Consider the following 70,454-nt stretch of genomic DNA (forward strand, 5'->3'; position numbering starts at 1 on the left):
GAGCTTAGCCTGGGCCCAGCGGGCTCGGATGACACTAGCTGGTGGTTCCGGTTTGGAGGAGACATGGGGGTTAAATGCAGCTCTGTGCGGGCCAACGGGCCCAAGGGAGGAGGCAGAGCTGGTGGTCCCAGGAGTGGTGGAGACCGGGGGGTTACATGGAGATCTGTGCGGGCCCAAGGGAGGAGGCAGAGCTGAGGCATGATTTGGTATATTACTTTACCTAGAACAATACACTTTAGCCTTTTTATACATTCATGGTCAAATGTGCACAGATTAAACTTTGTCAATGTTCATTATTGATTATTCAGATATCTTAATCAAATAGACTGTTAACTTCCCTCCATTCTTCTGTCCCCCAGCTCTATCGAGTAGACGTCCTGTTCAATGGGAGGAAGCACTGTGTGCTCAGAAGACACAGCGAGTTCCAGGTCCTCCACAGAAAAGTACGCAGGTGAACTCTTCTGCCCCTTGCCCTCTTCATGACAATCGGGTCCAGAAGTAGTGTTTTGGTGAATTTACGGAATTCAAAACGTCATTGGTGCTAGGGCTGATAATAATTAAAAAAGATTGTGATCATTACATATGTTTATCAGTCTGTAACTGTCCTCTATCTCATCTGTTGCTCCTGTATTGTTTGATGGTCTCCAGCTCAGGAAGATAGTGCAGATCCCCGACTTTCCCAGCAAGAGAAATCCTCACCTGAGAACCAAACCCGTGGAACAGAGAAGGCAGGAGCTAGAGGACTACATCCAGGTCAGTAGAGGGGTCTGAGCTGGTCCCCCTCAGCTGATGTCTCTCAGACCCCCACCCCACTAGAGCGTCTCTTACCCAAGCCAGCCCACTGAAAGATGATAACTATACTCACCACCGAGGGGAGCTGTTGTCTTGAGTAAAGAGCTCTTGCTGAAGGAATACAATCAGAGCAGTTCTTAATTGATTTAGTCTCTTTAAAGTAATAGACATCAGTTCCAGACAGTTATTATTAAATATCCAGTGTTAAACAAGACCTCTTTTGAACTGTGATCCGCCACAAACCATAATCCTAAACACCTTTGCATCACATACTGTTAATACAGACAGAGTATTGGAGTTCATGACCCTGTCCACATGTTGTTCCTCCAGGACATTCTGTATCAGTATGAAGATGTGCCCCAGGAGCTCCTGGACTTCCTCCTCTTGAGACACTTCCACACGGGGAACAAGGTCAACAGTATGGAGTGAGTGTTCACGTCTCCATGCGGTGCCTTGTTCTGTGTCCATCTCCTCTCGGTGGGTTTAGACCTCCCCTCTGAGGGGGGGGAGAGATAGGCAGAATAATAATAATAATGGCAATAGCACCCCAGACAGGTTTAGTATTCATCACTTGTACATACTTTTGATGTTTGCATGGGTTTACTATGTTTTCGACCACACATCTAGATGTCTCCATACGAATGCTTGTAATGTAAAACCAGGAAATGAATTATCAGTATCATCAGGTATTGTTTTGGAGGGGATGAGCCGCTACCCTGGTTTTGACCCTCCTAGTCCCAAATTCAAACCTTAGCTTAAAATCGAAGACTCTAGATGAGTATGTAAAGTCTGACGGCAGACAAGCTCCAGTCTGGGTGACCAGGGCTTCACTTGTTCTGCTTCGGATGTGTTGTGATCGTTGATGTTTCAGGAGGCGATAAACAGAGGCCAGAAGTAGTGAATTATAAAGAGGCTCTGTAAATGTTTAAAGGTCCCATGACATCAAAATCTCACTTTATGAGGTTTTCTAACATAAAAATGATTTCCCCTAGCCTGCCTATGGTCCCCCAGTGGCTAAAACTTGCGTTTGGTGTAAGACGAGCACTAGCTGTTCTGCTCGCCTTTTGAAAAAACGGAGGCTCAAGCGCGCTGATTTGGAATGTCGGTATTCATGGCGTCATCAGGAATCTCGCCATTGCGATACATCCACTGTAAACAGAGCGCATGGTACCGTGGCTGCAAGCTGCTCAGGGCCACACCCCCACCCTCCTCCTTGACACGCCCACCGAAACAGCGCATTTGGGGGAAGCTCAATGTGCGACTGGCTCGGAGTGGCTGTAACTCTGCACCACGGCTGAATTTCAGGAACGTCTTTGAATACTGTGTTAGTTGCCCACTAATACCTATATTAAAGAATACATAAAATAGCATGTCATGGGACCTTTAAAATAAGCTCTGTGTAGGCTGGCCACTGTAGAAATCCACTGATCCCCCTGTGAAACTTCATCCAATAACATGGATGAGTTTATTTTGTTGAATGTCTCCCCGGCGGTCCCCCCCGACGTGATATAACGTGGAATAGTGGGGCTGGATCCCAGATTAGGGCACACCAGGTCCAACAATCCATTAATAAGTCAATGCTGTGCCGTCAGTTATCTTCACCGCGTGAAACTCTCTAACATGTTGTTTTATTGGACAGGTCCCTGGATGATTTGGACGACAAGGGTTTCAGGTCAGACCTTTAATTAATTTCTGTACAAGTCCTCCTGTTTATTTGTGCGAAGCAATTCTTCAAAGTGACTACAGAGCTGCTTTGTGTTGTACTTGACACTTCGACTGAAAACTGTCAAACATTTATGCAAATACCAATACTATACTAGAAGTTTATGTGTGTGTGTGTGTGTGTATATATGTATGTATATATATATATGTATGTATGTGTGTGTGTATGTATGTATGTATGTATGTATGTATGTATGTATGTATGTATGTATATATATGTGTGTGTGTATATATATATATATATATATAATTGGAATAACTAACATTCAGGATAATATAAGAACATGTATGCACATCCACCTTCCACTGTTGGGTTCCAGCTACCAACTGCCTCATCAGCGCGTCCTGGGGTTTTCCGAAGACCCTTACATCACTAGCTGTCTCTCTGCAGGTACTGGAAACCATGGGGATTTATGTCTTTCTATTTCAGAGGGTTTTTAAACAACAAGTATCATGTTATTGGTTTGTTTCAAGTTATTTTAATGCCATTATCTTGCGTTCTGCTACCTCTCAAGATGTTCTCCTCGGTCTCCATTCTGCCTGCTGCTCCAGTTGTCCCATTAGTTGTTGAACGAGATGCTAAATCCCTGGACCAATCACATCCTACCAGGAAGTGTTACAGCACTCTTCACCTACATCATTAGACTTGCGCCCATAGAGCCAGAAGATGTTCTAGTCTAACCCTCCTGTTTACATATTTGTGATAACGCGACATTTCTAAGACCTTATTTCCTACATGGCCTTCCATACAATAACAAAAAGAGAGCCAAGAGACATACATATTTATGAGGAGGTTCTTTCAATGATGACGAGCAAAGACGCAAGGAAGCACGTTGTGCATCAGGTACTGATGGGGGCATCAACGCACCTAGATAAACCCTAAAGGAAATAATGTGTATGAAACTTAAACCAGAGTTATGGGGTCGTATTCCCAAAGAATCCAAGGGCTAAATGTAGATAAGTGGCGAATTTAGGAGTAACTCCTCAAAATAATGGGCGTGTCAATCTTAAATTTAGGACTCCTATTTTCTTTTAGTAAGAGCAATTCACAAAGTATTTTAAAAGTAGCATCTAAGTCTAGCAGACCTTAAAAGTCCTCGAGAGGACGTCCTAACTCACCTAAGTGAGTCAGGAGTCAGTAAGACCTATTCCAGAGAATCTGAAAACGGCTGCAGCGAGACCAAATGCTTTGAAATAAATGGAGGACTAATATAATATATATACTATATATATATAATATATATGCTATATATAATAACTAATAAATCACTTGAACGATAAGTGGTCTCATGTAGTAACACGTCACTTTAATCATCATTAATTATTTCAAATAATAATGGGCATAAATGGTTTCAAGTAAAAAAAATATATATATCTATTCTTACTTATGATTGCTATCTATTTATTGTAAGATTATTTATTTTATTGTGTTTATAATCAGCTCAGTAACAATTGGTCCTGTGACCAGTTGGACTTTCACTTGCGTTTCACGTCTTTGTCTTTGCTTTCATTCATCAGGAGGACCTAAATGGCGGTATAGGCTGATATTTAAAGTGTTTAAGTGCTGGAAATATACTCATTGGATAATACTTTGCAGTGTGCTTTTAATTACCTCCATGATATAATGCAATTTACGTATTTTTATTGTTTGCTTTCTGTCTCTCTTTAACGTGCATTCAACGTCATTATCGAGGTGTGCAAAAACTTGTCATCATGAGTGTTTTCTGCCAACTGCAGCGTCCATCTATTTGATAGGACTTCATTTGTAGCCTAGGCTATTTCCTGATTTTTCGTTGGTTAATTGGGCTCGTTTGTGTGAAGTTGCGAGTTTCAACGACACTGCCTGTGCCTGCACTTAACAACCAATCACCGTGCCGACCGCTTCTAAACTCGTGCACGACAATCGACGTAAGGGGCGTCGCTCTTTTCACTGATTTATCCTACGAGTAGGTCTCTGCCATGGTCTCTGCTAGCCTAGTCTCGCAAAGCCAGACCAAACTACAGCAAGTAGAATCCGCTACTGCTAGCCTAGAAATCTAGTCGCCCCTAGCGGCAGCAAATTTAATTTGCAGCCAGGGATATCTTTCCGATATGGGTTTGGCTTGCCAGGCTAGGTCTCTGCGGCTTTGTGAATTACTTCCAAGCAAAAAGTCCTACGTAAAAACCAGGCTCGCCGCTCCCTATACACAGTACGCAGAGTGCGTAGGGCACCAAGTATCTCGGGGGGCACCAACATGTATATATTTTTAAATAATACTTAAATCATTGAATTACAAAAATATATAAATTAGTTATGAAGAGGCACACCGTTGTTTTTTCTTAGTGGTATAACCCAGGGCTATTCTGATCAGCCTCTGTCACAGGGGTCAAAACCACCATTCCTAGTTAAGGAATCTGAACTTGGACAAAATGGCACATTGCTCCTTCCCCTGTGCTGGAATACTCTTGCTTGACTACTGATGATGAGCCTGATAGCAGCCCAATGGTCTTCTCTTCTGCGCAGGCCTCCCGGACATGGTGGTGGACGGCGTCCTGGAAGGATTCTACCCCCGTGACGTCCGGGTCAGCTTCACGGCCTGTACCAAGGACGCTGCGGGGGGCCTCTCCTAGGGAGACCTCCTGGTCCACAGAGCTCTCTGAAGAACATGCTTCAGTCCTGCTGAAGCATGGGAGGAGGAGCCTCCCATCATATTATTAAACCATTTATTTACAGCTTTAGTTACTTTTCAGCTTTTCAATGATTAAATGTGTTTGTATACTCTGTTTACCTTTTATTAAACTATTTCTTAGTCAGTTTGTTTGTTTTGAAGATTGGCTTTTTAAATATTTATGATGAAAGTACTACACATCCATCTATATAATGTGTGTGTGTGTATGTATGTATATATATATATATATATATATGTGTGTGTGTGTGTGTGTATATACTTCGACTGAAAACTGTCAAACATTTATGCAAATACCAATACTATACTAGAAGTTTATATATACGTGTGTGTGTGTGTATATGTGTATATATGTATATATATATATGTATATATATATATATATAATATATGTGTCGAAGTATATACACACACACATATATATATATGTGTGTGTGTGTGTATATACTTCGACTGAAAACTGTCAAACATTTATGCAAATACCAATACTATACTAGAAGTTTATATATACGTGTGTGTGTGTATATATGTGTATATATATATGTATGTATATATATATATATATATATATATAATATATGTGTCGAAGTATATACACACACACATATATATACACATATCTCTTGGCTCCTGCCGGGAGCGGTTATATTTTCATGTTGCTACCTGAGAACATTCTGCTTGCCAACACAGAACGCTCTGATCAGGACACTGCGTCCTAGTTTCTCTGGCTCCATGTATTTGATTTGATCAAATAGCCTACGCCTCCAGGTTCTCGGTTAATGCCAGACATATTTGATTGAGTAAACGTAGTAAATGGCACTAAATGACCTGCTCCTCTCCAGTAACGACAGATTGATAAGATCACAACTGACAGGGTTGGGTATTTATGTCCGGACCTGGCGCATGCGCTCTAAGCAGTGGGCGGAAGTCGGCGAACGGCTCGACTTGTCCCCTACTCCCTGCTGCTCCGGATCTGCTCCTCTGTTCCTCCTTCACTATTCCTGCACGGAGCTGTTCTGAACCTCCAGCCAGCGGTGCTCCAGAGACACAGCGGTGCTCTTACTGCAGAACATATCCGGGATATATGTCCGCCTTTTGATTGACAGGAAGGACGCCTGGACACCAGTGCGTCTCCTAGTCCTCCTGCCTGGCCCCTGATCATAGGCCAGCACACGTAAGTAGATGAAGTACTTTAACCGATTATACCTATGGCATCGTATTGTTGTGCAAGGTTAAGCAACTTGTCAACCACATCCACCTAAAAGTGAATTAAGGCTGTTAGTTAGTCAGCGTTAGATTCTAGTCTACGGCGATATAGTATCCAGTATCCTGTACAGCTCTGACGTCAGTGTCTGGCAACCAATAAGCATCCCACGATGCAAACTTAAACTGTGTAGATGAGTGTCCTTAATCCTCACTGTCGCATATTTATCCCATTATAAGTGGAACAGAGAAGGGTTCATTCCTAGCCCTTTTATGTGAAGGATCAGTTGACTTGAATGATTTGCAATTGATAAGACTCGTTTGTTGTGCATATTCAACAACACTATTGCAGGGATATGTCTATTAATATCGTAGATCATGCATGCATACATCATTCCCTATACCCGCCAGCGCCAATGTCAGAAAACCTTGCCTATTAATGCCTACAATTGGTTCATCATCTTAGTCCAAACCGTCCGAGATGGTTTGTTCTCCATTCATTTCTTTCTTACACCGTTGAATCTCGGTGTGAAAGGTTCATACGTCTCTAGCTCTGTATAGAGCTGAAGGTCTTTGATTTTGTGTCTACATACTGTCAGCTCTGGGCTAAGTTGACTCGGTTCAGGCTCATTAAAACGCTCCACTCGTTCCTCAGAAATCTTGAATGCCAAACCTGTGCTCGTACCTGCTTTCCCTCCCCAGGGAAGGCGTTCCCTCCGCTCTGACCGGCCGGACTAAGCCCTTTTCCCTGTAGTTTCAGGTTGTGTGTTAGATAATTGTGCCAGAGCATCATGTGGGGTAAAGCCTTGCTGGTGGCCCTGCTGGCGCTGGGGGTGGGCGTCCTCTACCAGACGCAGCCTGACCTGCCCGCTCAGGTCCTACGCTACATAACGGAGGGAGGCGCCCGCGGGCCGAGCGCAGAGCAGGCCATCTCCTCCGCCTGGGAGACGCTGATCACCCTGCCCTCCAGGCAGTGGCGGAAGGTGGCTGTAGGGTGAGCCCACTGCACTCTGCAACGCATGGCTGGGGATACACGGACGATGGAGGTAGACTGGGCACTACAGGGTGTAGGGCCGTGGACACACAACAGAGATGTCAGGTGTTAAATGATCATTGCTTAAGTGGAATATTCCTTAATTAGCTGACATTGTGACAAGATGTTTTAAACTTCATATATGTCCCTACTGACGGCACACAGCGATCAAATATAGAAGGAGTAACTCTATCCTCCTCTATATATAACTGACCATATGACAATATTCTGTTGCATACAGCAAATATGCAATAGAAAATCTAATCCAAACCATGTAAACATAAGATCAGCGTCATAAAAGAGAGACTGGAGGCTGGGAGACCGCGATGCAGCCGGCCAGCCCCTCCTGCCTCCGTTCAGCTGGGCTGCTTCCTTCTGCTCAGCCTCCTGCATGGGGCACACCAACCTTTTATTTTGATCAGCCAATCAGATTGAGTGTATTTAGTGCAGATAATCTAAGCTCAGCAGCGTGTTGTGGGCAGCAGCGAGCTAAGTTTTAAACACTCTGACAGCCTGTAGCATCTGCCCCAGTCCACCACCTCATCCAAGAGTTTCAAAAAAGGTGGCAGCTGATGATTGGCCCAAGCACAAGGACCGCCTACAGCATGGCAGGGGATTGGGTAAAACCTAGGACTGATTTTATATTTCATTTCAGACTATTAAAAATAATACAATTAATCAACATTTAACCAAACAAATGTATTTAAAATTGCTTCAGTATGTTTCACTATGTTAAAACACTAATCACTTTAAATAATTCTGAAGGCATTTTCACTGATGACATGCATTTCCTATTTCGGCATTTGAGAGGCTTGAAACCATGTGCTATTTTGAGGAAGTAGAGTTGAAATTTCCCATACGTTATTCATGCATGCATATATTGGGCTCACGTTTAAACTGATACACATTCACTACAAACTCACTGATAATGACTGACTAATGGCGTTTTGGTACAGTTTACTGGACTAACATGTATCTTGGTAACATTAATTAGAATTACTAATGTATTTGTTGTAACATACCACTGCCGCCAGATGCTGTCTCTAACCTGATTCTGCAGTAACAGTTTGTAGTTGACTCTGATTGGCTGCTCGGTCCTCACTGGACCCTTCATGACTCCATAAACCCTCTGGTCCCAGTGTGAACGCCTGCGTGGATGTGGTGGTCTCCGGGGTGGGTCTCCTCCAGGCCTCGGCGCTGGACCCCGGGCCCGGCCTGGACCATGAGGTGCTCCACACCTCGGAGGACCTGAAGGAGACCTTCATCCACTACATGGAGAGGGGGGCGGCGGCAGAGCGCTTCTTCAGCGACCAGGAGGCCTTCCAGAGGATCGCCAGAGCCGCCGCAGAGTACCCCGGGGCTAAGGTGGCATACACGTGCACGCACGCACGCACGCACGCACGCACGCACGCATACATACATGCACACATACGGAGACCGAAATACATTTTTCAGGCGTGACCGGCGGTCAGGCTGGTTTCCATTTCGGTTCTCAAAAGAGGGTCTTTGCCTGAGCCAGCATTTCCTCATGGTGTCTGCTGGCCTTTCACAACCGCTAAACAACATTTACACACACACACACACACACACACACAGACGCACACACACACAGTCTGATAACTGCATCATCACAGAACTACTTTTGAAGTAATAAATAAAAGTATACAGTACTTCCTCTCTAGTAATTCTTTAACCTGCGGATCATTGATTTAAGCTTTTGATCTTGTGTCTTTCTCAGCTGTATGTAGGGGGAAACGCGGCCCTCATTGGTCAGAAGCTCGCCAGCTACTCTGATATCACGGTAGTTCCTGTTTCTTTTGAATTTGTTTAATACTTTGTTTGAAAGTAATTTAGTTATTCATTATAAGTTATTTAGTGCAATGCTCAAGTCATTTTACTCATATATTATCTAATTTGTAACATTCAAGCGAGAGGTAAAGATATTTTGTCCATAAAATGCGTCTGCACATTTATTACATTTTGATGCAAACCTAATAATCAACAATAAATCTAAAACAGTCCCAACTGTCCTTGGAAGCGGTCTCTCCCTGTTGTGCGTCTTGAGGTCTTCCTGTATTGACAGTTACCACATGTCTGGAGGTCTTCCTATATTAAGACTGACTGTGTGTGTGCGGAGGTCTTCCTGTATTAAAACTGCCTGTGTGTGTGTGTGGAGGTCTTCCTGTATTGAAACGGACTGTATGTGTCTAGAGGACTTCCCGTATTAAGACAGAATGTGTGTGTGGAGGTCTTCCTGTATTAAGACTGACTGTGTGTGGTGGTCTTCCTGTGTTAAGACTGACTGACTGTGTGTGTCTGGACGTCTTCCTGTATTTAAGACTGACCGCATGTCTGGACGTTCTTTTGTCAAGTGACTGTGTGTGGGGGTCTTCCTGTGTTAAGTGACTGTGTGTGTGGAGCTCTTCCTGGGTTAAGTGACTTCGTGTGTGGGGGTCTTCCTGTGTTAAGTGACTGTGTGTGGGGGTCTTCCTGTGTTAAGTGACTGTGTGTGTGGAGGTTTTCCTGTGTTCAGTGACTTTGTGTGTGGAGGTCATCCTGTGCTGAGCCTGACTGTGTGTTTGGCTCAGGTATTACTGTGTGGCCCGGTGGGCCCAAAGCTCCATGAGATGCTGGACGAGCAGATTGTTGTCCCCCCAGAATCACTGCAGGAGAGCGATGAGTACCACCTCATCTTGGAGTACCAAGAAGGTGAGGAACAAACCCACAACCGTCCACTCTCTCACACACTAATCTTCCAGATCAGTGGTTGTCAATTGGCCGCCTGTGGGCAAAATGCGTCCCTTTGCAGTGGGCCACAAAAATAACATTTTTAATTTGACGCGCGCAGTGACCCCCACTGAATGTGGTCATTTGTTCACCATGTTGGAAAAGAGCAATGTCCAGCCCGATGAACTGCTCATCGGTCATTGTTATGCGATGCAACGTCATCTACCGGGGCTGATGTACACGGCCTCTCTGGTACCCAGGCGAACAGTGGGCTTCCACCAGAGCTCCTCAGGCGAACCGCTTCATCTTCTCCCACGACGTGTCCAACGGAGAGATGAGTTCGCTGGAGACGTTTGTGGCCAGCCTGGACGACTTCCAGCCCGACCTGGTGGTGCTGTCTGGCCTCCACATGATGGAGGGCATGGGTCGGATGATCTGGGAGGACAGGCTCAAAGAGGTGTGTGCATGGATTAAAGTTCTCCGTCGCTACGACGGATTTCCGTCATTTGGAGTTCACAGAGGCCACTTCACATCTCCGATAACGTCGGGACAAATTTACAAACAGGCGTCATTTGGATAAACTAGTCGCATATTAAGGATCTAAATAGGTACTTTCTCGCATAAAAAAATATTAAAACTTAAGAAAGTGATGTATTAACAGCACTGAAGCGAGAATTAAAACAGCTTTTAGCAGCTTTGCCGCTACCGCTGCCGCGAAATGCATTCTGGGAAACTTGCATACTGTATACTGCGGTGCAGTCGGTCTGCTGTATACTGCATACTGAATCCCACATTCAGTATGCAGTATACAGTACATACCGCGCAGTATGTAGTCGGCAGTACGGTAGTATGCAGTTTCGAACATGGACATAATACACGCGTGTATTATGTCGTCATACGTCAACGCCGGTAAAATTGTCAAATTATATAGTGAGTATTTAAAAGGTCTACTGTTAAAATGGACTGAAAACACAAGCATTTTAATGTACATCCCGATTATATATTAAATATATATTAAATATATTATATACAAATGTATATATATACACACCATTTTCGCGCCACATCTTACGTCTCTTTGTTGTGTTAGTGTTGAGTGTCAGAGCGAAAGTTAAGCTAGTATGAACTCCCTTATAATGATTGACGGCTCTGATGTATCGGATATTGATAAAACACAAAAAAATAAATGGAGATGGGCATGGCTGACGGAAACGGGGAACGATGGCAAGCCTTTTTTAGAGAGTAAAATATGAGACAAGCTTTGCAAAAAAAAAATCTTAGAGTCTAATTGAAAAGACAACCAAAAAATTGCAATAGATGCAAAAGAACAGCTGTTTAAAATCCTCCTCCTGCAAAACAGTATTGGTCGAGCATTTAAACGTGATGGCTGCATTTGGTGCTGACGTCTTATACATTTGTATTTCTTAAGCAGGTGTCAAGTAACCTAACCTGGAACATGTTTCACACACTGCACGTGACTTGGCTGTAGCGCGAATACAATTTCAGTCAGAAGAAGATTTTTTCACTTTAGTGTGTGTGTGTGTGTGTGTGTGTGTGTGTGTGTGTGTGTGTGTGTGTGTGTGTGTGTGTGTGTGTGTGTGTGTGTGTGTGTGTGTGTGTGTGTGTGTGTGTGTGTGAGAAATACAGACATTTCATCGTACGGTCAAACTGGCCTGGGTTCAACACATATTCCACATAGGAACCAAATGGTGCCTACACTTTTGAGTCAAAGTGGAGCTGTTCAGTGCATTAATGACTCTAACTACAATGTCATGTTTGCAGGCAGTGGCGGCAATATCTGAGATCCGCAAAGATGTTCCTGTCCACCTTGAGCTGGCCAGCATGACCGACATGGACTACATGAACAGCATCATGCAAGAGGTACATGCGACACACTCGGCGGTTGTCTGCCCCACTTTTGAGATCACTTCTGTAGTGTAACATTTGAATACCGGTTTGGATGGTGCGGAGAGCAGTTGGTAAATAGGTGTGTTTCAGAAGCTGTTCCCTTGGTAACGGATTCAGTCACCCGTGGTGTGGTTGTGCTTCGCCCCGGTAGCAGGTGATGCCCATCGTCAGCTCCATGGGGCTCAACGAGCAGGAGCTGCTGTTCCTGTCCCGGGCCGGGGAGGGGCCCCACGCGGAGCTGCCCTCCTGGAAGGGGGTGCCGGACGTGGGGCGCGTCAGCGACATCCTCCTCTGGATCCTGCAGGAGCACGGCCGCAGCGAGCCGTCCTCCGAGGCCGAGCTGACCCGCATCCACTTCCACACGCTGGCCTACCACATCCTGGTCACGGTGGACGGCTACTGGGGGAACCAGGCGGCGGCGGTGATGGCGGGGGCGCGGGTGGCCAGCACCCAGGCCTGCGGCGTCCAGACGGTCGAAGTGGGCGCGGTGGAGCTCAAGGCGCCCGTGGAGTTCCACAGCTCGCACAGTGAACCCCGGGTCAGGTTGACCCTGGACCCGACGGACCCCGTCACGGTGTGGGGCCGCGGCAACGTGACCTTTCACCTCTCGCCGGTGCTGGTGTGCAAGCAGCCGCTGAGGACAGTGGGGCTGGGAGATGCCATCTCGGCCGAGGGGCTGGTGTACTCGGAGCTGAAGCCCCAGCAGATGTTCTGAGGACCCAAACCCTCCCTGTCCTCTCCTAGTCTAGGCCACTCCCTTCTCCTCCTCCGTGGTTCCATATGCACAGTAAGCTGTCGGTTCTTCGGTTGTAGCCGTGGTTCAGGTTCTATACAGACCTGTATTGCCAAGGTTTTCAGTAATTGGTGACCCTTTAGTTAGTAGAATGTGTGGGTGACTTAAAATCCTGCCTCTTAACACCTTCAGCCTTCCTTCCATAAGCGTTCTCTCTTCCATGCTCTTCAGTCCCCCTCCAAAACAGCGAGCATGGAGCAGAACGTGTCTCAACTCCGTCTGAACAGGATGGCAACAAGCTATGCAGCGCCGGTGACGATTTAAAGCCATCTCCGAGGAGTCTGGTTGGCTCAAGTGGCATGGCATACCTTTTTAAACATGCAGTCAGTGCCTTTAGAGGAAGGGTTTAGAGTTTTGTCAACAGTGCGAAGAGCTAAACCTCTCACAAATCAAAAGGGTGTTTTATGAAACACTAATCAACTGGATATTACAATGCGTCACTCGTAAGGTTCAAGGATACTTCCTTGTCTCATGTCTATACTTGTTTCAGTACACTTCATTAATAGAGAACATTATGGTCCCTTGTTCTGCCTAAGATCCTCTGATAAAAGAACTGGACCATTAGGAATCAGGACATGTTTCCACTTTCACATATGCTTCATTGAGGTTGTTTTAGACCGTTATAGTTTGGTCACATGCCATTATACTAAAATGTTGCTTGCTCTATAAAGATGTTAATTAGCCAGTAAATCAAAGAATCAAAATATATTTGTTCTAAAGTAAGAGACTCGCTCTGTGTGGATTCATTATGATTAAAAGGTTGTTTCTAAGGGGAGAGGGGCAGCACGGCCTAGAGTAAATCTGATGCCAGCAAAGCAAACTAAAGGTTCAACGTTTTAACTGTTGCACATCCTACTTCACCTGTATTTGGCTTTTCATAAAGCCCTGACAAGTAAAACGTATGGATAATACAGTGGCATGTAGTGATGGCAGCAGTCTTGGAATTTATGCAAGAAATGGCTATGAATATGTAATTAGCTTTTTCTGGATCTATTTGACGTAAGTCAGATACTTCCTACGTCAAAGGTTTCTCATTAACAGAATGTATTTGTATACCTCAAATGGCCAACGATGGCATGCAATAAGAGTCTTAATGCCGTGGGGAGAGGAGCCTTGTATCCTGCAGAGTGGGTCTCTTGAAGGAGAACCTCTGCTCCGTATGGGGACGCGGCTCATCGGTACTGAGCCATCACTGACAACAGCCCTGTCTTAGCAAGTACAGTCTATTTTAAGTTTACAGTCTGTTTATCTTGTGTCTTAACTTGTATGGACTTTCAGGGCAAGTTGCCTTGTGATTTGTGATGAAAATAATGTAAATAATAAAACCGATGTCTTTATTATGGTGTCTTATTTGATCTCAATTGGAAATACTTGAGATTGTGAGCAGCATTGCTGCAGCAAAGATGATCTGCAAATACATATTTGTTAAGAAGTATGTTAAAGCTAGGGTAGCCATTTATGGTCCTGTTGGTAAAATCATCTTTACATCCCGACAGCAACCAACCAATTAAATGCTCTAACAAATAATAAAAACCAACCTTTGGCTGCCTGTTTTACTCCCATCCAATGTTTGAATTATGATTGGATGGTCTACCTGTCTGTACCTACCCAGCTACCTGTCTGTCTACCCGGCTACTTGCATGTGATCTGCCCATGTGATCAAATGGCCAAGGCAGAGGAGTAAGAAAGCTGTCTTGAAGAGCTCCTGAATTCTCTTCCACGTCGAGGGTACGAGGAAACATCTTCAAGGACTATTCCTTGCTGGCCCAATGAAGGAATAACCACCCTCAGGCAGTCCCATAGTTAGTAAAAGGAAAAATAATGGAACCATCCGATTGTTCTTTTGATTCAGGGGTCACCAGCACAGTGCCCGCAGGCACCAGGGCGCCCGCAAGGACCATATGAGGCACCCACAGGCCTGTTCTAAACATAGCACAACTCATTCTTGAACAACTCTTTCCCACCTTTTTTAAGTCATTGTTGATAATTATTATGAGAAATCATTAACATGATCAGTGTCTTCACATAGATGAGTATCATTAATAATCATATATAACTGAAGGCAAACTGAGCAAATGTGTTATTTCAGAGGAGTATCAAACCGGGTGCCCTTCGTAGGCTATGACTCAGTACCCATGAAGTAGCTCTCAGGTTCAAAAAGGTTGGTGACCCCTGGATTACAGCAACCTCAATAATTGGAAAGACCCAGATAAGTATACAACGCATGTAAAGAGGGCCACAATTCTTCATCATCACCATCAGAGGGCCATGTGACTGTGCACTTCAACTAGACGTAAACTGAGAGAAGCTACACATTTTTGAATTTGTGGGATATGATTTCCTGTATTCTGGTGCATTTTGGGGATGGCCACTAACTACCTACAAAATCTTCCAGATTCATAACCTATGTATTAATGTATGTTGATTGAACCAACATAGGCCTACATTAATTTCATGTTTTCCATGCTCAAACCGCTGGTTAGTATTTTGATCAGTGTAAAGGACTCACATACATCATCATTCAATGATGTCACAAAACTGAAAAACAGTGGCCCAACATTAAGTGCAACCACTCAATGAAATCAAACCCAATAAGCATGATATTCACTTCAGGGCAGTTGTAGTAGTTGTACTGGCGACTTAAGTGGAAATCTTTCATGACTGATATCGCTTCTAAGCAAACTAGACATATGGGTTTGCCTTTGAATTCTATGAACAGATACTCTGCTTTTCTTCTTTCTTAACAAAGTTTTCTGTAACTCGATTTTCTTTTTCTTTTTTTTTTTATTAAAAAAAAATTATGTGCAGGCCTGACTGAGTGAGGATGTGGGCCACCAGTTGCCCATCCCTGACCTAAAGGGTCGGAGATCTTTCGTTGAGTGGGTATTACTGACGATTCATAGAAGGTTATGGGTCCATCGACAGGCTGTTAGCAGTGCTAACAAAAGGCCATGCCCCTGCTACAAAGGGTACATGATAAATCAGGGCTATCCTGGATTAGTCTGAGCCTTTTGGCTCAAGGGGGGATCCAGAATGTCAGGAAGCCTTCCAGAGTGATCGATGTCTTACCAATGCCCCAGTGTGAGCCTTTGCCTACCCCAACAAGCCATATATCTTACATCTAGTGGTCAGTCTGATTGGCCTTGAGGTCTCTGATGGCCTCTGATATGCAAGAAGGATATTGAATCAAGCAGAAAGAAACTACCTGATTCATTCACAGATTTCCTCTACAGCTCTTACAACCACTCTCTAACTTTCCATAAGTCTAAGGGAAATCATGGTTGCTCTCTGGTAAGCAATCGAGTTCAGTTCAGCAGTCATCGACGACTTGACTTTCGCGGGTGCGGGTAAACGCCATGTTAACAGCGAGCTCCACCAATCAAAGACGTGGTGTTACACTTTAGGATTGTGGGAAGTGTAGTGCTTTTAAATCTTCTTTAACTTGTGGTTTCTACAGGAACATATACCATTGTTTCACAATATAACGGCTCGTGGTAAGTATACTTTGTGTATGAAATACACTTCATGTGATTCAGGTCTCCCTTTGTAAGCTCTTCCAACTGCGAAATTTTGGTTGGATAGTAATTTGGTTTCTCAGCAGAAGGGCATCATTGTGCCCTGGCTGTTCCATTCTCCCAGAGCTTCAGATGAGGAGGAACAGAAACAGTGGATAATCCAGTCTCCCTTATGGACTCAAATAATGAAAGAGAAACAGTGGAGAGTCCAGGCTCCCATATGGACTCAAATAATGAAATGTAAAAAATAAACCCAAGAACAAAGGGTTACAATCAAAAGTATGTAATAAGGCCTTGAATTAGTAATGATGTCCTATCTTCATCTGAGTTTGTCTTTATTGGGCTTTAGGTGGACAAGAAGCTCGGCCTTAAACTCAGTGGGGACGCAAACCTGAGCAAGCAAGTTAACAAGCGAGCAAGCGTATAACAACTGCTGATACGTTTGAAATGTTTCCTCTTACAACTGGTCCTTTGCTAGTCTGAATCTTTTAGTGTTAGAGAAGCATTTAGCAGGTAAACCTACAAGAACTTGAAGCAAATATGATGAGAATTACAACATCTCTTGGCTTATGCCAAGAGATGTTGTAATTCTCATCATGTTGTAAGCCAAACTCTTAACTGGAATAGAGCTTATGCATTTATATAAATAAATGCATAAGCTCTATTCCAGTTAAGAGTTTGAATTATTACAATGTAAAGGAGAGGGATGTCTGTTGAAAATGAGTCTGTATTACTTTCTTGCTTATAAATTATTGCTCTCATATTTTTTACATTTAGAGACATTTAAAATGAAAAAAGAATAAAGCTTCAGAAAGCGTCCTGGCAGCATGAAAGAGTGAATCAGCTGCTCAAACAGGGTCATGGTACACAGCTATATGTCCTGCATACATCATATTCTATTTACCTATTTTTGATCGTGTGGGAATTCGCCTGATGTTCTCAAGGCAACTCATACGTACAGCTTATCTGGCCAAGAGGCGTTCCTCAGAGCCTTACATGGACAGTTCCGGAGTTCTGTCACACACCGGGTCAGGTAGTGGCAAAACAAAGGGAGTCCACACATGACATAAAGAGAAACTAGTTTATTAGTAACCCGTTTTTACTTGTTAAAGTAAACATAGGCAATTATATTTAAACAAAAGGGATGATACTTAAAACCACATGGCGGGTGGAAGACGGAGCCCATCGCCCAGCCTAGAAGCAGCAAAAGAGAGACTCAACACATGGCTACCCAGCCCTTAAATCTCTTGATCCCTAGGATCCACGCGCGCGCGCGTAGTCCCACGAAGGAGCAACAAGAACTATGAACCTACTTACGCTTTTGTTCGGTCTCTTTACATTTGACCACATTGTACATCATTAGGCTCTTACTGTATTCTTATTGAGCTCCAGACTTTAAAAATCACCTCTAAAGTAGGTCACCCTGTTTTAGGATGTTGTTTTTGTTTGGACGAATGGCTTTTGATCGATACATTCACCTCATGGTGTATTTATATGTAGACGGTGAAATCAATATTTTCCCAACACTTTCCCTCAAATAAACCCGGCCTGCCTCCGACCGCCTCTCTGATCGTAGGTGCTATTCCTTCGTGGGTCGCACCGGTAACTCCCAGACGGTGTCCCTGAGTCGTCAGGGCTGCCTGTACCACAACACTGTACAGCACGAGCTGCTGCACGCCCTGGGTTTCAACCATGAGCAGACCCGCTCTGACCGCGACCAGCACATCAGGGTGCTGCTGCAGAACGTCCAGTCGGGTCAGTGACTCAGGCCTCATCCAGGGACTCTCTCACACACACACACACACACACACACACACACACACACACACACACACACACACACACACACACACACACACCCCTATAACCCCTCTGATCCATCCTCCACATGCAGGCATGCAGCACAACTTCAACAAGATCGCCACTCTGAACCATGTCACCCCCTACGACTACAACTCTGTCATGCACTACCACAAGTGAGTCTGACCCCATCAGCCTGAGGCCCTCTCAACCACATCCCCAAAGAAAGAAAAGTGAACTAACTGCATTGCTGTTTGACCTTACGCCTCCAAACACCACAGAGTGGTCGTTTTGTTTTGGACCAGAGTCCATGTGGAGGAGGAGTGTGTCAGAGTGTGTGTTGCTAAGTGTTGTGCATACTTCCAGGTACGCCTTCTCCAAGAACAACCAGCCCAGTATGGTACCCATCCCCAACCAGAACGCCGTGATCGGCAAGGCCACCCAGATGAGCCAGAACGACATCACCAGGCTGAACAGTCTGTACAATTGCTGAGCGGGTGAGTCAGTCCACACCGGTCCTCCTGTTTCAGGACCCCTGTGGAGTAAGGCCCTCATAACAAGCTCAGGGGTTCAATGCCCGAGGTAGAATATATTGGTGAATCAATGGCCCAAGTCTTCCATTCCCCATGTAGATTCATGTGTACACAACGTTGCATTAACGATAGGATGTGATACTGCGTCAGTGGTCATTTTTTCTATGCTGTTCATCCAATGATCACTTCATGTTTCAATTTCTGTGCTTTGTCTTTGTAACAGGTGCCCAGGACTTCCATTTGAGAAACAACTTCAAATCCCAGTGGAGTCCAGAGTCATCGGTTTATAGTCTGAGGGTGTATTGAACCAATCACAATGCTTGCCCTTGTGTTGAACCTTTTCTTAATAAACCATAGACATCGACCAAGCCTTTGTGTTCATTGACCTTCATTTGACCCTTCTGAATCCTGGTCCAGGCCTTGACCATCTTCTACCTGATAATAACAGAATACAGATGTGCACAGGGTGCATCTCAGCAAGGGGAAGATAGTTTCGAGGGCAAAGCCGCCAATGTTTGAGTCATGAATCCACCATGGATTGAAATGATGAGGTAATGAATCCACCATGGATTGAAGTGATGAGGTCATGAATCCACCATGGATTAAAGTGATGAAGTCTTGAATCCACCATGGATTGAAGTGATGAGGTCATGAATCAACCATGGATTGAAATGATGAGGTCATCAATCCACCATTGATTGAAGTGATGAGGTCATGAATCCACCATGGATGAAGTTTGATAAGCAATTTACGTATTTTTGATTGTTTCCAAAAACAATGTAGCATGCAGTGTTCTCTATGCTGCTCTTTGCTGACGTTGCTTTGTAATTAGGGGTCCGAGCAGCGAAGCTGCTTGGCCCCTATTATTTCTGTAATCTTAATCTTAATCTTTTTTTTTCAAATTCTGCAAAAGTCATATTGCAGCCTATACCGTAAATCGAAAACTTTTGAATTTTTCCAGGTATGGTTAACAATAACCCCCTCTACCCATAAACCCAAATTTGTGGTACTGCACCCAAAGGTGGCACTATTGTAAAAAAAGTTATGAACTAGCCTTATTTCTCAGATGCATCTTTTAAACCCCAAGTCTTCTGCTCTAAAACTGTTTACTTTTCCCACAATTTCATAGAAAAGCCAAATGTCCACAGTCGCAACCCATTTTTCCTATATGACCATTTTGGTATTGTATTACTACCATAGGCTATCATTAGGTGGATACCATTAACAGTGCAAATTTTCAGATATTAAGAAAGCCCTTAATTCTCTTGTGAAATGTGTGCTTGGAGTTTTCTTGTTAGATGTTGTGTGCTTATCAATTGACATTTTCACCATGTGAATGAGGCTTTATGCAGTTCAGGAATGTCAGTGGCTCAACGGGCCAATGCCGTGTACTTGTGTACCTTAGGTTGAGAGTTTGTATCCTGATTAGAGCATTATGAACAATCTGAACATGAGATTCTGTCATTGCCACTCATTTAAGAAACAAAACATTGAACAGCACCTGAAATTCATCAGGCAATCAACATTCCGGCTCATTAGTTTCCAAGAATCGGTCTGCCAAGACACAGTATGGCAATAAGGGGAACTTCTTCGTTAACCATTTTTCCTTCATAATTAACACTGTCATAATTATATTTCTTCCGTTAGTGTTCTTGACTACAAATGTTTAATTTCCCCAGAATTGTCGATTTTGTAACGAAGGTGACATATGACAAGGAGTTGAAAGAAGAAAAGCCTAGCTGGTATTCCCAGTGGCTCTCCCCCAGCACCAATGAGCTTCAGGATGAGTTACAGGACCAATGAGCTTCAGGACAAGTTACAGCACCAATGAGCTTCAGGATGAGTTACAGGACCAATGAGCTTCAGGATGAGTTACAGGACCAATCAGCTTCTTGATGAGTTACAGGACTAATGAGCTTCAGGATGAGTTACAGGACCAATGAGCTTCAGGATGAGTTACAGGACCAATGCGCTTCAGGATGAGTTACAGGACCAATCAGCTTCTTGATGAGTTACAGGACTAATGAGCTTCAGGATGAGTTACAGGACCAATGAGCTTCAGGATCAGTTACAGGACCAATCAGCTTCTTGATGAGTTACAGGACCAATGAGCTTCATGATGAGTTACTGCACCAATCAGCTTCAGGATGAGTTACAGGACCAATCGGCCTCTTGATGAGTTATAGGACCAATGAGCTTCATGATGAGTTACAGCACCAATCTGCTACTTGATGAGTTACAGGACAAATAAGCTTCATGATGACTTACAGGACCAATCAGCTTCATGATGAGTTACAGGACCAATGAGCTTCATGATGAGTTAGAGGTCTTTGGCTGAGGGGTGGGCAGAAAACGTTCTCAATGAATTAAAGTATTTTAATAATCTAGTAGGATCTAGTTACAATAATATATTTGTTAAGGCTCATCTACTAAATAACTTCTGATAATTATAACATAGAAAAGAAATACATAAATACCACGGCACAGTTGGGCCACATTTATTGTGCATGAGCATGATTTATTTTTCATAAATCTGCCCAATATGTATTAAGCCCTATAAAGTGCAACTGGGTAGCCTAATAGTACCTGAGATGCTAAAATAGACCTGTTTATGATTCTGTACAAAGAACTGGAGGTAACAGCACAACAGCAATAATAATAATAATAGATACCATTATATTATTAGTCAACAATATTTACTTTGAGGATCTCAATCGTTTGGTTAAAATCTCTTAAGGGGGTTAAAACGATGTGAACATCAGCAGCCCAGCGGAGACGGAGCGAAGAAGTAGAGGGCCAGCAGGATGAGATAGACCACCACCAGAGCAGTACCTGGTGGTCACACAAGCACACGCTGACACAGGGACATAGCTCAAGGGTTCTTGGTCAATACAGTCAGGTCATTCATTATAAACATTAAGGCTAGGGTAGGTGATTACTTATATTTTTGTCATACTTGTTGAACTTCTGTTTACATGCCACCAGCATCGATAAATATAATGGTATCTGTAATAAGCCCATTAAGTCATGTCAGTTGGTCTTTATAAAATAATAGGATGGCTAACTTGTCTGTCTAGCTAGCTACGTGCGCATAATCTGGTCCCGCACTCATTGCACATAACAGCAGCCTTCCACCAGGCTGAGCAGACCTGTTGCTAAAGCTAGTGAGGGAGCCCCTGGTTTGGAGGGGGTTTGGATATTTTCAAATCTAACTCTGGCTGGTTTCTCCACATGGCCTACCCTGGCTTAAATGTTAATGCAGTCATTTCTGACTGCAGTATATAGAGGACCAATCATTGGAAACCATTTGACCCTTCACTATTGTTCTCAAGTTATCTCATGAATGAAGACATCTTCATAAATGCCATGAGATGCTAGGTTTGATATGAATAGGCAAGGCAAGGCAATTTTATTTATGTAGCACTTTTAATACACAAGGCAGACTCAAAGTACTTCACATATAAACATTGTCATACAATAAAATAAAATAATAGATAAGTAAAAGAAAACATATGCAAAGAAATGGGTAAAATAGAAAGTTAAAAAGCATTTTAGCATTAAAATATAAAATAAGGCAAAGTTAAGGCAAAGTTAAAAAAGCTTTTTAGAAAGTGCAAAGCAAACATAAAAGTCTTCAGTCTTGTTTTAAAGGTGCTCAGAGTTGGGGCAAGTCTTTAATCCTCAGGGAGTTTATTCCAGCTATTTGTTGCATAGTAACTAAATCCTGCTTTCCCATGTTTCGTGTTTACTCTGGGGATAATTAACAGATTGGTCTGAGAGGATCTTAGTGGTCTAGAAGGCTTATGTAGTGGAAGCATATCAGTTAAATATTTTGGGCCTAAACCATGTAGGGATTTATAGGTTAGCAACATGATTTTAAAATAAATTCTCTGACCTACAGGAAGCCAATGTAACAAATTCAGAATTGGTGTAATATGTTCAAATTGTTTGGTCTTTGTTAGAACTCTAGAAGCAGCATTCTGAACAAGCTGAAGCTTCCTCAGAGTTTGTTTTGGGAGACCTGTAAGGAGACCATTGCAGTAATTAAGCGTACTAGTGATAAAGGCATGTGCAAGTTTTTGTAAGTCTTCGGTCGACATGAGCCCTCTTAGTCTTGCTACATTTTTAAGGTGATAATATGCAGATTTTGTAACTGATATGCAGAGCCGGACAGTAACGGATTACATTTACTTGAGTACAGTACTTAAGTACAATTTTGAGGGATCTGTACTTTACTCGAGTATCATTTTTTGGGAGTACTCATGACTTTACTCAAGTACATTTGAGAGGCAGATATTGTACTCTTTACTCCGTTACATTTCTATCCATAACCGTGAGTACCCTTTACTCCTTCTGAAAAATAAAAAATAAAAGGAGAAAAGAAAAATCACGGAAACCCTCAATTTGTTGTTTCCCTCTCAAACGTGATTCCCTCTCAAACTGATTAGGACAGCCTTCAGCCTATCAGCAATCACCTTTGCTTTCCGCCAAAGCCAACTCCATGGTCAGAATTAGATGACAGACGATTGTTGATTTGATTGATTAAAAAACGGAGAAACTCACACATACATAGAATTGTTAGCTGAATTTTCTTTTCTGATATTGCATATTTATGTAAGCTGAGCAATTGTTTTTATGTTCTTGAGTATACTGTTATACTGTATACTATTGTGCTATTGCCATGGTAAAAAGATGAAAATTACTTGATTTTACTTTCAATTCCTTTTACATTCTCCAAGGTGTTAACATTTTTCATAACTCCATGTAGGACGTTTCTATACATAAATGTAAGCGCTGTGGCAGTAGTAATGCAATATTTAGAAAACATACTCTTGTACTCTTGATACTCAAGTACTTTTAAAAACAAGTACTTCAGTACTTTTACTTAAGTAGACATCTGACTGTAGTACTTTTACTTGTACTTGAGTAAAATTTAGCAAGGGGTATCTGTACTTTTACTCAAGTAAGGCAGCTGTGTACTCTGTCCGCCTCTGCTGATATGATGTGACTGTCGAAATGTAAATCTGAATCCATGATAACCCCTAGATTTCTGGCTTTGATTGAGGTTTTCAGGGACAGAGAGTGAAGGTGTTGGGTTACTTTAAGCCTTTCCGTTTTAGAACCAAATACAATTACAGCCGAATTATGGGCCGATAGTCATTTGGTGATAGCGATACATAGATTTGCGTGTCATCAGCATAGCAATGATGGTCAATATTGTTATATTGCAAGATTTGCCCTAGTGGGAGCATGTAGATGTTGAATAAAGAGGGTCCTAAGATTGAACCTTGTGGGACTCCACATGTCACGTTGGTTGATTCTGATACAAAGTCGCCAATGGAAACAAAGTAGTTCCTATTTTGTAGGTAGGACCTGAACCAATTTAAGACTGTGCCTGAAAGGCCCGACGAGTTTTCTAACCTGTCCAGAAGTATTGTATGGTCTACAGTGTCGAATGCAGCACTGAGGTCAAGTAGCATTAGTATTGAGGTTATGCCAGAGTCTGTGTTAAGACGGATGTCGTTTACAACTTTAATAAGGGCGGTCTCAGTGCTGTGCAGGGGTCGAAATCCTGATTGGAAGGTGTCATAGCAACCAGTTGTTGCCAGGAAGTGATTAAGTTGCTGGAGGAAAACTTTCTCAATGATTTTACTTATGAAGGGTAGATTCAATATTGGTCTGTAGTTGTAATAGAGGCATCTAGGCTCCGCTTTTTAAAAGGGGTTTAATAACTGCAATTTTCAAAGCTTTTGGGAAATTGCCTTACTGGAGAGAGTTGTTAACTATCTGCAATATGTCTACTGCTAGGCAGTAGAAAACATTCTGAAAGAGGTTGGTAGGTAAAGTATCAAGGCAACAGGTGGATGGCTTTAGTTTTGTCACAGATTCCACAAGAGTTTGAGAGCCTATAACATTAAAGCATGCCATCCTTGCCACGTTACTTTTGCCTGAACAGGGTGGTAGTCCAACATTTTAGTTTAAAGTGGAGATATTGATGCATTTCTGCGTAGAATGGAGATCAGGTGGAATTTGTGTTGGGGAGTTGGTCAGTCTGTCAGCAGTTGCAAATAGGGTTTTTGCATTATTAGTGTTGGTATTAATGATATTGGAGAGAAATGTTTCTCTAGCACTTTTTAAGTCTAAATTGTAGGCACGGAGGCTCTCTTTATAGATATCATGGTGAATAAGAAGTTTTGTTTTACGCCAGATGCGTTCAACCTACCTGCATTATTTTTTCTGTGCTGTTACAGAAGCAGCTTTTCTCCAGGGTGCCTTTTGCTTTCCAGAAATCGTTTTAACCTTATAAGGTCCAATGAGATCTATGACTTTCACATTTTTCAAATTAAAGTTTTCTACAAGATCAGCAGCAGAACATGGGTTGAGAGGTGGAAGCAAGGAGATGGCCTTTTTAAAAAGTACATCTTCATTGATATACCGTTTTTCGACAGTATTTGATTTGTCTGTATGTCGGAAATAAAAGATATGTTAAAGAAAACACAAAAGTGGTCAGACAAGGAAGGATCAGCACAGATATCTCAGAAACATTGAGGCCCTTTATGATAACCAGGTCTAGAGTGTGCCCCTTACAATGAGTAGCCTCTTTCACATGTTGAGACAGTTCAAATGTGTCCAAAATGGTATAAAGTTTTTTTGCACACTTGTCATTGAAATCATCAGTATGAAAATTGAAGTCACCAGTTATAACTAGTCAAATTATGTGGAGATGCTAGACAAAAATTCTTTGAAGTCATCGAAAAAATTTCGCAGAGCATGTGGGTGGCCTTTAAATAATTAATAGGAGAACTCTGGGGGAGCATTTCAATGCAGCACTAAGGTATTCGAATGATGGAAAATCACCAAATAACATCTGCTTCCCCTGAAATACATTTTTAAATAATACTGACCCTCCGACATTCACAATCAATGGGCAGGAACGGGATTTCGTTCTTGTAATGCCAAGCTAATTTTTGTTATGCTAGGATGTAGGTTCCAGGGGAATTCCTGGATTCCTGCAGACTTCTGGGGGGGGTGGCTTGTAACCTGGAGACAACAGCTCCAAGGGGCAGAGTGTTTCTAAAGCCTAAACCCTGTCCATCAGTTCACTTTACGTCTAATTATTGTCATCATCATCAACATCATCATCATCTATTTCCCCTTCCACTGCCTCAGCGGGTTTGGAGCCCAGAATCCGATCCATCAGAGGCAGGAACCTTGACCTGCTTTGCATTTCCCTTTTTAGTGGGGTTGTAGAGAGTCCAGTAAGTTTATCTTAGTTTTCCCAGATGTCATGAGTATACAGCTTATTATTAGTTTTGAAGTCTATGAGCAAGTACTTCAGGTATTGGCCAAGACCAAAGTTACGGATCGGTAAGGAGAAGTTGAGACGGAGCATGTTGTGATTAGAATGCTTGTAGCGCCAGTCCACATCGTCTTCTTTAATAGATGGTGTTTTACTCCCCTTTGCCTTGATTGTGGCGCAGTGACACACTCTAAACCATTGTGGAAAAGTTGTGTCGTCCTGGCAGTCTGCCAGAGTGGGTCAGCTGTTCAAACACGGTCATGGTACACAGCTATATGTCCTGCATACATCACATTCTATTTACCTATTTTTGATCATGTGGGAATTGGCCTGATGTGCTCAAGGCAACTCATGCGTACAGCTTATCTGGCCAAGAGGCGTTCCTCAGAGCCTTACATGGACAGTTCCTGAGCCAATGGGGAGCATAAATAGGGGTTCTGGACAGGCTAGTAGTATTAACACTGTCTCCCCTGCAGGTTAGCAAGATGTCTGCCCTGAAGTACGCTCTGAGCCTGCTGGCTCTCCTTGTGGTCTCCACCTGGGCTGAGGTAACAACTCTACATGTTTCTAATATAAAAAAAAATGTTTTAACTGTTAGCTTCATTGACTGTTTCTACTGAGACATGTATGCAGACATACCTCATCCATGTTTGAGTGTTGATTAGAATTGTCTGTTGGATCCAAGCCTGTGACAATGACCAGATGTTAATGTCATCGGCCAAATCCAAAATGTTTTCCTATCATCTGACCATATTATTATGGAAGGATCCCTGACATCCCGTCTGTGTTTGGTTCACTACAGGAACGCCCCGTGTCTGAGATCCTCTGGGAAGCTAACAAGGATGTCGGTAAGTACAGCCGAGTAAAGCATATTGAGATCAGTGTTTCATTGTTTCCTCAACATGTTCACACTATAGAAACCCACAAATACAGCCACAGACCATAACGGAATGAGTAATATAGCTAGGCAGCTGTTTCTGGTGCCATAGTATACAGACTGGGCTGTCTATCTACCTCAACTAGGCTAGTAGGATTCCACCCGTTTGTAAAAACCCATCTGCCTTTAAATTCAGCTCAAAAATAACAATAATTATAAATAATAAATGTTATACCATATCTATAATTAATATTAATGTCATGATTAGAAATATATAAAAAATAATAACTTATAATAACTATAATACTAATAAATATATATATATATATATATATCGATAAATAATGTACATTTTTCCCAAGAACATACTTTACATCCGATTGAGGATTGGTCATGTTGCATGGTCGTGCTGCATAGTCTGACACGAAATCACAGACAGACAGACAGACACAAACATACAGAGACACACACACACACACACCCCTTTGGTGGTCTTGGAAACACTATTTAAAAAAATGTCTTCTTCTTGTCATTAGTCCGCACTGAGGACGAGCCCTACGTGGTGGACGACATCGCCTACGACAACGAGATGGAGAGGAACGCTGACCCCTGCACTTCCCGCGGCTGCATGTGGGGAAAGTCTGGCGACGGCAAGATCTACGTGCCCTACACCGTCTCCAGCCAGTACTGTACGTGCAGCCCAGGGTCGGACTGGGAACGATTTTCGGCCCTGGCATTTTTCCATCTACACCGGCCCCTTATGGACCGACCGACCGACACCCCCCCCCCCCCCCCCCCCCCCCCTTTAGCGCAAATGAGCCGAACCAACTTCAGCGAACCTACTTAAAGGGGTAGGAATTTTGGACATAGGGCCTGATTCCGAAGTGAGCATTGGTCTATATTCTATATCACTGGAGACAGTTTTCAACACATTTCATTCAGTCCTTCTAGTTGCAGAGTTCGCTCGTGCTAGGCTAGCGCACGTCAACGGGCAATGCTAGCCTGCTATTAAAAACAGTCTTACCCACCCCACAGTACACCCGAGGTAAATCAATTATAACGATTTACTATAAAGACTATAAATCTAAGTGTCTGTTTATAGAATAATGTTAGAAATAAAACCAACCTTGCATTGCATTGCACTTTGAGGGAATTGCGGGGTCTCAGCAGCAGTGTTTATATTCCTGTACGTAGGCTACGGCGGACTGATACCTAGGTTACCTGCCGCTGTCATTGCTACAAACGCAGAGTACAGTGAACGAAGGAATTCTACAAATGAAATGTGTTGAAAACTGTCTCCAGTGATATAGAATACCAATGCTCACTTTGGAATCAGGCCCTATGTCCAAAATTCCGAACTACCCCTTTAAGAAAGACCTGTGAGCCGAATTCAACATGTCGCGGTGGGCACAATTAAAAACCAAACGGCCTACCTTGACGCTGTCTTGATCGCGGGGCTTCTTGCAAGTTGCAATTATTCCACATTAATCCACACGGTTTAACATACCCGGACAGTCCTGATAGCAAGCAATGGATTATGTTAGGTTGTAGCAGCAGGGACGTCGGGGGCACTAGCAGCAACGGTTGAAGCACTGGCCACAGCAAACAAGCGATCTATTTTAAAACATCCAGACGCCTCAGCTTGTATAGATTTCTGCCTTTTGTCCCGAATCTTCTCCGCTCCCCCTTTCTTCTTTTTGCCAACTCTTTCCATGATTTTTAGCCCATCCACTGAAATTAAAATATAAGCGAAGCAACATCCGCAGCATCCATGGACCGTTAACGTTCGCTGTTAGATGTATAATCCCATCGTGCACCGCAACATATTTTTGCAAAATATTCGAACATAAATTCGCCAAATATAAGAAGAAAATCGTAGTTTAGTTTAAAGAAAGCATTTTAGTTTTATTTTAATTTAGTTTGTTGCAATGATTGTACAGTTTGAAGAAACATGATTTTACAGTTTGAAGAAATAGAAAATTATACCATATACCAACCGTCACATAGATGTGCATGACAAGGAAGCGCTATATATACTGGATGCACCATTGCAACAATTTGACGTTAGGTTCTTTCTTGGGCTCTTTGAGTTATCCGTATTGTCAGGTAAGTAAGGCGGTCGTATAATCAGTATTGGGGCCGGTATGATTGAAGGAGGGCCGGCCCTCGCACGCCGAAATGTGGACCGGCCCTTCTGGCAAATGCCCGGTATCACAGATTACCAGTCCGAGCCTGGTGCAGCCTGTTGTCACACAAGACCCCCCTGAATAAAGAGTCACTCACTTTATCAGAAAGACCCAGAACTCCATATAAAAACCCAGAGTATTCAAACAATTTAAATAACAAACGTTATCTTATTTTATTAGGATTAATATGTTTATTTAAAATGACGGTAATCATAAAAAATGTCTTCTCCCTTTAGTACAAATAGTTCAAGCACAGCTGAACATAGATTGAGATTCATTATAGCCTCACTTGACTGACTGTCAAACGTGAAGAGTGTTCCTTTCCTCCAACGACCTCTGTCCCTCACTCCTCCCTCTTCCCCTGTGTGTCCCTGACTCCTCCCCCTTCCCTGCCTGTCCCTCACTCCTCCCCCTTCCCTGTGTGTCCCTGACTCCTCCCCCTTCCCCGTGTGTCCCTGACTCCTCCCTCTTCCCTGCAGCCTCCCGCGAGCGGTCCATCATCGACCGCGGCCTGCAGTCCTTCTCTGGCTTCTCCTGCATCCGCTTCGTCAAGCGCAGCAACCAGAGGGATTACCTCAGCATCCAGTCCCTCAGCGGGTGAGAAGCGAGCGCGCGTGTGTGTGTAGTCCCACAAAGGAGCAACAAGAACTATGAACCTACTTACGGTTGTCTTCGGTCTCTTAACATTTGACCCCATTCTCATTAGGTCCTTACTGTATTCTTATTGAGCTCCAGACTTTAAAAATCACCTCTAAAGTAGGTCACCCTGTTTTAGGATGTTGTTTTTGTTTGGACGAATGGCTTTTGATCAATATATTCACTTCATGGTGTATTTATATGTAGACACTGGTGAAATCAATACTTTCCCATCCATATAAACCCGGCCTGCCTCCGACCGCCTCTCTGATCGTAGGTGCTATTCCTTCGTGGGTCGCACCGGTAACTCCCAGACGGTGTCCCTGAGTCGTCAGGGCTGCCTGTACCACAACACTGTACAGCACGAGCTGCTGCACGCCCTGGGCTTCAACCATGAGCAGACCCGCTCTGACCGCGACCAGCACATCAGGGTGCTGCTGCAGAACGTCCAGTCGGGTCAGTGGCTCAGTCCTCATCCAGGGACTCTCTCGCACACGCACACGCACACGCACACGCACACACACACCTATAACCCCTCTGGTCCATCCTCCACAGGCATGCAGCACAACTTCAACAAGATCGCAACTCTGAACCAGGCCACCCCCTACGACTACAACTCTGTCATGCAGTACCATAAGTGAGTCTGACCCCATCTGCCTGAGGCCCTCTCAACCACATCCCCAAAGAAAGAAAAGTGAACTAACTGCATTGCTGTTTGACCTTACACCTCCAAACACCACAGAGTGGTCGTTTTGTTTTGGACCAGAGTCCATGTGGAGGAGGAGTGTGTCAGAGTGTGTGTTGCTAAGTGTTGTGCATGCTTCCAGGTACGCCTTCTCCAAGAACAACCAGCCCACCATGGTACCCATCCCCAACCAGAACGCCGTGATCGGCAAGGCCACCCAGATGAGCCAGAACGACATCACCAGGCTGAACAGGCTGTACAAGTGCTGAGCGGGTGAGTCAGTCCACACCGGTCCTCCTGTTTCAGGACCCCTGTGGAGTAAGGCCCTCATAACAAGCTCAGGGGTTCAATGCCCGAGGTAGAATATATTGATGAAGCAATGGCCCAACTCTTCCATTCCCCATGTAGATTCATGTGTACACAATGTTGCATTAACGATAGGATGTGATACTGCGTCAGTGGTCATTTTTTCTATGCTGTTCATCCAATGATCGCTTCATGTTTCCATTTCTGTGCTTTTCTTTGTAACAGGTAACCAGGACTTCCATTTGAGAAACAACTTCCAATCACAGTGGAGTCCAGAGTCATCGGTTTATAGTATATAGTAAATTCTTAATAAACCATAGACATCCACCAAGCCTTTGTGTTCATTGACCTTCATTTGACCCTGCTGAATCCTGGTCCAGGCCTTGACCATCTTCTACCTGATAATAACAGAATACAGATGTGCACAGGGTGCATCTCAGCAAGGGGAAGATAGTTAGAGGGCAAAGCCGCCAATGTTTGAGTCAAGAAGCCTAATAAGGTCATGAATCCACCATGGATTGAAGGGATGAGGTCATGAATCCACCATGGATTGAAATGATGAGGTCATCAATCCACCATGGATTGAAGGGATGAGGTCAGGAATCCACCATGGATGAAGTTTGAGAAGCAATTTACATATTTTTGATTTTTTCCAAAAACAATGCAGCATACAGTGTTCTCTATGCTGCTCTTTGCTGATATTGCGTAGTAATATCAACTTGATATGCAAATGTTTCATCCACATGGAATGTATGTTTAATGTTCATAAATAGTTAAGCAACGTTGTTCATGGATGTCGATTTTGTAACGAAGGTGACAAATGAGACGGATTTGAAAGAAGAAAAGCCTAGCTGTTATTGCCGCTCTCCCCCAGCACCAATGAGCTTCAGGACCAATGAGCTTTAGGATGAGTTACAGGACCAATGAGCTTCAGGATGAGTAACAGGACCAATGAGCTTCAGGATGAGTTACAGGACCAATAAGCTTCATGACGAGTTACAGGACCAATGAGCTTCAGGATGAGTTACAGGACCAATGAACTTCAGGATGAGTTACAGGACCAATGAGCTTCAGGATGAGTTACAGCACCAATCAGCTTCAGGACGACTTACAGGACGAATCGGCTTCAGGATGAGTTACAGGACCAAAGAGCTTCAGGATGAGTTAGAGGTCTTTGGCTGAGGGGTGGATCCCGGACAAGAAGGGCAGAAAACGTTCACAATGAATTCAAGTCTTTTAATAATCTAGTAGGATTTAGTTGCAATAATATATTTGTTAAGGCTGATCTACAAAATAACTTCTGATAACATAGAAAAGAAATACAGAAATACCACGGCAAAGTTGGGCCACATTTATTGTGCATGAGCATGATTTATTTTTCATAAATCTGCCAAATATGTATTAAGCCCTATAAAGTGCAACTGGGAAGCCTAATAGTACCTGAGACGTTAAAATAGACCTTGCTACGATTCTGTACAAACTGGAGGTAACAGCACATAATAATAATAATAATAATAATAATAATAATAATAATAATAATAGATACCATTATATTATTAGTCAACAATATTTACTTTGAGGATCTCAACCGTTTGGTTAAAATCTCTTAAGGGGGTTAAAACGATGTGAACATCAGCAGCCCAGCGGAGACGGAGCGAAGAAGTAGAGGGCCAGCAAGATGAGATAGACCACCACCAGAGCAGTACCTGGTGGTCACACAAGCACACGCTGACACGGGGACATAGCTCAAGGGTTCTGGGTCAATACAGTCAGGTCATTCATTATAAACATTAAGGCTAGGCTAGGTGATTACTTATATTTTTGTCATACTACTGAACTTCTGTTTACATGCCACCAGCATCGATAAATATAATGGTATCTGTAATAAGCCCATTAAGTCATGTCATTTGGTCTTTATAAAATAATAGGATGGCTAACTTGTCTGTCTAGCTAGCTACGTGCGCATAATCTGGCCCCGCACTCATTGCACATAACAGCAGCCTTCCACCAGGCTGAGCAGACCTGTTGCTAAAGCTAGTGAGGGAGCCCCTGGTTTGGGGGGGGGTTTTGATACTTTCAAATCCAACTCTGGCTGGTTTCTCCACATGGCCTACCCTGGCTTAGATGTCAATAGTTATTTCTGACTGCAGTATATAGAGGACCACCCTTTGGAAACCATTTGACCCTTCACTATTGTTCGCAAGTTATCTCATGAATGAAGACATCTTCATGAATTGCATGAGCTGCTAGGTTTGATATCAATAGAAAAGCCTTGTTAGTTAATTTGCAGAGATAATGTCAAAAGATTACTGACTTGCTTATTAACATTCCTGTAAGGCCTTCAGGTGGTTTGTGAGGTTGGACTGACCCTCTAACATTCTCAATCAATGGGCAGGAACAGGATTTTGTTCTTATAATGCCAAGCCGATATTTGTTATGCTAGGATGTAAGTTCCAGGAGTCTTCAAGGGTCCCTGCGGACGCCCGAGAGAGATGGCTCGGAGCCTGGAGACAACCGCTCCAAGGGGCAGAGTGTTTCTACAGCCTAAACCCTGTACATCAGTTCACTTCACGTCTAATTGTTGTACTCATCTAAAAACTAGCCTGATGTCTTGTGTACTGCTCATGTTCACTGTATTGTAACATGCCTGCCTACCTCATGTCCCATCCGACCCCTCTGAGATGTGTCACTGTCACTTCCCTATCACACAACAGGTTTATAGGGCCTTGCAACTTGATATTACAGGGTTCCTCAACTTACCTTGAAAATAGTCTGACTTCCCATCCATCAATATGTAGTTGACCACGATGACACTGAAGATGCTGGCCCACAGGTGCAGGTCGCTGAAGATCAGCACGAAGCCCACATCCTGAACACATATAAACAGCGTGGGTCTCTTTGGTATTCCAGCGAGTAGGAATGTTTAACCTAATCATGTTGAGAAATTAGTCTTACATAGAGGGCGTTGAATAAGACCAGCAGTGGAATCTGAAGCATGCAGACCTGTACAGCAATGCAGCTTCCCACCTCCAAGCTGGAAGGGAAGACAAACGGCTAAGTGTCCTCAGATTGTAAAAAGGTTGTCTGAACTTGTGCTGGGGCCACATTACACTTTTTAGAGGCAGATTTTGGAAGGACCGGCACGTTCCAATGGGGCAGACGCGCCCCGAGTCTAACACCACGGTCATTATGTGTGTCTGCGAAATATCTAGAGCATACCAGTCGCCATGGTCCAGATTCTATCCAATATGTTCGCAATGGCTGACGCAAATTCAGCCATGAATTCAACATGCAGTCCCTCTTTTCACGACTTGAAAAAGGGATTCTTGCGCAAATTATGATCCGATGAGCTCAACCAAATCTCGAGGTCATCAAGCTCGTATTCGGTTAACATTCATAGGTGTGTGGACAGCAGTCTGGGCACAATGTAGATAGAGAGTTCCTGGTGGGTCACTATTGTAAACTGGTTGAACACCTTTTAACCCAGGACCTGTTCAGACCTGACAGTAACTGCGTCCTGGCCTGGAACCAGAAAGAAAAAACTGCATTCAAACTGAGAAACTGAGAAGTGTAAGAAGCATGAGTGTGATGTAAACGTTTGTCTTTGTATGATTTTGCAAGGATATCTTTTTTCATAGGTATTTTCACTAGTGAGTAATGTTAGTTATCTAGAAACACACTAATCCAAACGAACAGACCTACGAAACACTAAATATGAAGCCTCTAATAAAAATGGCTGTGCACAGGAACAAAAGCAATCTTTATCATGTAATTAGTTAATTATCTATGATAGTTGAGACTCAGCTGATTTAAAAAGTCACCCTTTGACTAAAATTGGTCAAGAAAGTTTGTCGTTGAAAAATAAACCTCACTTTCTCTTTTTACAACCAAATTGATGTCTTACATTAGTTTTTTTTTGTGATCAAAGTTTGATTGCATAAAAGCACCATAAACGCAACTAAACTTGGTTTGTCCAATCAATGTCCAGTAGCTTAGGGAGGGTTTCAGAGGAAATAGGTAAAAATTGGCGATAAAGAACACATGTCCTTTATTGCCATCTGTTGGCCATATGGTGTATTTGCGATTGTTTGGCTTGGTGTCGTTTAATTCAATTAGCCAATAGAGGGGTCAAGTGTTAAAAACTGGTCCTGAAGGTTTTCAAAATAACAGCACCATGCATGACACCAGAACAACAGCAGGGTGCCACAGTCGAGATCAAGGACAACAACAATTACATACTATTTGTTTCCTTCCCTCAAGACTTTCTGTGCAAATCACAAATAACCACAATTGCAAGACATTTCTTGTGGGACAATACAATCCCAAGTGAGGGGAACCCGACCGGCCTGTTCCGTCTTATATTCAGGTTCCCCAAAGACGACCGATCTCCAGACGACAGTGGAGATCGGCCGTGTGGCCCCGTTTGCCCCCGGGAGGCGTGGTCCCGGTGGGTGTGGGGCGTGGCCCCAGCTTCAGCAACAATGAAGAGAGAGCGTCCATAGGCTGAACCTACCTGAGATTGATGTTGTTCTGAAGGGCGAACTGGATCCCGTTGACGATCTCTGGGATCTCTGGGACCATGGCGATGACTGTCACGCCTATGAAATACTGACCACAAAAGACGGTGATTCAAAGCCCCCACACACATCCTACATACACCTCAGAGCAGCCGTGTTGGTGGTGTCCACCTGGGAGATGTTGGGCTGGTGCAGGATGGGCTGGATGTGCTGAGTGGCCAGGTCGGCGCACGCAGACATGAGCAGGGTGGCCATGATGAGGATCAGCAGGGACCTCCAGCGAGACCAGTGGACAACCGCCCCCCCCGGGGCCTCGGCTGAACACACACACACACACACACACACACACACACACACACACACACACACACACACACAGTTGGGAGGCTGGTGGATCCAACATCAGTTCCACGTTCTTCAGGTCCCATGACATGCTACTTTATGGATTTATGGATGCTTTAATATAGATATTAGTGGGCCCCAATATTTAAAGACATTCCCAAAATTCAGCCGTGGTGGTTTTGGTATTTCTCCAAAATTAAATTGCAACCATTTCTCCCTTAATTCCTCTGTTTTTGGCAGGAGATGCAATGTGGACGTTTTGCTTTGGCATAACACACAGGTTCGATGTCGTTCTGCCATTGCATTAAAAATTCTGCACTAGCTCAATCTCGACTCCTTCAGAATTTCTGTGGGTGGTTACCAACCAACCTAGGGGGCAGGTCTATGAATAATAATTTGACAACTCTACGTAGCAGTGTCACCTTATCCAGATGGGCTAATTTTTTCTGCCTTTTTCCTTTCATTGGCTATTGCATACAGCAGACAAACTGCATAGATTTCAAACTTACCAAAGGTCACAAACATATTAGGAAAAATGTGATTTTAATGGCATGGGATCTTTAAGGCACTTTACGATACTTTATTCTAGATTAAAAAAAGGTATGATATGCAACATTGAGTCAAATTGGCAAATGCAGTCAGGATTCACAACATTGGAGAGCTGCCTCTGTCCTCCCCAGACCTGAAGCTCAAGCGGGTTGCCAGGTTGGGGAAACTTCACAAACACGAGCATACGAAGAGCCGAGCTCTGGTCACGGAGCTCTTTAGAAAGAGGTGGGCTAGAATCTAGTACACCTCAGCTGATCCGGATTGTTTGCTGGTTTCTACGCAGACGAGGCAGCAGTAGGCTGTGCTTGTGTGCCAATTTGTTTCGTATCTGGCGTTCTTGGGTGCTTTGAGAATAGTGAATAATAACCAAAACTAAAACAAATGTTTTCCTTAATCTCGGACGCCATATCATGGTCATTTTATGATTGAGTACAGTAAGTAAGTATGTTTTTCTAAAGGTGGTTACGTCTTATATGATGTCCACATGGTAATCTATGCAATTTTGAAACAGTTTCTAAGAAAATTACATTAATCTAGAAAATAACTGAAAATTCTTTGTTTTATCCCTGACAACCCGTTCACACAACTCAAATATCTTGACCTGGTGACCGCTTCTGCTGTCTCTTTGAAACTCTCAAATCCAATCTACTGCAGCTTTAAGGAGTATTCCTTTGGAAGTTATTGAACTTCAACGCTTCATCAGTTTCCTACCGTGTCCCTCTCCAACCTGGATGTCGTAGATGTGGGAGTGTGTCTTCAAGGTGAAGATCAGGCCGATGATGTAGGCCACGGGCAGAAGCACGCAGACCGAGTACACTAGCGGTCTGAAAGGGAGGAACACGACTCAGGAGCTCTGCCGTGTTAGTGCGTGTATGATGGAGGTGACGGACTATATCAATATCTCAATCAAATATATTCAAACAAAACAAAATCAGAACTTACTCAACATGGTTATGGAACAGTGTAGAGTTGTTCTGTTGGGAATTGAAATGGAGTCCAAACATTATTTAGCAGACTATGTCATGTAAAGTCAAGTCTAGATGTCTGAAGATGGTGGTGTCTGCTACCAGATCGTAGTGGCAGTCGTGGCAGGTAAAGGTGGCGTTGCCTCCAGCAGAGGTTGTGCAGGCGTCACAGACCAGGTTCCCGTAGGCCTTGGAGAACAGGGTGGGCGCAAACACACCTGCAGGCCCCAACAAAGCCCCCCTCTAGTGAGAACAGAACTCGGACTAAGGCCCAGTGGGAGTGGGGTGTGGAGAGTGAGTGAGGGTGATGGTTAAAGGGCCTCCACCACTGGGCTGGTCCTCACCTCCTACAGAGATGAAGAGCAGGGCAGAGCCCACCCCTGTAGACCGGCTGTTGAATCGCTGCTCGCTGTGTTTCAGCCCCCCGACCACCATGCTGATGCCCTGACACAAACACAAACACTTTATTATAGTTGTCGATTATTAGGAAAACATTTAAACTAAAACAAATGGGTTCATCGAAAAAAAAATGCCTATGCATATTTGCGGACAATGGGTTACATTTATAGCATAGAAATGTAGACGCACCCTAGCGGCAGCAAATGTTATTTGCAGCCAGGGTCGTCTAGCAACCCTCCTTTAGCTCGCCAGCTGGAAAACCAAACTCTGGTCAGGGCAATCACATCGTGTAAAGAGTAGGTGGTCAGGCTTAACGTAACGACGACTGAGTTGCGATGGTTCCAGTCAAGTCTGTGTGGTCCCTGCTACATGATTGATTGTAGCGCTATCATATTGCCTGCAAAGGGAATTTGAAAGTCAACCGTTTATCCCACCCCTTGGATTGAGCCGGGCCAATGGAGTGTTCCCAGACCCAACATCTTGATGTAGGTCTGGCTTGCTATTAAGTCTACTACATGTAAACTTCGGTTTGAATATTCCAGTTATATCCAGGGGATAAGTAAATAAATATATATATAATAAAATATGTGTCAGGGTATGAGTGCCCAGTCCAAGCCCACTGGATCTAACGGCAGCCATCTTAGGAAGGGAAGACCTTATTGGTATAACTTTACACCCGCCGCCAGTTGAAGACCCTGCTAGACCGACAGAGACATACTTTAGACGTATTGGTTGTAATATTCATTAAATGTTCTCCCCAAAGTTGAGTGGACGGTGGATTCCCCACTACCAGGGGAATCAGAGGTTGAGAGGAGCCCCCACTACCAGGGGAATCAGATGTTGAGAGGAGCCCCCGCTACCAGGAGAATCAGAGGTTGAGTGGAGGGTTTGAGCCCCCACTACCAGGGGAATCAGAGGTTGAGTGGAGGGTTTGAGCCCCCACTACCAGGGGAATCAGAGGTTGAGTGGAGGGTTTGATCCCCCACTACCAGGAGAATCAGAGGTTGAGTGGAGGGTTTGAGCCCCCACTACCAGGGGAATCAGAGGTTGAGTGGAGGGTTTGATCCCCCACTACCAGGAGAATCAGAGGTTGAGTGGAGGGTTTGAGCCCCCACTACCAAGTAATCAGAGGTTGAGTGGAGGGTTTGTGCCCCCACTACCAGGAGAATCAGAGGTTGAGTGGAGGGTTTGAGCCCCCACTACCAGGTGAATCAGAGGTTGTGGCCAGCAGGGGTTCAATGGTGTTAATAGTGACAGTTAGCAGCTATTTCAATGTTTAAATTAAGCAAAAATATACCAACAAGCTCTTCCTGATAACAAGAACTGTTTGGTCATTGACTAAACATGATACAATAATTTTGATGGAGATCTGTCCCTGACAACATCACCAGTGTGTTTTATAGTCTGGTGAACAGCTGCAGTGTCCTTTAAAGTGACCATGTGTCCCATTACTCGCCGATGTGAGTAATTGGAGTACACCTCCTCCCTCAGCATCTGAGCACGGGCTCCTCTGAATCTTGGAGGCTCCATTGAAGCTCTGCCCTGGACAGACGGGCGGAGCCACTGGGGTCCACACAGTAATCTAACTGACCTGGACAGACGGGCAGAGCCACTGGGGCCAACACAGTAATCTAACGGACCTAGGATTTAAAAGGAATGTTTTTCCGCCGGTTTTGATTCAGGCAGGGAAAGATACAAACAATCAATTGACTTGATAAAGGTTGGTTCAAATTGACTTTTGGAATACAAGTCAGAAAAACCGACAGCATAATGGGAGTTTGAAGTTATGTGTTCATCTATCCTTCATATCTTTGATTGATATAGCCCTATCAGAGGATTCATATTTGATGTATACATCTACAGGAAGCATTTACTGATTTGAAGTATTTTTTTAAAGGTCTCCTCATCAAGTCGTTCATGCTTCATTAATTGTGATTTAACAAAAGATGCTGCCATGGAGAACTGAGCCATGATAACCCCAGTGCAGTAAGTGTCCAGGGTACTGAGGACAGACTCACAGGGATGAAGAGGATGCAGCCAAACAGGGTGCCGGTCAGCGCCGCCTTCACTATCTCCTGCAGGCAGGGGTTGCCTGCCTTGTGACCTCTGATCAGGGCCGTGATGTAGAAGGTCATCTCAGTGATGGAGCCGAACGTGGCGTTCACCAGCGCACCCACCGCAAAGTTACTCTGGGCCGAGATACTGCACACAGCAAAGACAGGAACACTACCGCTGAAGGAGCTGTAGGAGTCATACTAGGAGCTGAAGGAGCTGTAGGAGTCATACTAGAAGCTGAAGGAGCTGTAGGAGTCATACTAGGAACTGAAGGAGCTGTAGGAGTCATACTAGGAGCTGAAGGAGCTGTAGGAGTCATACTAGGAACTGAAGGAGCTGTAGGAGTCATACTAGGAGCTGAAGGAGCTGTAGGAGTCATACTAGGAACTGAAGGAGCTGTAGGAGTCATACTAGGAGCTGAAGGAGCTGTAGGAGTCATACTAGGAACTGAAGGAGCTGTAGGAGTCATACTAGGAGCTGAAGGAGCTGTAGGAGTCATACTAGGAACTGAAGGAGCTGTAGGAGCCGTACTAGGAGCTGAAGGAGCTGAAGGAGCTGAAGGAGCTGTACTAGGAGCTGAAGGAGCCGTACTAGGAGCTGAAGGAGCTGTACTAGGAGCTGAAGGAGCTGAAGGAGCTGTAGGAGCTGAAGGAGCCGTACTAGGAGCTGAAGGAGCCGTACTAGGAGCCGTACTAGGAGCTGAAGGAGCTGAAGGAGCTGTACTAGGAGCTGTAGGAGCTGAAGGAGCCGTACTAGGAGCTGAAGGAGCCGTACTAGGAGCTGTCAAAAACATTTGAAAAGCCCTTTATTAGGTCTTCAATTTCCTGATTGCTTGACTATCTTAAAGCTTACCTGGCGATGCCCATCCCGATGTAGTAAGACAGAGGGATAATGGAACTGACGGCTATGCCAAACTTTAAGTTGGAGCTGGCATACTGGTTTCCTGTGTCCATGTACCCAATTACCATGGCAACGATTACCAGGGGAAGCAGATCTGAGATGGTGTTAAAGATGTCAACGAGCCATTTCTCACACACACACACACACACACACACACACACACACACACACACACACACACACACACACACACACACACACACACACACACACACACACACACACACACACACACACACACACAGGATACTGACGGCAAACACGTTGATTCCATCCACAGTGTACTTGTAGTAGTGCCAGTTGGTTGCATTCGAACAACAGAGGAGTGCTTTTGACCCGTATCCCTGCTGCGCAAACATAAAACAGCGTGATAGTCAGCAATCAGTAATCAAGCTGCACAATGTCATGAAAAGACAACCCAAATAACACTACATCATTCATTTATCGATTGGCTGTATCTTTACTGGTCACTCAAACACTTCCTTACACTTCTCTCTGAGCCCGTGGTGACGGACACGTCCTCGGGGGGCATAAGCAGTATGGTGCCCAGCGTGCGGGCGTTCATCTTGGCCACAGGGATGGTGAAGACCATCGTCCAGGCCAGGACGCAGACCAGGGAGTGGACCACAGCCAACAGAGGGAAGCCCAGAAGCAGCCACACGTACGTGGTGAACCGGCGCTGCAGTTTAAAGGTTTGGAGCTGTTGGTTTGTACCGCAGCTCTCAAGACATTTCACTGCGGCAATCTGCGTGTTCAGAACAATATGAAGACATTGTGCAGATGGAGGTGCTCACCCAGTAGGGGGTTCCTCGAGGGATGGGCCCCACCGAGTCTGGGGTCTCTGTGGGGGAAGGCAGAAGAATGGGGACCACATCCTCCCGTCCATTGTTACAAGCACAGTAGGGAGACATCGCACCGCAGTGCATACACCCGTTCCCTGTCTGGGGAAACATGGCACCTCACTGGTTCAGACACGTGACTAAGAAGGCCATTTGATGCTACATAACCAAGAATAATAATAATAATAAATAAAATGTATATAGCGCTAAGAATATAAGAATCAGTTAGCTCATCTGTTGTTTGATGGTAGGAGAGGAATTTTAGAAGAAGAAAAATGCAGAAATACAAAAGCAATGATTTCTAATGATGACCACTGAACTAATACGTTACCTCCTGGATGGTTTTACCAAAAGGCCAGAGAAAGTACCACGATAACCGACAGCAAAGCTTCCCTGAAGGAGAATTTGTATGACATGAGTTAGGATGGGATTGACCTCGTTAGGGCAAAGTATGAGGAACTACAGAAGTGGTGAATCATACCATACGGTGTCCCAATGACAGTGGTGAACATGAGTATGCAGACCAGTAGGTAAACCAGAGCCACCCACCAACCGAACAGAAACACATAAACTATGTTTCCAACAGAGACTAGGTGACCTGAAACCGGAGGGAGAAACACAGCAACAAGTTGGTCAGAACTCAGCAAGTGCTTTTAAGAGCCTCCGATTAACGATAACGGGAAGTGTACCTGTGCTTGGTTTTATGACATTAAGCTCAGAGTAGAGCTCTTTCACAGCTTCTGAACGGTCTTCAAATGGGCGCTCTGTCACATGGCTCTTCCACTTTCTAAAACCAAACTACACACACACACACACACACACACACACACACACACACACACACACACACACACACACACACACACACACACACACACACACACACACACACACACACACACACACACACACACACCCCCCTTCATGGGCTGCAACAAGGGTTTAGTTTTTCATCACATTTTCTGCAGCAAGCTGTGAAGTACTCTTCTTCCACCCACCCTGTAGTTGTTGACCAGTTTGTTGGCCTCCACCTCGTTCTCGGCTCGTATCCTGGTCCTTCCGAGACCCTCCTCCCTGACGTCCTCACAAACGTGAGAGCTGTGGCCTACGCAGCACAACACAGCAGGTCAACCACAAAGCATTCATTCAAGTCACATGAGGAGAAATCTGTTAAGTGGACACAACACGGTCTCCAGCCTACATTGTGTGGTGCCCGCCTGTCCTGGGGACGGAGAGGGGCTGTGGGAGCAGTCTGCAGAGTCAGAGCACGGACCTCCACAGAGGTGCTGACAGAGACGCGCGTTGTGGGGACTGGCCAGCAGGTCCCGGCCCTGTGGTGCTTCTGGAGCAGAATAACAAAACACTGTCCAAAGAATCTTCTGGCAATACGAATCAAATCAATATAGTGTTGTGTGTTTAACTGTTTTGCTTTCCTCTTCATCTCGGAAAGTTTACGGAAAAAAGCTCAAAACTACTCAGGTTCAAATTTGAAGCTTCTCCTTTCTTACCACAGCTTCACCATGATTTCAGTTCCGTATGAAGGTTTACTTTTCGACTGCAGTACTGTACACTGTGGTGAGCATGTGAAGAGGAAAGTAGAAGAAGCCTAATTTATGTTTCTACATTTACACTAGTGTGGACGAAGACGGGATTGAACATATGAGTTAATTCTCACTTATTCAAAGTATTAGTAGTAGTCTACACTAAATAAGATCAACACTCATATGTAGGTTATAGGTCCTAATGTGTTTGAACAACATTGGGCGAATGCATAACCTTCTCTGAATCGCTCACGTCATATCTCCCCGCTGAATGAACATTGGGGCTCCTCTGCTTTTACTCAACATTTATAGGACGACGACCCACACAGCATGAAGACGGAGCGTCTGTTTACAGAGCAAGGGACATAACGACCCTCTCGATGCATAAAGTTACGGCTTGTTGGTTCACCACCGCCTGTTAGTATGTACTTACCTTGACCATCGTTCAGCCTCCTTTTTCTGTTGTTCGTGTTTATATGTGGACTTGAAGAATAGGACATATCTGCTGGTGCGACGGGGTGACAGAAGCGGATGGAAACAAGCGTCTCTCGTGGTGCGACTCTCACGACAGGCGCACTGATCCGCGGATCAGACGCTCGGCATTGTGGGAATCTGAGGCCGATTTCTTCTCGGTGCGTTTTCTCAAAATAATGCTTTCGATCTTAAATTGAGCAAATAACCTTAAATGACTCAAAATGATAGTGATATTATTTATATAGGCTATGTGCTGACAAAATCGTGCGTATGCTCATACTTCAAACGGGCTGCAGCTTCAGGACCGCATGTCTGGGACCCATGATCTCTGCGCTTCATCACTCTTCTTCCGTAGCCACTATGATCGGAACGTCACCTGGAACGTCACCCGCGACAACACCGGTGACTCTGCTGCCACCCATGGCGTGAGTGGTGTATTGCATGTCATGCATTGCCCGCGACGTTCGCGTATGCTGTGTAGAAGGAAGCGCGTCGCTCGCGTCACTCGCGTCGTTTACGCGCGTTGCTCGCGTCGACTATGTAACGGCGTAGCGATGCGTCGACTATGTAAGGGCCCTAATACTTTTTAACCTACACCCTCCGCAGGGCTCCAGAGTGCGCCTAATTTGGGCGCACATGCGCCTAGAATTCGGGGTAGTGCGACCAAATATTTTATTTGGGCGCACCGGTGCGACTGAAAATGTATCTGGTATAATTAGTATTATTTATTTTTTTAGAGCAGTCTATTCATAATATTGTAGCGACCCAGCAGGACTATGGGGGGGATTGATGGGGAGTTTGTGGGGGGAAGGAGTTGCCCTAGTTCAGCCTGATAGGCCAGTTGGGATAGGGGGCGGGAACAGCCAGGTTTCGGTTTCGCTATGTTGTTTTTGGGCACTCCTCCAACCCCGTTAGTTAGTTGTACGGGAAGGTCAATAAAGCCTGGTTCTCCGGTTAAACACCAGCCACTCTGTGTCCTCCTCATTCCGCTAGTTAGCCCCGCAGTGTCGGACCGCAAACGCTACACTGGTGTCAGAAGTGGGATAGCCAAGCCTCCATTTCCCTCACACGCGCGGGCTACCACTGCTAGCTGCTACCACCGCTAGCTACTACCACCGCTAGCTGCTACCGTTGGACCGAGATGGCTGAAGGAGGAATCGGAGGGTCCGACCTCTTTAACCTATACACTCCGCCGGACACACCAATGATAAAACCAACTAATGCAAGCCAAACTGTAAGGAGAAGGGAAGAAAGGTCTAACTCACCACTCGCCACTTTGCTGACTGAAGTCCCCGATTTTGTGAAGAAAAGCCCATTCCATGTTACCGCGACGGCCGGGCCACGCGCCGTTGAGAGAGAGGTAAACAAACATGCGTGCAGACCGGACTTCAACCAAACAGACGACGATGACGTCACCGCCCCGAAAGATCGCCAAGGTAAAGTGGGTGGCCAACCAAGGTCTATCCCATAGTTACAAAAAGACAGTACAGCTCAAATAGAAGATGACTTCATGCAAAGAATGAGCCTGGCAATGGAGCGTGCTTTTGGACATTTTCTTAATAGCTCTAGAGGCAGCATAATGTCCATGATGGGGGAACCACAAGGCGGTGTTATTAACCCACATGAAGCAGGGAACCATGCTGATGCTAATAAAGCTAACAATGCTTATGCAACAGTTGCTCTTGACAGAAATGCTAAGGTTCCCCTCGACGAACCATATTCCAAGTCTAACCCCCAGTCCGGCGAAGGTACGGAGGCAGCTACTAGGGGGAGGCTTGACGGGTGTAGCCTCCCCATCGTAGCCCCCGTTAGTTCCATGGCTGTTGCTAACCAACTAGCTGACCTGGTTCCGGCTCTGACTACTGCACTTACTGCTGCCTTGGGTACTCTCCAAAAACCAGGCCCAAACCCCGTCCCCATGGGCAGCCGCATAAAATTGGGACGTTATGACGGCCTCACATCTTGGGAAACATACTGCGCCCAGTTTGAGCTGCTAGCGACAGCCAATGAATGGTCCCCGGCTGAAAAGGCTGTTCAATTAGTCTCAGCATTGGAAGGGGAGGCAAGAAGAGTACTGTTGGATGTGACCACAGCCGACCTAGGAAATCCACAAGCTATATTTAGGGCCTTAAAGAGCCGTTTTGGGAACACCACTCCTGCAGTTGTGTGAGGCAGAGGTTCAACGAACGAGTGCGGGAATCCGAAGAAAAATTAGGAGTGTTTGCGGCTGAGCTGCGTTACCTCGCACAAAGGGGATTTCCTGAGTTTGATGACGCAACGTGCTTGGTGTTAACTAAAGAAGCCTTCATTTGCGGCCTCTTACCTCTCCCATTGCGCCAGCAAGTCCGACTCGCTGACCCACAGACCTTGGAGGCAGCACTAGAGAAAGCATTGGCAGTGGAAGACATACTCACAGAAGGCTTGGACTACCAACACAGACAGGTCTCTGTACGGCCTAAGACCCAAGCCATTCAGCCTCCTGGACCTACCTCGTACCCAACGGGCTACGAACGCAAAGCGATGTCGCCGGACGACCGACAGAACCAAGTCTGCTGGAAATGCCACCAAAGAGGTCACCCATGGCGCCTTTGTACAGTGCCTGATTCTGCCCTACAGGAGCCGGGAAACGCTCAGGGCTCGGTGTAAAGGGGAGCGACCCGAGCCACCCTTCGCTCCCCAAAGACAATGACACACGACCTGTTGCAAAAGTGCCTCACCACCCTGTCAACCATGCTCTTCTTCCCCATAACGCACTCACCGCCGACTGCTGTAGAGTGCCTGTGTTGGTTAATGGCCAATGGACCAAAGCCCTACTGGATACAGGATCAACTGCGTCGCTCCTACACCCAGACCTCGTGCCTGCCGGAACCCAAACGCAAGCAACCGATGTTCAACTCACCACAGTTACCGGGGGAAAGGCTCCCATGCTGGGGAGGTGGGAGGCACTGATCGAAATAGAGACCTACTCTGCCTGCCAACCAGTCTGGGTCGCTGAAATAAAAGAGGACTGTTTGCTGGGAATGGACTTTCTGTGTGCGGCAGGGATTTCACTAGACTTCGGAGCACGTACCGTCACGTTCAAAGACGGGACGTCCATTCCCTTCCTGAATGATCTCCACACTCCCGAAATGGCCAACAAGGTTGGTGAGAACGGGGATGCAGAGGGGGACCCACCATGTCCTCCACAATGGGAGGCCCCTTTTGCAGAAAGCCCTCTTCCACTGTCTGACAACCTCATACCCCCAGAACCAGATGCATGTGCCCAGTCACAGCCCCATGCTGTCATACGGATTGCAAGTGTGGTCCCCATCTCTGGGGAAGAGTCATCAGCCGGTAAAACTGTCAGAGGTATCTGGGAGAACAGTCGGGAAGGCCTAAACTCTGAGCAACAGGATAGGTTATGGAATCTCCTGTATGAGTATCGACACAGTTTTGCCACTGGCCCCAACGACGTTGGCCAAACACATTTGGTCCAACACTTTATTAAAACAGGGGATGCCCAGCCAATCCGCCAGCGGCCCAGACGATTGCCCAAAGCCCGCCAAGGTGCTGCTGAGCAGATGATACAAGAGATGAGGGACGCTGGCATTATTGAGCCATCAGAGAGTCCATGGGTGTCACCAGTCGTAATGGTTCCTAAGAAGGACGGAGGCTCAAGGTTTTGCGTCGACTACCGACCACTGAATGACAGAACTGTGAAGGACTCCTACCCACTGCCGTGGATAGACGAGTCCCTTGATCACGTGGCTGGTTCAGCATGGTTCTCCTCATTGGACCTCCAGAGTGGGTATTGGCAGGTGGCCATGGCCCCAGAGGACAAAGCCAAGACCGCCTTCACCACGGGACGTGGCTTGTGGCAGTTCACCACCATGCCATTTGGGCTATGCAACGCCCCAGCCACATTTGAAAGGCTGATGGAAAAGGTCCTGGTGGATATGCCCCCTGAACGCTGCCTTGTCTACCTGGATGATGTCCTTGTCCATGGACCATGTTTTGACTCGGCATTGGGGAGCCTGATGGAGGCACTGGAGCGGATTAAGCGTGCAGGACTGAAGCTTCATCCGGGAAAGTGCAGATTCCTACGGCAAGAGGTCTCCTTCTTGGGCCACAGGATCAGTGGGGCTGGCATCATGACGGAGCCTGATAAGGTAGCAGCCGTCAGGGATTGGCCTACCCCTACTGACATCCACCAGCTGAGATCGTTCTTAGGACTCGCATCCTATTACAGGCGCTTTGTGGCTGGGTTCTCTACTGTGGCTGCCCCCATGTTCTCCTTAATGCGCAAAGACACACCGTACGAATGGGGGCCACAACAGAATGCAGCCTTTCACGAGCTGAAGCAGGCCTTATGTAAGGATCCAGTGCTGGTTGCACCAAACACAGAGTTGCCATTTATCCTTGATACAGACGCTAGTAACACCGGCCTTGGCGCTGTACTCTCGCAGCTGACCCCTGACGGAGAGCGGGTTGTTGCTTACCACAGTCATACCTTGGATAAGTCGGAGAGGAACTATTGTGTCACGCGCAAGGAACTGTTGGCAGTGATTGATGCAGTGAACCATTTCAAGCACATCCTCTGCGGTCTTCCATTCACCATTCGCACTGATCATGCTGCTTTGAAGTGGCTCATGTCCTTTAAAGAACCTGAAGGACAAGTCGCCAGATGGATCGAACAACTCCAGGCCTTTCAGTTCACCATACAACACAGAGCCGGTGAGAGTCACACAAATGCGGACAGCCTCTCACGCCGACCGTGTGCCCCAGACTGTCACCACTGTGACCGGGAAGAAGAACGGGAGGCAGCTAACCTGCAGACGGGGGAGGTGATCTGTCGAGCCCTATTACCCGAGGATGTTAGGGGTTGGGCTGGACTGCAAACCGTGGATCCTGACCTTAAAACAGTCATGGGGTGGCTGGAAACAGACAACCGGCCGCCCTGGGAAGATGTCGTGGCCCAGTCGGCCACAGTCAGAGGCCTGTGGTCCCAATGGCCTGGGGTAGAGCTGCAGGAAGGAGTTCTGAAGAGGTGCTGGCGTGAGCCAGCCACTGAGGAGCCACGCTGGCAGGTGGTCGTGCCAAAGGACCTCCGGGACAAAGTGCTGGAGGCACACCACGGATCCCCCGGAGTAGGTCACTTTGGGGTGACAAAGACATTGAGACGGCTACGACAGGCATTCTATTGGGGCCAGAGCAGGAGAGATGTTGAGGACTACTGTCGCCGCTGCGACTCCTGTACTGCCCGTAAAGGGCCCCAAGGTCAGTCCCGTGCACCTCTACAGCAGCACCGTGTCGGGGCACCGATGGACAGGGTGGCAGTTGATGTGTTGGGCCCACTTCCCCGTACCAGCAGAGGGAACCGGTATGTGCTGGTCGCCATCGACTACTTCACAAAGTGGATGGAAGCATACCCCCTACCTGACCAAGAAGCTACAACCGTGGCCGAAGCCTTGGTGCAAGGAATGTTCAGCCGCTTTGGAACACCCTCGGAGCTCCACTCTGATCAAGGGCGGAATTTTGAATCACATGTATTCACCGCCAACTTGGCATCCAGAAGACCAGAACCACCCCACTTCACCCTCAAAGTGACGGGTTGGTGGAGCGCTTCATGCAGACCTTAGGCGCCCAATTAGCCCTCACCACCGCTCCGGATCAGAGTGATTGGGACCTGCAACTACCCCTCATCCTCATGGCGTGCCGCAGTGCAGTCCAAGAGTCCACTGGCTGTACTCCTGCATTGTTGATGTTGGGCAGGGAGCTCAGAACGCCGCCAGAGCTGGCCTACGGACGTCCGCCCGATGCACCGGATGCCATGGCTGGCCCGGAGTATGCCAGGCAGTTACAGGACCGCCTGGAAACGGCCCACGGATTCGCCAGACACCAGGCTCAGCAGGCAGGGGTTCGTCAGAAGCGATGCTATGACATGCACGGTAAGGGGCAGGACTTCCAGGCTGGGGACCTTGCCTGGGTGTATGGACCTAAGAGGGTAAGAGGCCGTTGCCCCAAGCTGGACAGCAAATGGGTTGGGCCCTGCTATGTGGCTGAGAGAGTTGGCGAGGTTGTGTCTAGAGTCATGGCCGTGTAGCGACCCAGCAGGACTATGGGGGGGATTGATGGGGAGTTTGTGGGGGGAAGGAGTTGCCCTAGTTCAGCCTGATAGGCCAGTTGGGATAGGGGGCGGGAACAGCCAGGTTTCGGTTTCGCTATGTTGTTTTTGGGCACTCCTCCAACCCCGTTAGTTAGTTGTACGGGAAGGTCAATAAAGCCTGGTTCTCCGGTTAAACATTAGCCACTCTGTGTCCTCCTCATTCCGCTAGTTAGCCCCGCAGTGTCGGACCGCAAACGCTACAATATTGTCATAACCACGGAAGAGGCAGTGAATGAAGTATTGATTAGACAGCGATTTATTAGACACCTAATAAACCGTTGGAACACGCAAGACCGGTAACAATAGAAACGCCGGGAAACAAACCCGCGAAGCCCAATCCAGGGGCCTGTACTACGAAGCTCGATTAGAGGGTTAGCGAGGTATGTTGAGCTGAAAGCCTGGGTTAGCTGTACCATGAAAGTCGATCTCTTTTTTCCTATCAACATGGTGACTAAAGGTGCGAACACACCAACCGCGTACCTCGCGTATAGACGCGTATAGAATCGGCAATTTTTCCATAGGGAACCATTGGTTTACGCGCGTATGAGGTGCGTACACGCGTATCATGCGTACCAAGCAACATTTTACTCGCGTTAGGGGCGTATGAGGCGCGTACGCAAGGAGTTCAAAAAATTGAACTTTTTACGCTCATACGCGTGATACTTAGCCGCAATAGCCAATCAGCGTGGAGCTTGTCCCGACGTCACTGGCAGAGAGTAGTGTCGCTTGCACAGAAGCATACGGCCGACATTTTTCTTTATTCTGGGTGGAAATAGTAACATAGTTACGCCATTAAATGCGTTTATGGAAACATTTCTAGCGAGAAATGTGCATTTTACTTTCATAATGTTCGCTCGGTGAATGTGAAGGATGTTTGGTTTGATAGTTATAACGAAGAGTGAACACTCCGTTCACTTGCATGGACAGAGTCTCTGATTGCTAAGCAACCTCAACGTCTTGGCGGACTATTTCTCTGCTGATCAACACTACGAATGCTGGAAACACACCAGACACACCATGTGAAGTTATTTAACCCGATTATTGTTATTTATATCCGAGATTATTTAATCTAACCCGATCCAAGCTCTATCATCCACCCAAACACGGCGGCGTTTGGGTTTCCTTCCTCGGACTCCTAAATCCAGCGCAGCCACAGGCTGGGGGAGGGGGAGTTTTGGGCGGTCTCATCTACACGCGTATGCGTACGTCCGTATCTGACCATTTTTGACACAAAATGGTCAAGCAACATTTTAGCTGCGTTACGCGCGTACATGGTACGCGAGGTACGCGCTTGGTGTGTTCGCACCTTTACGCTCGCAACCAAACTTGGTCGGGAGCAGCTTTTCAGCGAGTCTACCCCGGAGATCGGCTACTTATATCGGCGTGCGCAGCTTCCTAGCCCCTCCTCCGATAATGGCGTCACCATTTGTGGGTGTTCCCATGGACCTCGACGCACTTATCGTACAGGCGTCTCTCCGGAGACGCCTGTATGACAAATTACCAAAGCGCTTTACAATTGTTGCCTCACATTCACCCATTGATACAGACATTCACACTCCGAGAGCGGGTCAGCCATGCAAGGCTCCCGGTGAGCTGGCTGTCTAGGCAACCCACTCTCCCTCCTGCGCCACTGCCGCCACTCTAGCAAATAGGCTAATATAGATATTGATAAATTAGCAACGTTAGCTCCTTGTATCCATTGGTGAGGTTACCACATAGACACGTTAAATTGAGTGATTTGGTACGTTTAATCTTATCTAAAATAACTTATGTTTCATTTAAAATTTGTTGATTAACGAACACATCATATTTTGTTGGACAGGGCAGTGGACAGCAGTTAGCAATAGCAAGTAGTCTTTTTTCCTAGCTAGCTAATGCGCGGGAAAATGTAGCACTAGCTCAGTTGTGATATCATCTGTCTGTGGGAACTGCCAGACTCACGACAGAAGTACGTTCATTTAAGATTTATGGAGTCCGCCGGCACAAGCACAGGGTTAGGGCTATGTACCCTGTAAGCGAAAGACCAACTTCTCCATAGTATGGAAATGGTTTGGATATAAGGTGTTTGACGAATTACAAAATCACGTAATTTGTAGAGTGCATAAAAACTGTAAATACAAGGCGGAGGCAGTGCCTAGTCCACGGTTTGTTCAACCATCAAACTGTAATAAATTCTGAACGGTAGGAATAGTAATGGTAAATCCAAACGGTAGGTAGGTATAGTAGGTAACTCGACAGTAACTAACTTCAGTTTCTCCCTCCGCGAGACCCAAACATAAAACATAAACAAGTAACCTAGCCACGCAGTCGTTACGATTCATAATATTTTGGAGTCGACACAGCTTTTGGTTTATTCAACCATCAAACTGTATTGAATTCCGAACGGTAGGAATAGGTAAATCGGCGCCCTAAATAGCGCTACATTTTACCAGAGCCATAGAGATGGCTCTGCATTTTACCATGCACTTTTCCGTCTGCTTAACATGGATGTAATGTTACATTTAGGATACCCTAAGCATATTCCTCTCAAATCATGGCTACTATGAGGAGGATCATAGCGTTTAAACGTAGGTGAATTATGTTCTGCACATCCTCATTGTTGCCACTCTGTTATACTAAGAGAGGAATCTTTAAGTCATAGAAGAAAATTAAGTATTGAACAAGGTGTACCCTTCCCTTCCCCTTGTCTCAGTCTTATATGTACTGTACATCCTGTTGTTGAATCTGGCCAGTGGTATATTTGTGCAGCCTGTATTTGTGCGTTTGGAAGTACTAAAAAACTAAATGCTGAGTGTGCATTGATCATGTAACTATGCAATCTAATGTGAAAATTCAAATAATTTCTTTGCTCTGTTGCAGCTTTAAATGGAGCTCCCAAAATTCCTTGTTCACATATTCCTGGAGGACAAGGAAATAAGAAGAAAAGTATTTCAACTGAGATCTGTAGGAGAGCTAGTTGATGCTTGCAAGTCAGGAACAGGAACACAATTTTGAAATTCAATTCCAACTTCAATGAATTCATAGACACAGACAGCAGTGACAATATGGAACACATGGACAAGTTCCAAGTATATTTCAAGTCATGTGGCTCGTCAGTGTTGGTATGTATGGTTTATCTATTTAGGCCTATACAAAGAATTAAATATGAACATGCAGCTGCCTGAAATTTACACAGACATTGTAATGTGCATCAGTATTATTGTTTTGAATTTATCCATAACATGCATGAACTATGTAAGTTAACTTGTAAATTCATCCCTGAAAGTATGCACTCAATATTTTAGGCAGAACAATCTGATGCACCAGTGGCTGCAACAGCAAATCAACCTACAGTATATACACCATGGCATGATAACATTAGATAGCAGTAGATTTTGAATGGAAAAATACATTAGCTGCTGCAGAGTGGGCATAGGTAAGAGGGATTATCCACAAGCATCAATACTTATAACAACTAATACTTACAACCACTATATTGAATGACTGGTGATTGTGTATGGTTATGTGCAAGTAAAGAAATTGCTTGGCTATTAAAGTGTTTTTTGTTTGGTTTGCTTGTTTGTTTTCTCTGCATCAACAGGATCCCATCGACGTTGAGAAACTGAAATCCATACTTGAGAGGAAAGGTGCAAGTGTTCTGGCAGACTATGAAGCTTCTGGAATGCTCTCAGAGACTTCAAGAAAGCTCCTTGTGAAAATGTGTGTCAGTGATTTGATTGAGAGAAAGGGATTGTAAGTTAATGTATCATTGTTTAGTTACTTAAGCTTGCAATGTGCTAGTAGACAGAGGTCATTTGCTATTATCCAGCTGCCCTTTCGTTTGCTTAAAAACATTGTGGCAGTTGAGTCCATTTGAAAGCCACTTTTAATGGGGTAAAGGGTTAGAAGATTTATGGTCAATATGGTCATTGAACAATTCTCTGGTTACTGCTTTCTATGACTTAACACTTTAACACTTTCTATCCAAAGGCAAATGGTAAGGCAGAGAAAGGAGTGGAAATCGTTAAAAGACTTCTAAAAAAGGCTGCAGAGACAAAATCAGACCCTTACCTTGCACTGTTGACCTATCGGTCCTCACCTCTGGGATCTGGAGCATCACCCTCAGAGCTCCTCATGAACCGAAAACTGCGCAGAAAAAGCATCATGACAAGACGGCCAGGAGTCTCACACCTCTCTCAGAACACGACGTGGTCAGAATCGAAGAGCCCCACACACGGAACAGAAAAGCAGTAACAAGTGTTAAGTCATGTTACTGTACATAATGAATACATATAATTATACTTATATATTTTCTTTAATTAACAGTTATCCACCAACTGATGACAAATCCAGATTGTCTAGGTGTATGGTTACACTTTTCCCGTCACTGAAAGTCATAATGGAAGATGAGAATGAAGGCTTTGTAAGTATTTATTTTTGCACTCAAATATTTAGCATTACCTGCTTATTAGACCCCTGACGGGGATGCAGGAACTGAACTGAACGCAGGAACTGAACTGACTCAACTGAAATAAGTGTAATTCCTGGATTAGGTGTACGAATTGCAAATTGTATATATCATACTTTGTAGGACAGTTCAAAACGATTCTGAAATATATGGAATACCATGAATATTTAATTTCCACCTCCAGAGAAAACCTGCTGATAGATGGCTATCAATTTCAAGCATGTAGGCCTATTGATATATACATTATTTAGATTATTTCTAAAAACTGTTTTGTTTTTGCTGTTTTTTTTCTGGGATTCAGGAGCATTTTTATGACCCAATATCACATAGTGGATTCATTGAGATGCGGCTTAGGAATCTCAGGCGCAATCTTCATGATGATCAACATCGGTTTCAGCGCAACCGTAGTCGGCCTACAACAACTAACCCTAGATCATCAATTACAGTGGAGATGCCTATAGAAGGGGAGGAGTTGATAGGTCAGTGTTTCTCCCAGTGCTTTATAGATAAGGTGGCTACCTTAACAACACACCCCTGCCACCTTAACTGTACTAAGTTGTTTTCCTCAGACAATCACCACCTTAACTAAAGCATTTCCTGTGGGAAACACTGTAGGTGAATGGAAGAGCATTATAAAAAGAATGAGAGCATGTCAGGAAAACATCAGCACCATCAAAGAAGGCATGGAAAAAACGTATAACAACCGAAGACTGTGGATTACTGCTAGTTCTCCAACAGTGGAGGAAATCTTTGCAGAGTATCCTCGCTTTGTGGACATGCCGTACTTGGTGAGTAAGACTATTTTAATAAAGTTTAAATGAAAAAATCGAAATGAATTAATCCCCTTTAACCTATTATAGTTTTAATCAAAATGTTCTAGTTTGATACAGAATTTGGGAGGATCCTTCCTGGTAAAGCTGATGTCTTCAATCTAAAATGGAAAATGTGGGAGAAATTAACCATTACTTTTATATTAACTATGAGTATTATCAGGCCTATATACATCAGGCATAGACATTAATGGTGGAATGTAGAGAAACCACACCTGGACCCAGAGTAATGGCCTGATAAGGCACCAAGGACTTTGGGGCCCAGACTACTGACATCCTCCCATTTTTAGATTAACTACAGGAGATGAGCACATACGTAAGGGAATGTAAGGCCATTTTGAACATATACCAGGACGGTCATATATCACATGCATGACAGCTCAGTTGGTGTGGATAAGAGGGACTGGGATCGGAGCCCCAGTCAGTGTGTCTTTTGCAAAACCACATGCTCGGCTCTGTTGTACCTATTTTGTGGGTAACAATAAAGTCTCTGTCATTACTTTTTCCGGACTCCCCGATTTCTATTGCTCATAGCTAGTTTAAGTAAATTAGATAAGTCGTTAACAAAAATTGCAACTACAAAAACAACTATCGTTCCAAATATTCTGAAAATATCCACAGCGAGTGAACCTTCAGGCCTGCCACCAGTTCCTGCGAATGACGGTATGATGATTTTCTGTCAAGCTGGTGTCTTACGAAACAACTGACTTGAGTTAAAGATCTAACCAAATTGTTCTGTTGCTACAGCGTCTTGCTATAAAGCGCTTCAAAAGCTCATCCAGTTGCTGCCTCCAACTTCATCAGGGAGAGGGAAAGGCTACGGCAAATGCAGTGTAAAGTCAGCTTTGGCCTACCTCTTGGATATAAAGCCGGTAGGTTTGTTTCCTTTGTGTACATTTATATAGGTCTTGTGGATATTTTTTTCAAATGATTTGGGTGTGCAACGCAGTATATCCTGCCCAACTGACATCTGTGTTTCACTTCTTTGAGCATGTTTACGAAGTGCCCCTCTCCAGTGCGAAGACAGCTAAGGTTGTGGACCTTATTTCAAAGATCCAAGCTATTAAGTAGCCTAACAAATAAATAATATGTACGTTTGTCCCAAGTGTAAAACTGATGTGAAAGATGTCAGAAAACTCATCCGCCATCTTAGAAATGTACATGCGCTCTCTGATGGACAAGAGTATACAATTGTTTGCAGTCAGAACTTTTGCCAACGAACATACCAAAACTTCAACTCCTACGCTAGGCACCTAGGCTAAGAGAAACCATCCCCAGGGTGTACCTAATTCTCAAAACACAAATACAAATTTTATTGACATATCACTGGACTTTTCACCACTGTGCTCTAATTCAGTTGATGGGAATCATGAGACTGATGAGGACCTTTCACTAGACAGCACTTAAAACTATCAACAACGCGCGGCAGAATTTGCTGCAAAAATATATTCATCTTCTAATTCTATCCTCATTGATGTGCAAAGAAATATTACATGCACTAAAGAGCTACTCAGCAGGGCACTGGATAGGTTGCAAGAGAAAACTGTATCGTTACTTAAGTGTCACATATACCTTCTAATGACATGGCTGTCCAAAGTCTGATGGGGGAATTTGAAACGGGGAGGAATATGTTTAAAGGAATAAATACCAACTATAAGATGACTAAATATTTTTCAATTTTGTGAATATTTCCAAAACCTTATCATGTAAACACCAAATGCAACAAATGTTCAACTGGAAAATGGGTAGCCCTTTGACCGATGAATTGACAGTGTCCGACAGCTCTTCAGTTATGATTGGTTCTCTTGAAGAACATTGCACTTTGCTTGAAAATCTAAAAATGATTGGCCGTGATGTTACTTTATGCAGCCGAATTAATGTTTCCCAATCAGTTTCTATGTTTGGCCAAGATTATCAGATTGGTTGTTGTAAAGTTATTATAAATAAACAACTTTGGATATTTCTAAGTAGGTGACTTTATTTTACCAGCCTTCATGGTTCTCCCGTTACACTTCTTCTGTCGTTCTCAAGTCTAGCTCCATCTGATCTAGTAATCAACACTGCCACCTAGTGGTCATAACATATAACATATATACAGAACATGCATATCATTACATCCTCCTTTCTCTGAGGTTAAAAGTCAAATAATAGTAGGCCCAAGGCTTTATCAAGACTAGACCTGGAAGCTACACCTAAACCCATTAAAGGGCTACCACACCTAAAGCTTTTCTTACAGGTAAACAAGGTAAACAATTAATCCCTTCTTTCAGATAAGAGGTTTTAGAAAGTAACCTTTAACTGTACTATTTTTCTTTCAGGTAATAGTGGTAATGAACAGTAAAACCTCTTATTTCAGGTAACACCAGTAAGTAACGGTAGGTAATAAAGTCAGTAACAGATATGCAACACTAGCAATAAACAGGATATCCTCTTATTTCAGGAAACCAAGGCAATAAACAGTATTCTTTTATTTTTATTTTTTAATGTTACCATAACCTTTACTTTAAGACTATTTTCAGGTTAAGCAACACTCACATATGTTAAACACAAATACTCTCACAAGCCCATCATCACTCTTGATCTTCTAACTCTGCTAGACTTACGGCAGACAGGTGCCCCTGTCTCTGATGTTGGTGTCTGATGCTCTGTGGGCTGCACATCCTGGTGTGCGTCAGGAGGGTTTGTCACTTCTGCGTGTGACTGCTTTCTAAATGTCTCTTGAGGAACCGCATCTGCGGTTCCTCCGGAATACATGTCCATCCTCCGTTCTGACTGTGTACGACTTCGGACCGACCTCTTCGAGCACCACTGCTTTTCTGTTCCGTGTGTGGGGCTCTTCGATTCTGACCACGTCGTGTTCTGAGAGAGGTGTGAGACTCCTGGCCGTCTTGTCATGATGCTTTTTCTGTGCCCACTTCAGCTGCATGTGCTTTTGTGTGAGTACTCTGTTTTTCTTCTTTCTTGGCATGTGTGGTAATGTATTGCGCAGTTTTCGGTTCATGAGGAGCTCTGAGGGTGATGCTCCAGATCCCAGAGGAGAGGACCGATAGGTCAACAGTGCAAGGTATGGGTCTGATTTTGTCTCTGCAGCCTTTTTTAGAAGTCTTTTAACGATTTCCACTCCTTTCTCTGACTTACCATTTGCCTTTGGATAGAGAGGGCTCGATGTAGTGTGTTGGAACCCATACTCCTCTGCAAACATTTGAAACTCTTGGCTGCTATACTGCAGACTATTGTCACTTTGAACTATCTGGGGAATGCCAAGTCTGCCAAAGATGCTTTTCATGTGAGTTATAACAGCACTGGCAGATGTGCGGTTCAGTTGTGCTACTTCAGGGTAGTTTGAGTGATATCAATCACTAAGAGAAAGTCCTTTCCATTTACATGAAAGAGATCTGTTCCAACTTTTTGCCATGGCTCATTCGGCATTTCTGGGATCAACATTGGCTCATTGGCTTGCTTGTATCCGTCTTTGGCATGTATCATACTTACTAATCAGTGTCTCAATGTCTCTGTTTATACCTGGCCAGTAGACCGCTTCCCGTGACCTTGCTCTGCTTTTTTCTACGCCAAGGTGCCCCTCGTGGATTCTGCTGAGCATATCTTTCCGTATAGATGCTGGGATGATGATCCTATTTTGTCTCAGCAGTAGGCCGTTTGCATTCTGTACATGCAGAGTTCTGCCCTGATGGAATAGTATTGTGGGAGTGTGCCTTTTGTCCACCCTTTTTGGAGTTTTGCTGCCACTGCCTGCAGTGTCTCATCTTGTTCAGTTTCCTGTGCAATCTTCTTGAGCACCGTGTCTGACACTGGGAGAGAAGAGACAATTAAGTTTACATGCCTTTCAAGCTCTTTTGACGATTTTGTGTGTGCCTCTCTTGATTGCACAGCTGCTTGGGACGGCGTGGGTGCTCGAGACAGTGCATCAGACAGGACTATGTATTTCCCTGGCATGGAGATTAGATACATATCATATCTTTGTAACCTCATCATTATACGTTGAATCCTGGGTGACATGTCAGTCAGGTTCTTTTTGTCAATAGAGATGAGTGGTTGGTGATTCTGTTTCTGATGTGAAAGTAGGCAGCCCATATATTTATCCATGAAACTTCTCGCATCCAAACACTAACCCTAGAGTCTCTTTTTCAATTTGGGCATACCTCGTTTCCGACTCCGTCATTGATCTTGATGCACACGCCCCACTAGTCTCCTGTGGCCATCGTTGTCAGCTTGGAGCAGCACTGCGCCCAATCCGTCTTTGGATGCATCTGTGGAGACTTTTTCGAGTTTTTTGTTTTTCGAGAGGGATCAAAGAAGGTAAGCACTGGTTCTCTGGTAAGTGTCTCTTTGAGCTTCTCCCATTCTTTGTTAATAAATAATAATAAATGAAATGTATATAGCGCTTAATATGGTACTCTAAGACGCTTTACATGTTGCCCTATCAAAACTATGTAAGGCAGACTAGGAATAAAAGAAAAACAGAGGTTAAACATGAAGAATAAGGTGGGAGTTAGGTGGGGAAGGCTAGTGTAAAAAGGTATGTTTTGAGTGCAGATTTGAAAGAGGAGATGGTTGGAGAGACTTTGATGTGGGAGGGGAGTGAATTCCAAAGGGTGGGGGCAGCAACTGAGAAGGCCCGATCACCCCATGTCCGTCGCTCAGTCCGTGGAACTTGTAGCAGGTTGGCAGAGATGGACCTGAGGAATCGGGAGGGGGCGTGGTGATGGAGGAGGTCGGCAAGGTAGGGGGGGGGCAGTGTTGCCAACTCCTCATTAAGAAAAGTAGCTATTGGCTCTCCTAAAAGTCGCTAGAAGTCGCTAGATGACGTCATCGCATAATTTGCATAACTGGAAGTAAAAATCCCATTCATTTTCTCCATAGCATAGCCATTATAAAACATTTTTAGCCATAATTTCATCACCATCCAAGGGAGACTTATAAGACTTGATATAAGGCCTTGTACATGACACAGCTTGCAAAACATAGTTTATGGCACAGAAATCTACCTTGCAATAGTGACAGTATGCTTGTGTATCGTCTCCAATAAACGGCTTTAACCAGCCCTTAAAAGCTTGCTTCCCACTCTTTTCTATATTTGTGTTGGTACAGTTTTGACTGCGACATGGTAAAGACAGTTTGTGTAGCCTATTTGTCACAGAAAGGCACACACACCCAGTGGACGAGGTGAGGTGAGTAAGTGACTGAGCCAGTGTGAGTCAAACTGTAACACAGTGATTTATTTAGTGCAGTGATATATTATTTTACTTACACAAAGAAAGTATGACATTATCCTGCCCTGACTGTACGTCAGGGGGCGGCAGGGCCGGGTCTACCATTAGGGCCCACGGCACTGTGCCCAGGGGCCCCAACCATTCCCAGCCAGTGGGGGGGCACCACACGAAAGAAACCTTTTTTTTTTTACTTTTTTTTTTATGAATGTTTGTACTCTTAAAATAGTTATACATGGTATTATTAAATAGGGTATTCATTTAAAATTCATTATTAAAACGAATGTCATAAGAACAGCAATATAATGATTCTGAACAGTATAGTGGCCTAATGTGACAGTTAACCCCCCTCCCATAACCTGTCAATTGAGCCAGTCCACCTATGGTGAAAAAAAAAAAAACGCGGTAGAGATGAAAAATTGATGAAAAATTGACAGTCACAGACATGATGAGACATCAACTGAGTGGTTTCGCTAAAAGACAAAAAAAAAAAGTGAAAGACAGAGACTAAAAGTAAAGTGTCTTAAAAGAACTGCAGCGTCCTGTGATATCTATGCACCTGAACACAACGCAGTAGTCGGCGGAGTAAGACCAAGCCGGCTACACTTTATTTGTCATTATGTGTGTGTGTTAAAATAATAATAATAAAAAATATATATAGAATTTTTTTTTCCTGATTTTTTTCGGGGAGGGGGGGGGGGGGGCCTTCAGACATTTGTGCCCAGGGGCCTATGATTTGTTAATCCGGCCCTGGGGGGCGGGATCAGTCGGCGGCGGCTTGCTGGCCGGACGCGGATTCATATGCAGCCCGTAGGCCGAGGCGTGAACGTCTCCTGTTAGCTCCTGCTAACAGAGCAGCTGGGAGGGACTGCAGGCATGCAAACTAGTCACCTTTCGGCGAAATTCGCAGTTTTGAAGACAAAATTTACCACTTGTGTGATTCGTGGAGATCCGTTGAGAAAACATTTGGGGGGGGGGGGGGGGGGGGGGTCTGATGGCCAGCCATCAAGTCCTTCTAGCGCCTGCTAATACATTCTCAATGGAGAGGCGAGCGGACAGAGAGAAGGCGCAGCATTCTGTCAGGCGGCACGACAAGTGGGCGCACTCCCGTGGAACTGTCGCTTCCGTGCTCGTCGAACGCATGCGCACGCTCGTGATGCCGCGCGGCCAACCGACAGCGCGAGCGGAAAGTCGCCTACCATCTGAAACGGCCAAGCGTGAGCCCAGCGGAGCCTTTAAATGCCTCGTTTCCACCGAGCGTTTCCACCGCCGACAGTACCCTCATGGTAGGCCGGATGTCGATCGCCTCGGCAGCTACGTAAACATCCCGAAGGTGAACGACGAGAACTGATTCCCAAAACAAACATAACAAAAATATGGTCACGTAAATAAAATATACAAACGAACAGAGCTTCGTCTCCCCGCGACCTTATATTATCTAAAACGTTCTCATCGATTCAGCCAATGAGAGTGCAATCGCGTTGCCATGGCAACGCGATTGATAAGGGTAAACAAATGATAAGGCACCACCACACAAGTTAAGTAACGATCGCTGTAGGCTTCAATATCATGCAAGCACTTTGTTTTCTTTTTATTTTGTTCTACATCACAATTGCATGCTTTAATAAAGTATTGTCTTCTTTAATAGGTCCATGCTCCACCTCCTTGTTCGCCCAAGCTAACGTTTTACGCGACACGTCCATTGTCCAGAATAATACCTTGCGGTTTGTTTTTATCCCCATGTCACGCCCACTTTTGGCGGTGGAAACGCGAACCGTGCCGCAACTTTGCGAACCGAACCGAACGCACCCTCCGGTGGAAACGCGCCAACAGAGAATTTTTCAGCGGGTCACCAGTTGTGTTGATACATACTAGTCGATATAGCCGAGAGAAGTCGCTGTTTTGAATGCTGCAAAACAGCGAAAGCGGGCCTTTGAGACACTGGTCCAGGCCAAGAAGAAAAATAAATAATGGCATACTCCTATTGTTATGTACCTATTGGGGCTGCCCTTGCACATAATAAATTAATGCTTTGTTCGTAATTGTGCGCAGTCCTGTCATTTTTTTTAGCTTGTGACTAACCCTAATACATTAAAAAATGTAAAAGAAAACTCCCCGGAGTATAAACCTGGAACCCTATAGTGGGTCTGTGTTTTACTCAGCTCACGCATCATTCTCACCTTTTTCACCCCGAGCCAGTTTGCATGCCTGGGACTGCTGCGCGAGGACTGGGCCGCCTGTAAAAGCTTTGAGAGGGGGAGGGGCCGTGCAGGCAACCGCTGCTCGTTGTGAAGAGATAATAGCGATACGTGCTTTCACCTCAAAAAGTCGCCAAAAGTCACTAAAACCAGAAAAACAAGCTAGATTTGTCGCTTTTTTTTAAAAAAAGTCGCCAAAGGGGGCTGAAAAGTCGCTAAATATAGCGACAAAATCGCTAAGTTGGCAACACTGGGGGGGGCTAGGCTGTTGAGGGCCTTGTAGGTGATGAGTACGATTTTGAAGTTGATTCTGTGTTTAATTGGAAGCCAATGGAGTTCACGGAGGACAGGTGTGATGTGTTCTCTGGAGCAGGTACCAGTAAGGAGGCGTGCAGCTGAGTTCTGGACATATTGAAGTTTTTTGAGGACTTTGTTGGTGGTGCCGTAGAGAAGACCATTAAAGTAGTCAAGCCTGGATGAAATGAAAGTGTGGATGAGTGTCGCAGCAGCGGTAGTTGACAGGTTGGGGCGGAGGCGGGCGATATTTCGGAGGTGGAAAAAGGCAGTTTTGTTAATATGGTTAACATGGGGGAGGAAGAAGAGAGTGGGGTCCAGGATAACTCCAAGGTTATGGATTTTGGTGGAGGGGGTGATGGTGGAGCCGTCAATGTTAAGGGTGAAGTTCTGAGTGGAGTGAGTGAGGGTGTCGGGACCAATGATGAGGATTTCGGATTTGTTGGAGTTCAGTTTGAGAAAGCTGTTTTGCATCCAGGTCTTGATGTCAGTCAAACAGTTGGAGAGGGTTGAGAGGGTGAAAGGACTGATGGTTTTGAAGGGAAGGTAAAGCTGTGTGTCATCGGCGTAACAGTGGAACCGGAGTCCATGGTGACGGAGGATCTGACCAAGAGGAAGCATGTACAGAATGAAGAGGAGTGGACCAAGCACAGAACCCTGGGGGACACCGTGGATGAGAGGAGTAGTGGCTGATTGACAGTTGTTGATGGCGATGAATTGATGTCTGTCGGAGAGATAGGATCCGAGCCAGGAGAGGGCGTGCCAGTGATGCCATGGGTGGATTGGAGACGGGAGAGGAGAATGGAGTGATTGATCGTGTCAAAGGCAGCACTGAGGTCAAGGAGGATGAGGATATTGAGGGAGCCATTGTCAGAGGATAGCAGAAGGTCATTGGTCACTTTGAGGAGGGCTGTTTCTGTACTGTGTTTGGAGCGGAAACCGGATTGGAAGAGTTCAAAGAGGTCGTTGGTGTCAAGGTAGGTGATGAGTTGTTTGGCAACAACACGTTCCAGGATTTTAGACAGAAAAGGTAGATTGGAGATGGGGCGGTAGTTGTTAGGGGAATCAGGATCCAGGCCGGGTTTCTTTAGTACGGGGGTGACTGATGCAAGCTTTAGGGAGGAGGGAACATGGCCGGAGGATAGAGAGGAGTTTACAGTGTTAGTGATGAGGGTGGAGAGAATGGGGAGACAGGCCTTTAGAAGTGTGGTGGGGAGCGGGTCCAGGTTGCAGGTTGTGGATTTCATGGTTGAGACTGGAGGAGAGATCAGAGGAGGTGATGGTAGCAAATGTGGAGAAGGATTGACCGGTGGTTAGGGGGGGATCCGGTTTGTTGGTTGGTTTGTTGTGTCTGTCAGTCCACTCAAATGCTCTGTCTTTTTGCAGCAGACCTCTGATTGTCACTGTTTTTGCCAATGATCTCGCGGGCCGATTTTATTCCAAATGGTAATCGAAGAAAACTATCTGCCAAAAGGTGTGTTCAAAGTGCAATACTTGAATTCTCAGAGTCCAGTTTCAGTTTCCAGAAACCATGAGATGCATCAAGTTTGCTAAAATATCTCCACCCTGCCATTTCACTTGTGATCTCTTCCCTTTTTGGTATCTGGTAATGCTCTTTTTTAATGTTTTCATTGAGATCTTTTGGGTCTAGGCACACTCTTCTCTCCCCACTCCTGCGGTTGTGGTTGATAATAAAATCGTACTTTCTGGCTCATTCCCGCAAGTCCACTACTCTCTCTCGCTCCCTGTCTCTGCCTGCCTGTCTGTCTGCACCTTTTACAGTCTATGGCCTGCAGGGCCAGACAGTAACAGAGTACATTTACTTGAGTACAGTACTTAAGTACAATTTTGAGGGATCTGTACTTTACTCAAGTATAATTTTTTTGGGAGTACTCATGACTTTACTCAAGTACATTTGAGAGGCAAATATTGTACTCTTTACTCTGTTACATTTCTATCCATAACCGTGAGTACCCGTTACTCCTTCTGAAAAATAAAAGGAGAAAAGAAAAATCACGGTAACCCTCAATTTGTTGTTTCCCTCTCAAACGTGATTCCCTCTCAAACTGATTAGGACAGCCTTCAGCCTATCAGCAATCACCTTCGTTTTCCGCCAAAGCCAACTCCATGGTCAGAATTAGATGAGAGACGATTGTTGATTTGATTGATAAAAAAACGGAGAAACTCACACATACATAGAATTGTTAGCTGAATTTTCTTTTCTGATATTGCATATTTATGTAAGCTGAGCAATTGTTTTTATGTTCTTGAGTATACTGTTATACTGTATACTATTGTGCTATTGCCATGGTAAAAAGATGAAAATTACTTGATTTTACTTTCAATTCCTTTTACATTCTCCAAGGTGTTAACATTTTTCATAACTCCATGTAGGACGTTTCTATACATAAATGTAAGCACTGTGGCAGTAGTAATGCAATATTTAGAAAACATACTCTTGTACTCTTGATACTCAAGTACTTTTAAAAACAAGTACTTCAGTACTTTTACTTAAGTAGACATCTGACTGTAGTACTTTTACTTGTACTTGAGTAAAATTTAGCAAGGGGTATCTGTACTTTTACTCAAGTAAGGAAGCTGTGTACTCTGTCCGCCTCTGATGGTCTGTACACTACACGTGCACAGTCTTGCTGCGCACGCACAAAAAAGTAAACAAAGCAACTATAATTTGAAGCGGTCGATAGTCGATTATTTTAAGAAAAAAAATGTGCCAGAGGAAACAAATTAGGCTGTTGTTTAGTGGTGCAACGGTTCACGGGTTTCCCGTGATCCGTACGGATCAACCCTCTCGGTTCAGGACGCAAGTGATCCGCGGATCGGCTGATAAAAAAAGAAGTTGTTTTTTAACCGTAAACCGGAACCGGAAGCAGTCATATTTATGTTTGGTTGTAGTCTTTTCGCTCGGTTACGTATCAACAGTAGGGCTACAACCTAGCGAACCTAGCGAAATGACCCTTGCAATGAGCAATGAGTCTTCCAACCGAAATCAATGGATTTACAAAATGCCAAATAAAACACGACAGAAACTGTATTTCGCTACCATACTTGATGAAAAAAAAAAAAGATGAGGATGTCTGCATTGTCTTGGGAGAGAGTAGACTCTAAACTCTCCCCAGGCACGACCAATCCAAGAAGTCTATGTTTTGTAAATATTGCCTCGAGGTAGGGGAAAGGACTTCAGAGGTTAATAAATAAGTTTTTGTTAAATTTGTAATAATTACTTAATTTTTTTGAATGTGTTGACCACTTCTGGCTGCTGATGTTTTAAAAGAGGCTCTCATAGACACCTTACTATTTAATATGTTCATTGTCACTTTACTGTTGTTAAATTGGTTCATATAGTGTTACTTTTGTATATACGTCCTATTCTGTTCATATAGTATTTTTATTTTTTTGACTGTAGTATACGTGCTACCAAAATTAATTTTGTGCTACTGAATTTTGTCGCTTGCTAGCACCAGTGCTACCATTTTAATAAGCTAAGCGTACAGCCCTGTATACCCCTCTATTGCTCCGGTCCCTCCAACAGTTAGCAACAGTGCTATTTTTCTCTTGTTAGACGTCTCCGACACACCGATAGCTGCGAGGTACAGCTCAAACTGCTGTTTAAAAGTTTTCCAGGTGGCGTTGAGGTTCCCGGTAAGTTTTAGAGTCCCTGGTGGCTTTATAGAATCCATTCCTGGTACAGTGTAAAGTTACGTAATTATAAATAAACAACTTTTGATATTTCTAAGTAGGTGTCTTTATTTTACCAGCCTTCATGGTTCTCCCGTTACACTTGTTCTGTCGTTCTCAAGTCTGGCTCCATCTGATCTAGTATCAACACTGCCACCTAGTGGTCATAACATATAACATATATACAGAACATACACATCATTACAGTTGTGTGTTGCCATTACATTGGGATGGGAGAGGAGAGCTTGTTTTTGAAGTCATTCACGTTTTCCCAGAGTGTGACAAACTAAATGTCCTGTTTTGTAAGAATACTGGTTCAACTGTTTTTTCACCCACATTTACATGCATTCCGGTTGCAAAGGACAAGAGACTTACTGTTAATCAACTTAAAAGACATAAAACCATTGAATTTGATCTGTTTTAACGATAATATGTATGTAAATCCTAGATATAAAATTATGTACTTTTTTTAACAAATATTTATGATTATTAAAGGACATATATAATATAAGATATTTGTATGATTGATATGTTGTAAACCTTTTTAATTAATAATAAAAGTATTTGTAAGAAATATGTAATGTACTGAGGATATTTTATTGCATCTCACTGGTTTAGAATAGAATGAATAAAACATATTAATACACAATGAATAAATAGTAATAAAAAACGTGCTGACACAAACTATGTTGTGTTTAACACATTAATGTGTTAAATATTTCAACACAGTCTTTAAATTGGTTAACACATTTATTAACACATGTTGTGTTGTCCTTAACTTAACACGCAGATGTGTTAAATATGTGTTGTTTCTAACACAGCTTTTTTTTAGTGTGTGTCAAGTTACCAGAAAGTAGCTGCTGTGCAAATTTAAGTTTTGGGCTGCTTGAGCGAAGGTGGGCCATGCGACGGTAGGCCTGCTGGCCATGCTGATAGTCTACCGCAGGGGTCTCCAACCTTTTTTCAACTGAGCTACTTGGAAAAAAATTAAGTGGCCAAGAGCTACTTGCATCACATCGCTTGTATTTATTTACATCAACAGACTTAAGCTTCTGTTTGTACACGTGTGAAATTGCAATACCCAATGCTTATCAAAAATAATGGGGGGGGGGGGGCTCCACTGATATTATGCATTAGACAGTGTTATGAACAAGTAACATAGTGCTAGCCTAGTTGATGACGTCCAGAGTAGAACACTTTAAACGGTCGTTATGCTGTGTTTGTGGTAGGCCTACTACATTTTGTGAATCAAATCATGCTTGTGACATTTATAGTCAAATATGTTGTTTGAGTTATGTAAATAAAATGACAATAGTATAATAATAGTCTGATATATTTATGTATTTATTTATTTATTTCCACGGGGGTTTTTGCATTTCACATTCAGCCTCTCGCCACCAGGGGGGGCTGCAGCCCCACCACTTCCAGCGTCCATGCTTACAAGCATCTTATTGTACATTGTTTTTAAAATTTAATGAGATGACTGGCACTGCATGGAGTCCACCAAAGAGGTGTATGCTGGAGTGTATGCACTCAGGTTCGCGCTAATACAGTCATTTAAATGTTCATCTGTCAATCTTGTTCTGAATTTATATTTAATGACATTCATGTCACAAAAAGCAGCTTCACAAAGGTATGTCGAACCAAATGAAGCAGAAATTGTAAGTGCTGCTTGGTGAATGTTCTCATAATTTGCTGGGTCTACAAGGCTCCAGAAATGTTGTGAGTGTTGCTGAGACTTAAGCTGAACATGATTCTGGAGATTTATAACCTCCATCTCCATCTCCAAAGGATTGACAGTGAACAGTTCAGCCATCTTTTCTGAAATCTCTGTGATGTCTACCTCCATGAATGGGTTGGCAATGAATGCCACACATGGCTCCAGCTTATCAAAATCCTTAAACCTATCCTCAAACTCCTGGGCCCCGTTTCCCGAAAGCATCTTTAGCCTAAGTGGATCGCAGAGTGGGTCGTACGAGCATCGTACAGTTTTCACACCGTTTCCCGAAAGCATCTTTGGTAACGAACGTCTTGAAAACGCTCACGAGTCCCGAGTAGCTAACGAGTGCTCCAGGGTACTCGTAGGACGCTAAGAGCCTCGTTAGCCTACTATAGCCTCAGTGGCGTAACCAGCGGACATTCCTAGTATTGAGGTGCATTTAAAAAAATAAATAATAATAATAATAAAAAAATATATAATTATTATTTTTATTTTATTTATTTATTTACAAATCAGTCGGTCAACCTATCAGGCGAGCTACTGAAAACCTGCCTGCGAGCTACCGGTAGCTCGTGATCGACGTGTTGGAGACCCCTGGTCTACCGTAATGATTGATAGATTGCGGGGAACATAGGACCCTTCCCTTTTCCAGAAAAGGGTCCTATGTTTCCCCGCAACAGTGGGGAACATAGGACCCTTTTTCAGAAAAAGGGTCCTATGCTCCCCGATATGTATTGCTACAGGGGAACATATATGACCCTTTTATGGAAAAAAGGGGAACATAGGACTTTAAAAAAAAAAGAAAAGTGTCCTGGGGACCATAGGACCCGGGGAACATAGGGATGACCCCGATGGCGCTACAGGAAGCAGAACCACATTTTAATCGATAAGACATTGGCTTTGACATTGAACCTGTTGAGTCTAGGTAGGATGGATCCAACATCAGGCCAAGGTTCTTCCTCGTCGTCTGTGGTAAGCCCTTTAAAGGGGACCTATTATGCTTTTTCGACTTTTATGACCTATAAACGTTGTTATAATGATTAATAGTCATGTTTAACCATACACAAAAAACGATGTCGATTTTCGGGAAACTCTTCCTCTCATCTGGGCGCTTTCTGTCAACTCTGTTTCGTCCTTCTCCGCCCCCTCGCCCCCCTCCTGCCAACCCAACTCCGTTGTGATTGGTTACCTTCCTTGAAGCGCGCGCGCAGGCAGATTTGACCAGGCATTTGGGGGCGCGGCAGGAGTGCCTCTACGTCTACGTAGATGATTTCCCGGAAATGTGAACAAGTGAATCGCTAATGTTGTCCCGAGTGTTTAGCGCTCTGCACAGCCACCCCAGACTGTCAGCAGGGAATAGTCGAAATGCATGTACGACATTATTTTACACTTTAGTATGGTTAAACATGACCATCAATCATTATAACAAAGTTTATAGGTCATAAAAGTCGAAAAAGCATAATAGGTCCCCTTTAAGTTGCCTACCTGCCTTTTGTGTAATGATCCTGAAAGTTCTACACACTTATCAACTGAGGGGTCCCAGCATGGACATAATAAAGGATGGACCACGGACTGGAAAATGGCCGCCCATTCATTCCTATGCAAACTGCTCAGTGGCGCATGGTAACATCAGAGCCCGTCTACGAAGAGCCTGGGCACTCCCTATACGCCCCATTGTACCGATTTTGGTTGTAGTTCCATGAGACATCCACTGGGGGTGATCGCGGGTGAGTCCAGATTGAATGGGAGTCTATGGGGCTAAACGGCTAATTATGCCTCTTTCACATGCTTGTCGTTGAAATATCGCAAATTTTATTGCAGATTCCGCAATTTCAATATAGATTATGGTTCAAAAGTCAAATGAGTGAGTACTTATGTCCTTTCGATTTCTTACAGTTTGGTCCGTTGTTGGCCATACACGCTAGCATTCTGCTAATGATCGCTGATTGGTCAGGGACGGACTTGCGACTGATTACGACCAGAGACCCCTCTTGACGGCATCTGAAGCTGAAGAGCATTCAGAAACGTGTTAACTCAATTTTTGCGTAGGCCTACTGTATTTATATTTTCCTGCAGGCCCTTTTATTTTTTAGATAACCTCGTACCTCTAATAAGAACCTCATTGTGGAAAAGGATTGTTTTTTGTATTTTGCGTTGGACAAGTAAACCCTTTAAAAACATCACGTCGTGGTCCGGTGGATTATTATCGTGGATAGTGGATGAGGTATGCGACGAAGGGAAAACGGAGCGTCAAGCTGAAGCTTCACATTAGGGACCTGCGCGGGACTGTTTTCTTCATCCCGCTCCTGCCCGCTCCCGCTGATTTTCTGACCATTACCGCCCGCGCCCGCAACGTGTGTGTTACACTCCCGCCCGCTCCCGCAATGTGCATGTCCACTCCCGCCCGCACCTGCAAAACTCTGAGAATTTATGCCCGCACAATAATAGAGATGCATTGATTTTGAGTCTTCTCCTGTCCCGCAGGAGAAAACACGTAATTATATAGGCTATAGAGGATATTGTCTCTTTTCTAAGTTAGACCTGAACCCGCAGTGTTTTGTTTTACCCGCCCGTTCCCGCCCGCAACAAAGTTCAAACCGCCCGCTCCCGCGAGATTTGGGTTGGGTCCCGCG

The 70,454-nt window shown here is 44.6% G+C and overlaps 5 protein-coding genes across 9 annotated transcripts in view; 4 read left to right on the plus strand and 1 right to left on the minus strand.

Moving 5' to 3' along the window:
* snx22 (sorting nexin 22) overlaps window positions 1-5,310 on the plus strand; it is a 6,811-nt gene extending 1,501 nt beyond the window's left edge. The window contains exons 2-7 of one of the 2 annotated variants that reach the window (XM_030367276.1): window positions 360-443; window positions 649-753; window positions 1,123-1,217; window positions 2,432-2,464; window positions 2,835-2,905; window positions 5,018-5,310. In XM_030367276.1, coding sequence (XP_030223136.1) covers window positions 360-443; window positions 649-753; window positions 1,123-1,217; window positions 2,432-2,464; window positions 2,835-2,905; window positions 5,018-5,124 — 495 coding nt within the window. In that variant the 3' untranslated portion in view covers window positions 5,125-5,310. Of the gene's footprint in view, window positions 1-359; window positions 444-648; window positions 754-1,122; window positions 1,218-2,431; window positions 2,465-2,834; window positions 2,906-3,029; window positions 3,666-5,017 lie in introns of those variants that run through there. The other variant, XM_030367278.1, reaches the window with a different exon arrangement.
* Window positions 5,311-6,074: 764 nt separating this feature from the next.
* On the plus strand, window positions 6,075-14,181 carry adpgk (ADP-dependent glucokinase). Of its 2 annotated transcripts, none has more exons than XM_030367279.1 (8): window positions 6,075-6,354; window positions 7,138-7,377; window positions 8,556-8,781; window positions 9,155-9,217; window positions 10,005-10,125; window positions 10,404-10,600; window positions 11,926-12,024; window positions 12,203-14,181. In XM_030367279.1, exons 2-8 carry the CDS (start codon window positions 7,175-7,177, stop codon window positions 12,764-12,766), a joined length of 1,473 nt encoding a protein of 490 aa, XP_030223139.1. In that variant the 5' UTR covers window positions 6,075-6,354; window positions 7,138-7,174; the 3' UTR covers window positions 12,767-14,181. The 2 variants fall into 2 exon arrangements, with proteins under 2 accessions (XP_030223139.1, XP_030223140.1); XM_030367280.1 differs by having other exon boundaries at window positions 12,206-14,181.
* Window positions 14,182-17,900: 3,719 nt separating this feature from the next.
* On the plus strand, window positions 17,901-19,012 carry LOC115551495 (high choriolytic enzyme 2-like; the record flags this gene model as incomplete). Its single annotated transcript, XM_030367281.1, has 4 exons — window positions 17,901-18,114; window positions 18,254-18,335; window positions 18,526-18,656; window positions 18,916-19,012. Coding segments are annotated over 3 exons (423 nt in total), but the record flags the coding sequence as incomplete, so codon positions are not given.
* Window positions 19,013-26,317: 7,305 nt separating this feature from the next.
* On the plus strand, window positions 26,318-31,013 carry LOC115551498 (high choriolytic enzyme 1). The gene is made up of 8 exons (XM_030367284.1): window positions 26,318-26,540; window positions 26,795-26,840; window positions 27,406-27,558; window positions 29,535-29,652; window positions 29,969-30,147; window positions 30,247-30,328; window positions 30,519-30,649; window positions 30,908-31,013. The coding sequence occupies exons 1-7, from the start codon at window positions 26,478-26,480 to the stop codon at window positions 30,643-30,645; spliced, it is 768 nt and encodes a 255-aa protein (XP_030223144.1). The 5' UTR covers window positions 26,318-26,477; the 3' UTR covers window positions 30,646-30,649; window positions 30,908-31,013.
* Window positions 31,014-31,897: 884 nt separating this feature from the next.
* On the minus strand, window positions 31,898-43,730 carry LOC115551497 (putative cation exchanger C521.04c). Of its 3 annotated transcripts, none has more exons than XM_030367283.1 (20): window positions 43,223-43,720; window positions 42,450-42,590; window positions 42,247-42,353; window positions 41,938-42,046; window positions 41,730-41,846; window positions 41,580-41,641; window positions 41,204-41,350; window positions 40,897-41,088; window positions 40,660-40,753; window positions 40,362-40,503; window positions 39,473-39,656; window positions 37,400-37,499; window positions 37,158-37,273; window positions 37,033-37,064; window positions 36,802-36,914; window positions 35,371-35,516; window positions 35,196-35,290; window positions 33,638-33,716; window positions 33,443-33,551; window positions 31,898-32,388 (listed from the first exon to the last, which is right to left on the minus strand). In XM_030367283.1, the coding sequence occupies exons 1-20, from the start codon at window positions 43,287-43,289 to the stop codon at window positions 32,315-32,317; spliced, it is 2,226 nt and encodes a 741-aa protein (XP_030223143.1). In that variant the 5' UTR covers window positions 43,290-43,720; the 3' UTR covers window positions 31,898-32,314. The 3 variants fall into 3 exon arrangements, 2 of the variants coding, with proteins under 2 accessions (XP_030223143.1, XP_030223142.1); XM_030367282.1 differs by having other exon boundaries at window positions 40,660-40,756; window positions 43,223-43,719; XR_003978042.1 differs by lacking the exon at window positions 31,898-32,388 and having other exon boundaries at window positions 33,480-33,551; window positions 35,196-35,280; window positions 40,660-40,756; window positions 43,223-43,730.
* Between the last annotated feature and the right edge of the window lie 26,724 nt (window positions 43,731-70,454).

This window comes from Gadus morhua, chromosome 9, assembly GCF_902167405.1.
Source record: "Gadus morhua chromosome 9, gadMor3.0, whole genome shotgun sequence".
NCBI classification, from domain to species: domain Eukaryota; kingdom Metazoa; phylum Chordata; class Actinopteri; order Gadiformes; family Gadidae; genus Gadus; species Gadus morhua.

What these genes read in the sequence shown, in the direction of transcription:
- LOC115551498 (XM_030367284.1), top strand. Translation starts at nt 26,478, where the DNA reads ATGTCTGCCCTGAAGTACGCTCTGAGCCTGCTGGCTCTCCTTGTGGTC. An exon ending in AGCATCCAGTCCCTCAGCGG is followed by an intron (nt 29,653 to 29,968) that starts GTGAGAAGCGAG and finishes CTCTGATCGTAG; the next exon opens with GTGCTATTCCTTCGTGGGTC. An exon ending in GCTGCAGAACGTCCAGTCGG is followed by an intron (nt 30,148 to 30,246) that starts GTCAGTGGCTCA and finishes CATCCTCCACAG; the next exon opens with GCATGCAGCACAACTTCAAC.
- adpgk (XM_030367279.1), top strand. Translation starts at nt 7,175, where the DNA reads ATGTGGGGTAAAGCCTTGCTGGTGGCCCTGCTGGCGCTGGGGGTGGGC. An exon ending in TGGCGGAAGGTGGCTGTAGG is followed by an intron (nt 7,378 to 8,555) that starts GTGAGCCCACTG and finishes CTCTGGTCCCAG; the next exon opens with TGTGAACGCCTGCGTGGATG. An exon ending in TGAACAGCATCATGCAAGAG is followed by an intron (nt 12,025 to 12,202) that starts GTACATGCGACA and finishes TCGCCCCGGTAG; the next exon opens with CAGGTGATGCCCATCGTCAG.
- LOC115551497 (XM_030367282.1), bottom strand. Translation starts at nt 43,289, where the DNA reads ATGTCCTATTCTTCAAGTCCACATATAAACACGAACAACAGAAAAAGG. An exon ending in GCTGCATCCTCTTCATCCCT is followed by an intron (nt 37,500 to 39,472) that starts GTGAGTCTGTCC and finishes TGTTTGTGTCAG; the next exon opens with GGCATCAGCATGGTGGTCGG. An exon ending in CCAGGTTGGAGAGGGACACG is followed by an intron (nt 35,517 to 36,801) that starts GTAGGAAACTGA and finishes GTGTGTGTTCAG; the next exon opens with CCGAGGCCCCGGGGGGGGCG.